This window comes from Medicago sativa, chromosome 4, assembly GCF_051527215.1.
Source record: "Medicago sativa cultivar Bolivia chromosome 4, Bolivia_mono, whole genome shotgun sequence".
Classification (NCBI taxonomy): Eukaryota; Viridiplantae; Streptophyta; class Magnoliopsida; order Fabales; family Fabaceae; genus Medicago; species Medicago sativa.
The window spans coordinates 71,799,867-71,871,955 of record NC_140752.1 but is presented as its reverse complement, the minus strand read 5'-3'; the positions used below and the strand labels follow the sequence as shown (position 1 = coordinate 71,871,955).

The 72,089-nt window shown below is 34.7% G+C and overlaps 4 protein-coding genes across 4 annotated transcripts; 2 read left to right on the top strand and 2 right to left on the bottom strand.

Moving 5' to 3' along the window:
- Nucleotides 1-4,256: 4,256 nt before the first annotated feature.
- LOC146931514 (uncharacterized) lies at nucleotides 4,257-6,447 on the top strand. The gene has a single exon (XM_085703010.1). It carries the CDS (start codon nucleotides 4,371-4,373, stop codon nucleotides 6,243-6,245), a length of 1,875 nt encoding a protein of 624 aa, XP_085559136.1. The 5' UTR covers nucleotides 4,257-4,370; the 3' UTR covers nucleotides 6,246-6,447.
- A 3,550-nt stretch (nucleotides 6,448-9,997) lies between these two features.
- LOC146931513 (uncharacterized) lies at nucleotides 9,998-12,819 on the top strand. Its single transcript, XM_085703009.1, has one exon. The coding sequence runs from the start codon at nucleotides 10,743-10,745 to the stop codon at nucleotides 12,675-12,677; it is 1,935 nt and encodes a 644-aa protein (XP_085559135.1). The 5' UTR covers nucleotides 9,998-10,742; the 3' UTR covers nucleotides 12,678-12,819.
- A 3,131-nt stretch (nucleotides 12,820-15,950) lies between these two features.
- On the bottom strand, nucleotides 15,951-19,351 carry LOC146931512 (wax ester synthase/diacylglycerol acyltransferase 4-like). The gene is made up of 5 exons (XM_085703011.1): nucleotides 19,109-19,351; nucleotides 18,412-18,981; nucleotides 17,149-17,502; nucleotides 16,723-16,860; nucleotides 15,951-16,577 (listed from the first exon to the last, which is right to left on the bottom strand). The coding sequence occupies exons 1-5, from the start codon at nucleotides 19,292-19,294 to the stop codon at nucleotides 16,416-16,418; spliced, it is 1,410 nt and encodes a 469-aa protein (XP_085559137.1). The 5' UTR covers nucleotides 19,295-19,351; the 3' UTR covers nucleotides 15,951-16,415.
- An 18,882-nt stretch (nucleotides 19,352-38,233) lies between these two features.
- LOC146931511 (uncharacterized) lies at nucleotides 38,234-38,650 on the bottom strand. The gene has a single exon (XM_085707667.1). It carries the CDS (start codon nucleotides 38,648-38,650, stop codon nucleotides 38,234-38,236), a length of 417 nt encoding a protein of 138 aa, XP_085563793.1.
- Between the last annotated feature and the right edge of the window lie 33,439 nt (nucleotides 38,651-72,089).

The window sequence follows — 72,089 nt, the reverse complement described above, 5'->3', positions numbered from 1 at the left end:
TTATCTGATTTTGACTTATTATGCAAATCATGTTAGCTGTTCCGAAGCTAGAATATCACTAGACAAGACACTTATTGCCCAAATTCATATAGTTTATGTCTTGGAGATTATATATACGTGTGCTCTGCTTTGCTTGGCTTCAACTTTAGTACATATAGCATTGAATTTAATACATTAGATTTTGATTCTCTGGAGATTGTTTGTGTGTTTGTGTATCTGATTATTATGAGTTACACACGTTCCAAAGCAAAAAATGTAATCGCAGAAATTTCTTGCGACTGTGTCTATGTGAATGTGAGTCTGGCATGGTTTTGAATGTATACCCAAACATGCTATGAGTTGGTAGTTGTGTATCTGGAATTTAGTTTTTCCCTCTAGTTCGATAGTATGGAAAAGAATTTGGCATATACTCTGATTCTTTTTGGTTTCCTGCATTGTTTTTAAAACTGGTGGAAGGCGGCACTAGATTTAGTATTTATGACTCTTGTTCCAGAAGAATTTTTTCTGAGGGTCTTCAAGCTCATTCTGAAACAGCCTTCTCTTGAAAGGCACTGTAATGCATTTGTAGAGAAGATCTGATTCCTGCTGAATACTGTAGCCTTTTCTTGGATGTTAATACATTTACATTTACATTTTACACTTCCTGTATTCTTTGAATTGTGTGTCACTCGTGTACATTTTGGTTCTTCAATCTTCTCTTTCGCAACATCCAAATCCCCACGCACTCCCCACACCGTCTCGGTGCCACCCATTCCTTTTTGCAGCTTGGGTTAATGTTTTGCTGTTCTTCCATAGTCATCGATGAATTTTCTGTAATAATCGGTCAGTTTGAGAAATCGTCTCACGGCCTTCACATTGTGGGGGTGTTTGATGTTCCTGTACCAAAAGGAAATTCATCTTTTCTGCAAAGAACTGATGTCGGAAATAAAAACACATATCCAAGTTGGTCTAAGTGATGTTGCCAATTTGGACTGTAGACTATGATATCATAACATGTTTCTTGAGTAAATGATAGAACAAAGTTAATGGTAGACTGTAATGTTGATTGGTTGTGAGGCCAGAGTGCATAGTCAAGTTTCTTGGAAGCAAAACAGGGTGACAGATTAGTACACTTTGTAGACCTTGGTCTTTTATTTTGTATCAATTACTGCATCTTATGCATAACTGATAATTTAAGAGGAAATATCTATCTCAAGAGTTATCACTTATCAATGGATGTTTCATGTGGCATCTGTTATGGTACCAATGAAATTCCTATGAAATAATACCACTTAACATGGGGTGCCTATTAATATTATCTTTCAATTATAATACATTTTTAGGGTTTGCCTAATGCATGACAATTTCTTTGATGTTTTTAAATATATACAATTTAAAGATTATTTTGTGATGCTCACAATTTCAAGAATGAATTTACCCATTCACTCAATTTTAAAATGTAGGAAAGTGGGAGGCAGTCACATGTGCAATTTGTCGAGGACCACATTATTCATCCGGAATGTAATACTAAAAAAAATATTTAAAAAGTTAAATGAATTTGTTTAAAACTTTAAAGTAAATATATATCTGAATTTTTTTTTTTATAGATTTTGCTTTCATATCATTCTAGTGATAACTTTTCAACTTAGCCATACCATGGGTATTCAATTTTTATCTCGGTTACATTTTGGTGCTATAAATACGAGCTCGGGTTCTTTGACATTATTTATCCCAAGGAAACTTGTAACACCTAATGCTGACGAGGACGAGGAGTGGTCATTGATGCACAAGGACGACAATGAGTGGCTCCCGACAGCTTCTAAACGAACCAAATCACACCGGAATGAAAGGGATCTCGAGGCCGTGCAGGTATGTGACTGCTTGGTTGAAGGAAGGCTTATAAGAATTGTTGGTACTACATATATCAACAAGATGCATCTTCTTTTTGTTAGCCCATTCCATAAGAACTCCACAGTTAAGCGTGTTTGACTTGGAGTAGTCATTGGATGGGCGACCTACCGGGAAGTTTTTCTGGTAAGCGTGCGAGTGAGGACAAAATGTAAGCGTGCGAGTGAGGACAAAACACGTTGAGAAGACTTGTGTTGGTTTGTAGGGTCAATCGGCAATGCTTAACGTCGTTTAGGATGTTACAAAACTCATTAATCATTTGAGTCCAATCATTCTTAAGATTTTTCAAATAAAAGAAAGTATAAATACCACCAATAACTTAAGTCTGAATATTCTCAAATAATTTAAAAAAGTATCTCTAAATATACATACAAAAATATACCTTCCAAAAAAAAAAAAACCTTTTCATAAGTGTGGAAAAGTAAGAATATTACTATTTAATATTTAATATTGTACCTAAATAAATCTTAGGTACTAAAGCTTGTTTGGTCAAGCTAACCCTAACCCTAAATTTAACCTAGCAATTTCTCTCTCATTCTAACGCATTTAATTCCAGGTTTGACTTCCTCACCCTTTTAACACGTAATAAATTCAATTATTTTAACAAGCAATAAATTGTATGGCAATTTCTCAGGTTTGACCGTATTGTTGTTTGGCAATTCATTTCATTTCATTTCATTCATTAAATAATTTAAGGCAATTCATTTCAAATTTGAGAGCATTTCCTAATCAGCCGATTTGAATTTATTCTATTGCATTTAATTCACGACAATTCATTTCAAATTTGAGAGCATTTCCTAATCAGCCGATCTGAATTTATTCCTAGCTTTTTCCCTCCTATTCCAACGCAATTAATTCACGCCTTTGACTTCGTCATCCCTTTAACACGCAATAAATCATTTCATTTCAAATTGTTTGTCATTAAATAAAAATTTGTTTCAAGTCAAATTGGGATGACATCATATTTTAGGGACTCCATATATTTTGCACGTTACATATCTGTATGGTATAACTGTAGAATTGCAAATTAAAATACTCCCTCCAGTCCTATTTATAAGAAAAAATTGACTTTTTTGATTCATTAAATAATTGTAGTATGCTTCATCTTTTATATTTTCTTTTTGTTTTGTCAATCAAAAATCATGATGCTTCAGTTCTGGACTATCATTGTAATGAAGTGTCATCTTGCCTTATTATGGACGCTATTTTAATTTAAGGAGATCTTTTCAGATTTTACCTTGTATTCTTCTCTCAATGTTGTTGTATATATTACAAACAAAACTTTAGCAAGTAATTTCAGATTCTCTCAATGTTGCATTCTTCTCTCAATGTTGTCATATCTGTTGACCATATTTTTAGTTCGAACTTTAATTATTGTGATGCAATTTGTCCTTATTTACCATTTTCATTTTTTATATGGCTATAAATTGGGTTTACTCTAAACTAGGTAATAATTCTTATTTTTCTTTTTTATTATCAAATGCAAGCAAATCATTTTAATAAATTATGTTTTCAAATACGTGACAAATTTGGTACGATTCATTTGTCATTGAAGGACATATTAAGACACATTTGATCGCTATATTGTATATCTAATAAGGATCTGTTTAACATGTGCAACATTGCACATGTTAAAACAACTAAAAGTAACAAAAAAATTGAAAAAATTATTTTTTATTAAAAAATTATATATTTAATATAAAATGTACGTTTCAATACAAACTTACTATTTTGTTTAAAAAAAATACAAAGTTATTATTTTAAACTTCTTAATATGTGCAAATTTGCACATGATGGAATAAATCATCTAAAAATCACATTTGTGTTTTTCGATAGACGCATACAAGACACATGTCAAATATAACTTATTAATCATTATAACAGTCGATAGGACCCGTGCGTCGCACGGGTCGAAAGTCTAGTATTATATAATTATTATCTGCTCTTTTTGTTGCGCTAACGTTTGTAATCATGAACGGTATTTTTTATAAAATTTTGATTTGATTAAAAAAAATATAGACATTAGATGTTTGAGAATTTCAAAGTATAACAAACCCAACAAACTATGTTTATCTTTTTTAATTACATCAACAATATAACAAATATAATATAAATCTTTATATTTTTTAATGCACAAACAATATAATATTTCATAAAAAAATTGTTCAAGAATATACTTGAAATAATGAAAAAGTCAACCCAAAATCTAAGTATGAATATAAAATGGAAAATGTTAACCTAAGACCACTTATTAACAAGTCTAAAGAAGAAATTTTATCTTAAAAACGATGCATTCAAACATTAAAACTCGCATAAATTTTATCATTCATTGTGGGCATATCGGACGAAAAAGAATATATACGGAGTGGTAGTAGTACTAGGACTAATCACACATGTGAGTTGTGATTTAACAGACGCTAGAGAGTTCTCTAAACATTGCCATCATCATCTTCCTCTTTTCGCAACAATTCCTCCTCTCAACAATGGCGATTACGTTTCTATGGAATCTCCAAAACCTTTGGCCATTCTCCACATTCAAACCCAACAACTCCCTCAAATCCTCTCAACAACTCGTTTCCAAACTCAACATCCCTAACCAAACCAAACAGTTCGTTTTCGCTTTTCACGATCCCAATTCCCAATCCCTAATTTACATTCTCTCTTCTCTCAACCTCTCCGAACGTTCTTCCTCCGACGCTATCGCACTCATCAATGAAATCAAACCTGGTGCTGTTATTGTTCAATCTGGTGGTAGTGTCTCCCCTTTTGAAGAGGATGAAAAAGATGATATTTTGGTACCTACTTCTTCTTTTGGTGTTATTAAACGTTGTTTTGTTGATAAAATTGGTAGAGATAGATATGAAACTGTTGCTGGTGATTTTGTTCTTAAGGAGATTTTTGGTACTGGGTTTTATGGTCCTGTTTTAGCTGCTAAAAAAGCTGCTAAATTTGTTGGTTCTGAGTTTATTCTTGTTCAATCGCCTTTAGGAAATCCGTGTTTCGGTAATAGTAATAGTAATAATAATGATAATCATGGTAGTAGTGATAATAATTCTGGTGCAATTGTTGACGCTGGAAACCGTTTTACAACTATTGTGAATAGTTTGGTTCCTCAGCAGCAAGTTGCTTCCATTGGTTTGAAGAGGTTTTCGATGAATAAAGATGTTAGGATGGTGTTGGCAGAGGGTTTATCTAGCTATATGGACCCACTTTTGATTGGTAGTACTAAAAATGAGTCTGTTTCGGAGGTGGGTTCAGTTGAAATTCAACCAAAAACTAGTTACGATACACCTGCATTTGCGAAGTCGATTTATCCATTGCTTGAGGATTTGCATGATATGTTTTCTGATTTACCGTCGATGGGGAAGGCGTTGGGTCATGTGCAGAAGATGTTGTTGGATGTGAATAGAGGAGAGGTTCTTGATGCTAAGACTGTTTCTGAGGTTTATACTTTTAGAATTGCAGTTGAGGGGCTTAGAATAGCTTTAAATAATAAGGGGATGCGGTCGATTGTTGACAAAGGGGTTTCCAAGGCAAGTAAGGTTGAATTCTCGGAGCTTCCGGTGGATGACAAGTCGCAAGTGCTGTTTGCTCAGGCTATTCGTAGCCAGACTGATAAGTTTAAAACAATTGTGGCCGTAGTTGATGCTAGTGCGTTAGCAGGTATCAGAAAACACTGGGATACTCCTCTTCCTGATGATGTTAAAGAGATTGTTGGAGATTTAATTACGGATTCTGACGGTAAAGGGGTTAGTTTAAATCATGGTGACAGGAAGCGGTTGCTAGCGGATAAACCTGTAGTTGCAGTTGGGGCTGGGGCAACTGCAGTTTTAGGAGCATCTTCTCTGACCAAGGTAGTCCCTATGTCGACACTGACGAAGGTTGTTACTTTCAAAATTCCAGCTTCACTCAAGATTATACTCAGTCAAATGCATAAAGTACTGAGTGTTTCCCTTGGTCCATCTAATACATCGGGTTTCATGAAGGCAGCTGCATCTGCTGAAAAGATTAGAGCCGTTACTCACGGTGTTATATACTCTGCTGAAAAAACCAGTGTTTCAGCTATGAGGGCAGCATTCTATGAAATAATGAGGAAGCGGAAGATGCAGCGTGTTGGCTTCTTGCCTTGGGCTACATTTGCAGGCAGCATAGGAACCTGCACAGGATTGCTTTTGTATGGTGATGGGATTGAGTGCGCTGTTGAATCTCTCCCTGCCGCCCCCTCAATTGCCAGTTTGGGTCGTGGAATTCAAAATTTACGTGAAGCATCTCAGGCGGTGATGCAAACAGAAGGAACTAGAGTCCAAAAATCAATAGAATCTCTTGTAAACAGAATAACAAAGCCAAGGGATCAATAGAGAAACAATATAATTCTTTTTTATGTACAGTTGTTAGTGGTTTTCTTCATGAAGTGTCTATAACCTGATTGGTAAGAGTTCTGGAAATTTTTCTGTACATAAATTTCTTTTTCAGATCTGGTCGAATTTTAAGTGCTTAGCTTTTATATTAGGAAGTATATAATACACATTTTTTCAAAAAGAGTGGATATGATATGAAAAATGAATATTTTTTCCTCTCTTCCTAACCGTTGTGGTAATGTTTCAAATCACAACATTTATCCTTCCATTTTTTGGTGTTGAAGATGATTTTTGGAGTATCTTTGGTTCATATTAACCCTTGAAGTGGACTTCATCTCTTAATACTTTGAAATTTTGGGACACCATAGTATTATTTGAATTGATTTTGTGACCAACTGACTATTGAATATTCAAGCTCATAAAATGGGTTCTTTTGCTGCAAGTGATCCTGAAATATAAATATCCTGTCTAAATATCTTATGTCAATTTGATCTGAGCCATCTATTAAGGAATTTACACCACCATTAACGATGTAGTAATGCAACATATTCTTTGCCCTACTGAAATAAATACAATGCTAATTTAACGGTCTATTGATTTCTTTTTAATTAAAGTATGAAGGATGATATCAAGTCTGGACAGTTTAATAGTTTTTGATTTATGATGCAAATCATGTTTGCTGATCGGAAGCTAGAATAGCACTAATGTAATAGTGTTAATTAACATCTGACAATATACTGATTGCCCAAATTCCTATAGTTTATGTCTTGGAAATTATATATACACATGCTCTGCTTTTCTCCGACTCTAGTATATATAACTTTGAATTAAATACATTGGATTTTGATTCTCTGGAGATTGGTAGTGTGTTTGTGTATCTGTATATTACGAGTCAATGCAAAAAACATTAGAGCTGAAATTTCTTGCTACTGCATGAATGTGAGTCTGGCATGATTTTGAATGGATACAAAAACATGCAATGAGTTTTTAGTTGTTAAGTTCAAGTATCTGGAATTCAGTTTTTCCCCTTGTTTGATAATGTGGAAGGGGATTTGTCATATGCTCATATTCTTTTTGGTTTCCTGTCCTGCATTATTCTTAAAAGTGGTGGAAGGGGGCACTAGATTTACTATTTATGTCTCTTGTTCCAGTAGAAGTTTTTTATGAGGGGCTTCAAGCTCATTCTGAAACAGCATTCTCTTGAAAGGTACGGTCATGCATTTGTGGAGAACATTTGATTCCTGTTAAATATTGTAGCGTATTCTAGGATGTAATGTAATCCCTTTGCCTTTTTTATTCTGTGAACCAATTTTTTGCTTGGGTTGAAAATACATTATTAAGTTGATATTGATACAATGAAGAGATAGTAGAAGATACCAATTACTTTCAAAACTCTGCCAAATTTTGCTGTCCATTGGTTTCTTGGTTGTTAACTCTTGATTGGGTCCATTAGTTTCTTGGATGTTAACTCTTTCTCTATTGCATTTCTCAGCAATAGCATCAAGCCAGTTGAGAAGAAATTTTTTGGAGATTTAGATTAAGGAAAATGAGAAATGTTTGTGATTTGCACTCAGCTGATCCTGTATGCACAATCTGAACAATAAAAAAAATCTACATTTTAATTTTAGTTTTAGTTTTAGTTTTGTTTTTGGTTTTTCTATATATATAATGTTATAATGATATTGCTCCTACCTAAGTTCATGGATGATATCACCTTGTTACATGGCTAACTAATAACTATGTACATGAATGTATGTATTTGCTACAACTTTCAATACTAACATAAATTCCCACAAAGCCCAAGACACGAATAACGTGGAATATGATTCTAGCTCTATTGGGCCTCTTCTTTATATCTTGCGAAATCTTGATTGTGAGACGAGAGGTTCACTTTAAACCTGAGAGATATCAATGCAAAAATAACAGAGGAAGCATATGACCCTGCTTGGAATAATGCTGAAGTTGTTTCATATGAGGTGTGTTTACTATTTAATGTTGCTTTCCTCTGTCACCAGTTTTTTCCCCAACTCAATCTGCACCAGTTCTGAGTTAGAAAAGTTGATTAAATACTTAGATTCTATTTATTGGAATCTTATCCTCTGCTAATGCTCCTCTTTTTAAGAGTGCATTGTTTTGGATGGTGACGACGGCTATAGTGTGCGTTCTCATTCTTGGTATTTTGTATGGTATACATGATATGAACGATTTTAACTATGTATTGCACACTTTTCTCTTACTGTGTGTGTAATGTAGGACTGAATTGTTCTTTTTGCGTCAGTTGAAGTGTATTTTCAAGGACAGAGGATTATGTGAACCCTGATTGGATTTGTTTGATGTCCATTTGGTAGTACATTCTCTTAGTAAGAAAAGAAAAGATGGAGTTAGGCTAATTAATGTATTTGGGTTAATACAGTCTCTGAATTTGAATCTACAAGTTTTATCGTATAACCTAGATATCGCTATTTCTTTTTTCCAGCTATATAGGTTTCTTCTCTCAAGGCTTCCAATTCGCAAAAGGATTTTCTTGCTGGTATGTATCTATAATCAATGATGATGATGATCATGGTTGCTGTTTATCAAAATCAAAATTACTAGCCGAGTTTGATGTTTTGTTCGAGTTGTTTGTGGTTTTCTTCATGAACCTGATTGGTAAGAGTTCTGGAAATTCTACTGTACATAATTTTCTGTTGCAGATCTGGTCAAATTTTACAGTGCTTAGCTTTTATATCAGGAAGTATATAATACACATTTTTTCAATCAGAGTGGACATGATTAGAAAAATGAATATTTTTTACCCCTCTTCCTAACCATTGTGCTATTGTTTCAAATCACAAACATTTATTATATAGCATGCAGCAATGTCCTTTTTTACCCCTCTTCCTAACCATTGTGCTATCATCCACCTCATCAACGTACGTTTCCTTATCTCATACCCCAAACCCACCAAGGGAGCACTTAGAATGGTGAAGTACTAATACTTTTTTACTATGATGGTGAAGTCAGTAATGGATGGTGGATGTGTAGTATTATGAATGAATGTCCACGGTTTAATAGTGAATACCTAGTATGATGCAATTATAGTAGTATTTATTTTAGGGATAAATATGTTTTCCGTTCTTGTAAAATAAAATGAGGCTTCTAGGTTTAGTCCTTGTAAATTTGTTAAGTTTATTTATTTTTTTCACTACAAAAAAATCACACCTTTTCGTTGCTATAATAACTCTGCAAGTAGTTTCGGTCTATGTTGAAATAAAACATGTGTAACTATTTTCAACTTAATATTCGAATGATTTTTCGCAAACCTGTTTATATATAAACTAGCCCCTATAAAATTATCAGTTTTAGTTTTTTTCGTCTTCATAGAAAACTTGCATGTTTTAGTCTTTACAAAATTGTCCTGCAAACAATTTTAGTCTTTGTTGCACCAAAATATGTGGAATTATCCTTCAACTTTAAATTCTTGAATAATTTTGGTATACATGTTCAGAAAATTGTAAAAAAATACTCAGCAGATATTTAATTTTTTTAATATGATAATGTAAATGTGAATATACGAGATACATTTTAATTCTTTTTGTAAAAAATAACTACTTACACTTAACTTCATCACCATGGTGAAAAACATATAGTGAACCATGTTAACAGACTCGGGTCAAGTCTCAATTTTTTTCTCGATTTTTTAGTAGATAAACGAAATGACAAAGATCATTGGAAATTTATACACATATGTGGAGGAGTCAGAGCTCGAACTCAATCATGCTGTCTAACCTAACAATTTTGATATTTTTATCAGTTAAACTATAATTTACGACACCTTCTCTATTAGATCAGTTACCAATGTTTTTTTTTTTTTGAACGACCATTACCAATGTTTTAGAAATATAATTATAATAATGTAACATTTGGTGGGTCACACGATTTGTTATACATTTTAAAATTATAGTAATGGAGAGTTGTCTTCCCTCACCGCCTTTTTCGATCTTTCCAACCTGAAATCAACCTGAAATTACCATATATATTTTTTAATTAAACAAATACTACTTTTCAATTTTGGTGCTATTGGACAAATAAAGAAATAGAACATTGGACTCAATACTGCTACTTCTAGGAACACCACCCATCCCCATTATTCCTCCATTCACACTTGAAGCTACAACTACCTCGCCAACAACTTCAATCAACAAACAATTTTTTAAGGTTGCACGTAAAAAAACAAAGGAATGATTGTTAAAAAATGTATGTTGGACGTAGAATGTTCGCAGAATGTTTGCTTATGCTAAATGATATTTTTAGCGGACTTTCATTTTTGATTGTTCAAAGTCATTAATATTAATTATTTATGCATGCTACTTCCTCCTTTTGAAAACGAGTATCATGAACAGGTTTTGATTACTTGTATTTAACAGACACTAGAGTTTTCTATTTCATAGAGGTTTAGAAGTAGAAACATATCTTGCTTCCTCCTCATTTCGTCGCAAAATCAACATATACTCTGCAATGGCGAATACGTTTCTATCCAAGCTACAAAACCTATGGCCATTCTCTACACTCCATTTCGACGAACTCAAACCATCAAAACAACTAGTAAACAAACTCAACATCCCCGATCACACTAAGCAGTTTGTATTTGCAGTGCGTGATCCTGAAACACAGTCCCTAGTTTACATTCTCTCTTCTCTCAACCTATCAGAACAATCATGTTCCGATGCGCGTGAACTCATCAATGAAGTTAAACCTGATGCTGTTATTGTTCAAGCTGATTGGTTTTCAACTTTTGATGATGATGATGATGATGAAGAGGATGGAAACGAGCTACCTACTTCTTTATTTGGTGTTATCAAAAGGTGTTTCGTTGATAAAATTGGTAGAGATGAGTATGAGAGGGTTGCTGGTTATTTTGTTCTTAGGGAGATTTTTGGTACTGGCTATAATGGTCATGTTTTGGCTGCTAAAAAGGCTGCCAAAGATGTTGGTTCGGAGTTTATTGTTCTTCTATCACCTCCAGAAACTTTTTCTGACGATAGTAATGATGATGATGATGATGATGATAGTAATGATGATGATGATGATAATGATTCTGGTTTAATTGTTGATGTTATAAACCGTTTTAGAGATTTTTTGAATAGTTTTGTTCCTCAGCAGCAAGGTGCTGCAACTTCTTTGGCTTCAATTGGTTTGAAGAGGTTTTCGATGAATAAAGATGTTAGGATGGTGTTGAGAAAGGGTTTATCTGAAAATACGGATCCACTTTTGATTGGTAATAGTAAAAATGAGTCTGTTTCGGAGGCGGGTTCGGTTGAAATTCAGCCAACAGCTAGTTATGATGCTCCTGCATTTGCACAGTCTATATATCTTTTGCTTGAGCATTTGCATGATATATTTTCGTATTTACCATTGATGGGTAATGCGTTAGCACATGCACAGAAGATGTTGTTGGATGTGAATAGAGGAGAGGTTCTTGATGTTAAGACTGTCTCTGAGGTTCATACTTTCCGATTTGCCGTAGAGGGGCTTAGAATAGCTTTACATGATGAGGGGATGCAGCCTGTTGGCGAGAAAGGCGTTTCCAAGTCGAATAAGATTGAGTACTCAGAGCTTCCAGGTGATTTCCAGGCACAAGTGATGTTTACACAGGCCATTCGTAGCCAGACTGATAAGTTTAAAACCATTGTGGCAGTAGTTGATGCTAGTGTCTTATCAGATATCAGGAAACACTGGGATACTCCGCTTCCTGGTGAGCTTAAAGAGGTTCTTGGAGAATTAATCACATATTCTGAAGGTAACGGGGCTAGTTTAAATCATGGTGACAGCAAGCAGTTGTTTACGGATAGTTCTGTGGTGGCAGTTGGGGCTGGAGCAACAGCAGTTTTAGGAGCTTCGTCTCTGACCAAGGTAGTCCCCATGTCGACGCTGACAAAGGCTGTTACTTTCAATACTCCAGCTTCTCTCAAGATCGTACTCAGCCAGATGCAGAAACTACTATCCGTTGCCCTTGGTTCATCTAAAGCTACGGCTCCTGGATTTGCAACTTCTGGAGCCAAATCATCGGTTTTCATGAAGACAGCTGTATCTGCTGAAAAGATTAGAGCCGTTACTCAGGTTGCTATAGCCTCTGCTGAAAAAACTAGTTTTTCAACTCTGAGGACAGCATTCTATGACATAATGCGGAGGCGAAAGATTCAGCGTGTTGGCTTCTTGCCTTGGGCTACATTTGCAGGCAGCATCACAACTTGCACAGGCTTGATTTACTATGAAGATGGGATTGAGTGCGCTATTCAATCTCTCCCTGTCGCCCCCTCAATTGCCAGTTTGGGTCGTGGAATTCAAAATCTACGCAAGGCATCTAAGGCAGTAATGCAAACAGAAGGAACCAGAGTCCAAAAATCAATAGAATCTTTTGTAAACAGTATAAGGACAGCAGGGGATCAATAGAGAAACAATGTAATTCTTTTTTATGTACACTTGTTGGTGATTTTCTGTTGTAGATCTGGTAGAATTTTACAGTGGCATGCTTAGAAAAGTGAATATTTTTTTATCCTTCCGTTCTTTGGTGTTAAAGAAATTTTTTGGAGCATCTTTGGTTCATATTAACCCTTGATGAAATTTTTATATCTTTTGTGACTAACTGTATTTCAGGATACACAAACATGCTATGAGTTGGTACCAGATGTTAATGTTATAGCCTATAGGTGTCTAGAATTTCAGTTTTTTACCCAGTTCGATAATATGGAAGAAACATGGGCGTATCATTCACATATATTGTAAAAAAATGTAGGAGCAGTTCCATTACTTTCAATTACCATTATAGCTTTCTGTGACATGTAGCATTGTAAGTTCATATTATTATAGCTTTCTTTGGTGACATTATTATCCGTGGCGAGAATTCCATGCTCACCACTTAAGGACAACTAGAAAACATTAGAGTAACTTGGTTTTTCTTCGAATTCCTGTCACTTTCCCTGAATTGAAATTACCTAGGTACATGGCTAATTATGTACATGAATGTATTTGCTACAATTTTCAATACTAACATTAATCCAACAAAGGCCAAGACATGAATAATGTGGAATATGATTCCAGCTCTGTATTCTGTATTCTGTAGAAGATTTTGTTGCTTCCGAGTAAGTACAAATGTACAAGAATTATGTTGACTTGTAATGTCCAAATCTGTATTCTGTATTCTGTATTCCTTACTAAGACTCTGAAAATACATGGTATTTTTAGAGCTACCAAGAATCTAAGACTGCATTTCATATATTATATATCACTTAAAGGAGAAAGGAAATAAATAGGATCTTTGAAACTTCTTATGTAGATTTTCTAAACATGATTGTTATTCTTTATGCAAAATGTACTTGGTACATTCATCTTCTCCCTAATTATACCACTAAGTGTCTTGAAATATATATGAAAACACAAAATTTACTACATACATTCATATATAGAATGAATACATTAACTACACTAACAATTTTCCTTAGGTTCTTTTTGGTGCGGTTTTTTTAAAACAAAGTTAAAAGCAAGAGCCATAGAAATAAACATAAAGTTGTTTGGTCATTTTTTTTTATTTCAAAGCTATTTTTAAGTTAAAAGTTGTTTAGTAAAATATGTTCATAAAGATTTGAGCTTATCATAAATTATCAGAATAAATAAATAAAATTAAAATATAAAATATTAATGCTTTTAGAAAGAAAAAAAAACAATTTAATTAAAGACGTTAATATTCTATAGCATGAATACAAAGTGGAAGTATGGTAAGGAAGGACGGAGGTTATGTTTTAGGAGAGAGGGAGGGTCGGTATGGTGGCAAAACTTGAATTATATTCGAAGGGGAGGTGGTGTGTTAGGTGAGATGTGGTTGTTGGATAATATAAATAAAGAGGTGGGTGATGGAAGGTCTACTTTGTATTGGAAGGACCCGTGGATTGATGGTTCCTCTCTAAACATTAGTTTTAGAATAGTTTTTGAGTTGACAGATGATAAAATAATAATTGTTGTTGATATGTTTGTGTTGGATTGGGGGTGTTAATGGTGAGGCTTGGATGTATGGGGTTGTTTGCGTTGGAGGAGGAGTTAGTGAAGGAATGTATGGATCGTTTGACTAATGTTGTCTTGCAGGTTGAGGTGGCGAACCGGTGGATTTGGAAACTCCATCTGGTGGGTTTTGTGTTGAAAACTATGTTTCCTGGATTAATTAAACTCTTAATTTCACTAATTTTGTAGCTTCATGGTCATCCTATTACTTTATCTTTACTTTACTTTACTAATAATATATAGGTCATGCTAATTAGTGTCTTCGAGGCATTTGTTAAAGAAGACAAAACTTACGTGGATTCTGAGGATTTTCTCAAATCTGAGGTGCCATCCAAGTCTGTCTTCATCTTCTGAGTCTGATGACCTTCATAGAATCTGTTGAGGTTACTCTCCAGCTTCAGTGAGGCATCCTTGTTCTTATGACGTTGACTTCTGGTTGACCTTTTTTCAGATCTTCTACCATAGTCTTCAATGCTTCTCATGGTTCTTCTGATGCTCTGCATATGCTCATCCTTCAATGATAGATTCATTCTATGATTCTACACACTTGAACATATGTTAGTATTCCAATTGTTCTTCAATACTTTGTTATTATCAAAACCCTAGAGGAATTGTATAAACCACTATTGTTCCACAATAACCGAATAGCCAATAATCATTGATACAAAAGTAAAATGTATATACATGTTAAAACATATCAAGAATAATTGCACGCCTTAGGTTGGAACATTGGTGTGAAGTTGGAAGAAAATTGAAAGGTTGGAAGATTAATCACCAAGTAATAAAACTTTGAACTATTGTGGTGTGAATTAAAAAAATTAGAATGTGGGGGTCTCACATAAAATATAACACACCAAAGAGTTCTATTGAGTTGTCGAGAATTCTTTCTCTCTTCTCCCTCTAGCTTGTGTTAACGAGCAATTCTTCTTCTCATCTCATGTTTCTGTCCCTTCGGAATTAAGAGTGATCTTAAGACCATAATCCCTTTTTCGGTATAATGTCTCTTCAACATCAAGAATGGTCTTAAAGGCATAGTCCTTTCGAAGTAAAGAGTACTTTAAGATCATAGTCCCTTTTTGGAATAATAATGTTCCATCACAATTAATAATGATCTTAAGAGTATATATTCTTTCAATAATTTTACTTTTTGAGAAATTAAAAGTCAAAATGACAGTATCACCTTATTTGAGTGGTCGTAGTACTATATTGATATTTTGCAGAAGTTAAAAGTTAGAATGATGGAAACACCATATTTGAGTGGTCTCGGTACCATAATAGAGTGGTCACAGTACCATATAATAGTGGTTTCAGTATTAAATTCGTGTGGCCTTAATAGCCATATATTTGAAGGTGTAATTTTCGAACGATTTTCTACAGTGCATTAGTTAATCGCACAGTTGTAGTTGACTTGTTTTATCATGGAGGCGATTTGATTGATAGTATGTCTTACACTATTTTTGACAGTGCCACGAAACGTCTTAACTAGTGCGACATGATCGTGACTCAATCTAGTAACAACTTCGGTAAATGAAAATTCCTTTTCAAAACAGAGTTTGGAAAACCAAATTCCAACAATTTGAAATTGCAGCACCAACAATTTTAAGTCGGACTAAATGCAATCCCAACAGAAACTCTGAATAGCACAAGAATAGATAGAAGGAGAGAAAGAAATGAGTTGAATATTCTATTATTTCGTCGGTGTACATTTATGTTACATCTGAGCTCTATTTATTGAAAAATACAATGATATAGTATGAGCCAATATTGAAAAATACAATGATATAATATGAGCCAATAGTATGACCATATAACCCAATAACTAATGGTGATCCACTTAGTTATAATATTCGTAACAGAAAGAAACTTTTAGTCATTTTGCACATGGATGCTCATTGTGATACTTATGAAAATAAGAAATTGAGCTACTTTTTTTTCTTTCTTCATGTGGCATGATCATTTTGGCCTTATTTTATTTTAAAAATGAAACTAGAAAATGATTGAAGTAAACGAGGCCTTGGTTCTCAACAACAAATGCTTCATTTTGGCCTATTCCTGGTGATCCCCAAGGCACCAGCAGGAGTACAGGATGAAGGTCTGGTGATCCCTTAGAGACTCCAACGCAGCTTAATAAATTTTTTAATTTTTGTTTTTGTTGGTAATCTCCATTGCTGATTTGGATATGACCTCGAAGGCTCTTACCACACACAATTTTAACTTCTCTTCATCAATAAAGCCTTTACGTGTTTTCAAAGTAATTCTTAATATTTTTGTGTAGCTCATAACTGCAACATTTATACTCTGCAGCCACAAAGGATAGCATATTTGTATGATTGTATCTCAATAATAATTACTAATTACATGCATGTTAATTGATGATATAAAAAAATATATCTTTATAGAAACTGGGAATATAAATCAAATTCTTAATCAAGTTGATGGTTACCTCAGGTCCACCTGACATTGTAAAGTAGAGACCCTTAACAGGATGGTTTGCCAAAGCCATAGGTTCCACTGGCCCAATCAAATTGGATATGACAACACTTGAGTTTCTCAATGTATCATACACATGTTTAGCATATGCCTGCAAAACATGTTAATTTATAGCTCAAGCGTTGAAACAAATAAAATAAAATAAAAAATTGTCTCGTTCAGATGTATACTTCCATAATCATATACTTAAACCGTCCTAAAATATAAGCAAAAATTGGTCAACAAAAGTTAATGTATTTTGTTCAAAATTTGTATCAGATACATCAACTTATCTTGATCTATTTTTGCTTACATCTTGAGACGGTGAGTATGATTTTTCAGAAATATAGGGGTGACTAAAGTTGGTTCTCCAATTAGAGTAATATACATATATACCCACCTCATGTCCTCTTAATTTCAGCTCCATATTTAAAAGCCATTCAATAAGAAAAACAGTGAAAGTACTTCTCTTCCTCTTGATCATATTTTGTGCTTTCCAAATAAATTCTAAGGGGTTAGATAGACTGTCCTGGCTTAGCTTGGGGATTGGTACATGTATGAAAGAAATATGATTCCCCCAAGGAGATTTTGAATCAGTCTTCATCATATCTTGTATTGATCGGTAACTTCCTATGTTCCTTGTATTAAGCACCACCAACCCTGTGGAATTTGAAGTGTTTGCCTTATTGTCAATCTCTTGCATGTATAGCCTAATCCCATAGAAAACTACTCCAGTAATCACGTCATTTATTGTCTGCAGCACAAAAAAAGATATAACTAATCTTGCTTAGTTTGATTAAACATAATTAAAAAAAAAAAAAACTACTCCCTTCATTCCAAATCTCCGGTCCAAATTACTCATATGTTTTTCTAGCAATTTTACATAGATTAAAAAATGTTTATTCAAACCAAAAAAAAAAAATGTAGTTAATGTTGCATAGAAAAGAGTGATTGTGAGTTATACTCTCTCCGTCTCTAAATAATAGTCGTTTAAGGTTTATGCACGATTATTAAGAAAATGATTAATTGTGTTGATTTTGATGGTAAAATTAGTATCATTTACTAAAACACCCTTATTAATTATAGTTAATGGAGTTAGTTAATTTGGATGAAATTCAATAAATAAGGGTATAGTAATGAAAACAAATAATAAATGCTGCATTGGTATCCTAAAGTGACAATTATTTTGAGAAAAATAAAAAGTGGTAAAATGACAATTATTGTGAGACGGAGGGAGTATTATAAAAGAGTCTTGCTAACTTGTGCCCTAAGGTCAGATGATAAGAAATTATCTATTTAAATTTAGTAGCCCAAAATCCTGCAACACCATAATGTAGAAGTTGACTGATTTGCAAATTGCATACATAAATAAATGACAAATGCTAACTTGTACCTTTAACATACAAGTTAATGAATGAAAAGTAGAAACATTTTGTTCTAATCAATGCATTTGAGTTTTTTTTTCAATTAATTAAATGCACAAATTTAAGAAAAAGTTTCTCCTTTTAGGTTGCTTAACATGTGTCTTAAAGATGCGAGTTAGGATGACCCTTGGTGTTAATTAATTGAATGCACAAAATTTAAGAAAAAGTTTATATTTTTAGATTGTTGTGTGCTCTAAGAGCACAAGTTAACACGACTCAGTATAAATTATTAACCTTACCACTCGAAGCTGAGACTTGATTATTTTGATTTCATCAAGAGAGAATGATAGGTTTGATACTACACAAGGCAGAAACTCTGGACCTTCCTCATCATTCCATATAGGTGATTTATCATCTTTAATTATTGAACTTTTCAATATACTCCATCCTAAATCAGACATGGTATTGAAAAATGAGAACATGGTTAAAGGGAACCAGTTGAAAAAGCCTTTCTTAGGAGATAACAGTTGTGATGATTTGCGGTTAGGAAAAGAGAGAGGAAGAGACGGATCATCAGATCTTTGAAGACAAGAAAGAAGGGCACCCATGAGAGAGTAACCATCTCCAAGTGCATGATGAAGTTTAAATATTATGGTGGAAGAAGCATTGGTTGTTGGATACTTGATAAGATGAATTTCCCAAAGGGATTTCTCTTGTGGTGTTCTTTCCATTATAATACTTGTTACATAGTCACTAACATGATTGTCATAAAATTCATATGTCGTTTCAGGAAATTTAGGAATCTTTACGTGCTCTTCAACATTCACTTCAACTCTTTGCCATCTCATATTACCATCTTCATCTCTTACCTGTTTCGCAAGTTAATTAAGCCCTTAATAGAAAAATTAATGATAATAAAAGGTCAATTTTTAATTAAAATTTGGTTGGTAAAGTATAAGTACTAGTAATTAATAAAGTATGGAAGAAATATAGAACCATAATAGAGGAGAACTGTGGATTGATAGGGAGGAAGACATCTTTGAGCAAAGGCATAGTTTGTGAGTCATCAATTGGAATAGCTAATTCCAGAAAGCCAAAAACATATGAACATATCGCAGAGCTGTTGAAACATTGTCCATGAGGACTCACGGGCTCTTCAACCTCTTCATATAATTTGTCCATTATGATGTGGGGTGTGTGCAAGAGAGATTTGATGTAGGAATTCTAGCTATTACACAATTGTCTACAAAAAAGCCAAGCCGGCACCATGATATATATACCATTTTTTTAGGGAATATATATATATATATATATATTTCCCACATATTTTCCACCCCACAAAGCCTTCTCTTCCCTTCTCCTCCAAACTCCCAAACAAAGCTTTAGAGTGTGTTGGGATGAGGTAATTGAGAAATTTTAAAGAATTTAGAATTCTAGACAATTTAAATGATTCAATTAAATTCATTTCATTTCTCAATATTATTGTTTTGGTGGAGTAATAGAATGTTTAATTGTCAAATTTTTGGGAAACTTTTATAAATTTAAATTTGGCTTAAATAGGCAAACTGTCCCTGTAATTTGGACGCGTTTTGATTTTCGTCCTTGTAAAAAAAAAAATTAATTACATCCCTGTAAAAAAAAAATTTGTTTTAAAAAGGTCCCTGGCCCCACTTCTAGCATGAGCTGGCATGGTTATGGCCACATGGCAGTTGCTGACTGTGCAACTTTTGCCACGTGGCATGCCACATAATTAAATTTTGTTTATTTTTTTTCAAAATTCTAAAAATTCTTTTTTTAAATTAAAAAAATCCGAAAATAGATTTAAAAATCATAAAAAATTAAAAATTGAAAAAAAAACTGAAAATTAAAATTTCGATTTTCAGTTAAATTTTTTTCTTCAAAATTCTGAAATTTTTTTTTTTAAATTAAAAAAATGTGAAAATAATATTAAAAATCATAAAAAAATTTAAAAAACTGAAAATTAAAAATCATAATAATTTCAAAAAAATTTCCAATTATATAATTTTAAAAAATATAATTTTTTGGAAATATGAAAAAAATGGAAAATTATATAATTTTTTAAAATCAGAATATATAATTTCGAAAAATATTAAAAAAATCTGATTTTTTAAAAATCGTAATATTAATTTCTAAAAAGAATTTTCAGAATATGATTTTTAAAAATCGTAATATTAAAAAATCAGAATATGATTTTTAAATTTATTTTCAGATTTTTAAAATTTTAAAAAAAATAATATTCAGAATTTTGAAAAAAACGTATTTTTTAATTAAAAATCGAAAATTTAATTTTCAGATTTTTTTCAATTTTTTTCGGATTTTTTAATTTTTTTATGATTTTTAAATTTATTTTCGGATTTTTTAATTTTAAAAAAAAGAATATTCAGAATTTTGAAAAAAACGTATTTTTTAATTAAAAATCAAAAATTTAATTTTCAGATTTTTTTTATGATTTTTAATTTTATTTTCAGATTTTTTTAATTTAAAAAAAAAAATTCAGAATTAAAAATCGAAAATTTAATTTTCAGATTTTTTTTCAATTTTTTTCCGATTTTTTAATTTTTTATGATTTTAAAATTTATTTTCGGATTTTTTAATTTAAAAAATGATTTTTCAGAATTTTGAAAAAAAATAAACAAAAATTAATTATGTGGCATGCCACGTGGCAAAAGTTGCACAGTCAGCAACTGCCACGTGGCCAAAGGCATCCCATGTCAGCAAAAAAGTGGGGCCAGAGACCTTTTTAAAACAATTTTTTTTTACAGGGATGTAATTAATTTTTTTTTTTTTACAAGAACGAAAATCAAAACGCGCCCAAATTACAGGGACGGTTTGCGTATTTAAGCCTTTAAATTTTTTTGAGCAAAATTTGAAAATTGAAATTAGAGGTCAATTTGTAAATTTCAAAAAATTTGAGGGGTCAAATTATAATTTTTGCAAAATTTGAGGGGTCAATTTATAATTTTTTATTTGGGATCAAATTGACAATTTTGGAAAATTTGAGGACCAAAACAAAATTTTAAAAATTATAACAAGAAAGAATTTTGAAATTCTTACCTTTTAGGTGTCATTTGAAATTCTCTAAATTTAACTTGAACAAAATACTTCATAAATTCTCATCATTTTAAAAATTCTTCAAATTATTATCCAAACAATTGAATTTACCTCAAAGTATTTGAATTCCCTCCAAACATTACATTCCCTCAAAACATTCTCATCCAAACACACTCTTAAGGTCCATGTTAGCATTTTCCACTGCTTTGGTGTTGGTTGTGGAATTGTGGTGATCTTATTAGGGAGAGCAACAAGAAAGGAGTGGCTCGGCGATTTTGCAAAATTCTTTGTAATTTTAATGTAATGTGTACCATTGCAATGCATGCATTGTAACAGCTATTGTGTCAATATTAAGAGATGGTGGATGTAATTATGAATGGCGATCCACAATTAATTTGTGAGTTGTGTTTTTTTTTTTTGTTGCTTCTTTTGTGATGTGCTTCCACTTGTATAGATATTATTTCTTGTGGATTTCACAAATACTGACGTCAGAGTTAAAGTTTCAATCAAGGGAGAAAGAGAATAAGTTTAGTGTATCCTATTATTCATTTGAAGAGAAGTTAATCCTAATATTATTTTTTGAATGTGTTATGGCTATACTGAAGTTGGATGTTCCTTTGTTTGATAGAAGGAGAGATATCTCCTTATGACAATGCATAAGTCCAAAATTAATGGAGGATTTGCAAAGCCTGAAAGAAAATACTGAAAAGTTGAAGAGTACTCAATCTACAAATGTAGTTAGACATGAGACGTTCTTTTACTCTTTGGAAATGATAGTGAAAAATGTTAGAGTTTGGACGAAGGGATGATATGTTGTGTCGAGTTGGGTATTCATCCAAGTGCTGCAGCGAGTGTTGAGAAGAAAAAGTGGTACAAAATTATTTTAAATATAAAGAAATAGTTTGAGTTTCTTTACCAAAACAACGCTATTGGGGGATTGGGTATGTGTGTGTCATGGATAGTTTTCAATTTTTATATGCAAAAGTTATAGTTGAGAGGGTTTGCAATTTTCTCCTTATAAAAATTGCAAATGTAATTAAGAAGGTTTGCAATTTTCTCCTAGTAAAAATTGCAGGTTAATGATACATTATTTTGTTGAAAAAGTATAGATGTTGGTATGAAGTGTGGATCACAATCAATTTGTGAGTATTATTTTTATTGGGTAAATTGGATTCTTGGTCCCTTAACTATTTAGGTAGTATCGCTTTGGTCCCTTAATTAAAATTCAATTTATTTTGGTCCCTTAACCTTCTCTCTGTTACACTTTTAATTCAAAAACGTTAGGGTTTCTTCATTTTCTTATGGAATTTTTCTGGGATTTTTGTTGTTGAAGGTTGATAGAGAAGAAGATGAAAAAAACCTAATGTTTTTGAATTAAAAGTAAGGTAAAGGGCTAAAATGTGTAACGGAGAGAAAGTCAAGGGATCAAAATAAATCGCTTTTTAATTAAGGAACTAAATCGATACTACCTAAATAGTTAAGGGACCAAAAATGCAATTTAGCCAATAATTTCTTTCTACTTCTTTTGTGGACATACTTCAGCCACCTTAAAGATATTTCTTCTTCGGGATTTCCAAACAAGAGTTATGTAATATGTTTGAAAGTTTGCATTATGACATAGAATATATAATGTGATTGAGCTTCATGTTGCCCCTATGGTAGTGGTGGATCATCTAGGTTGGAGATTAGTTAAGTGAATTGGTAGCTTCTTTGAGCTCGATTGGGAAGTAAAGGTTCAACGCTCCTATAGTCCTATTTTTAGTTCAATTGGTGCACAAATGCTTTAGTCAACATGGATTGCTATCTTAAGTCCACACTTGATCGTTTTTGAATGATGTCCAACTCTTAATTAGTCATTTATCGTTAGTTAATATAGATATAGTTTTAGATATTTCATACGTATTAAAAAATGTAATTAATTTTTGTTTGTGAAAAAAATATTATGGGTTATTTTACAAAATTGTCCTTAACAAATGGTATATGAAAGATAATATAAAGAATTGAAAGTAGAGAGTAATAAATAGTTAAGAATATAATAAAAAAAATAACATTATTCTTTTATTGGAATTGTAATGCGACTTATAATATAGGACAAAAAAAAATTCCAAATATAATTTAGGAAGGAGGGAGTAATATGCAATAATGTTTTTGAATGAATCATAAATGTGTCACCAAAGTACATGATTCCTCGAATTAACCGATTCTTAGAGGTTTAAGGCATATAAGCATCTTTGTAGGTGTTAATTGGAAATTATCATTCTGTTATGTCCACTTCAAGCCAACACTTCAAGCCTAATTCAAAGAGAAGCAAAATTCCCCAATGTTCGAGCCTCTTGTCGACAAAGATTTCATTTTAAAAATGAGTAGATGACAAGTCCTTGATGAAAGTGGGAATCCTGGCGAACTCCCTGACTTCATCAAGTTATCATATCCTCTGAAGTTGAAGAGAGAATACCTTACTACATTTACTGGAAACTGTAAGGAAATATTTCAAGGACGGTCACCTCTAAAGAAGAAGGGCCCAGGAAGTTTCAATTCTATTGGGAAGCTGTCCATAAAAGAAGCTCGGTGTAGTCTGGGTAAAGACATAAACTTGATTCCAACATGGCTGATAAGAAAGCTAGAAAGAATTCAAGTACAACCATCAATTATCACTCTAACATCTGTTGGTGGATCAAGCAAAAATTCAGATGGACAGGTGAATGACGTAGTGGTGCAAGAAGAGAAGCTTTCATCAAACTTCACACGTCAAAAATTGAAAAGAAGATTCAGTGGCAGCAAGAGTCTCGGTGTTCCTTAAGGAGGACTAACATATATTCCAGAAGTTTAAAGATAGAAGCAGGGGAAGACTTACTTCTCTATGACAAATTCATGGAGTTCCTTCCAAACAAGATAAAGAGGAAGAATGATGTGTTCTTTCTTTCATACAAGTCACCCTAACATAATTGAGGGGTCGAGCTAATAGACGTTAAATGAAGCACTTCATGGGAGGAAACCCATAAGTTTATTTTCTGCAATTTCCCTTTCAATAAGCTAAGCTAAGTTCATCCTTTTCTAATCAATTTCATTTCTTTTTCTGTTGCTAATCCTCAGTATTATCTAATAAAATTTTATTTCTTTTGCATTACATTTATTACATTTCCATTTACGCTTAATCTTGTTGTAGTCTTGAAGAATTGTTTCTTAACACTTACAGCGGAGGCTAGTTTACCCTTACAGTCAAGAGCACGATAACCATTGGGACTTACTACTGAAGGTACTCATATAGGTCACCATATCTTTTTTGAATAGCATAACCGGTGAGATTTTAAGCCAAATATTTCCAACCCCTTCTACTATTATAATTCTTTCTATCATGAGTGTTCCATATGAATGTTATTTTTGCTTGAATTTGCGGTTGTTTTTTACGGACAATCGGTCATTTTATATTACATATATGAGACAATTTTTCTTTGGTACCTTGAGCCTATCATTATCAAGCCACCCTTTTATATTCTTATTATCCTTTGTGAAACCACTTTGAGCCCCCAGATGCAAAATTCTTTTGTTATTACTAAGTGACAAATCATGTCACAGTCCTGAACCTTAAATGCAACTTGTTTGATTTCTCTTGGAGTTAGATAAGTAATTATTTTGACTGAGTATGGTTTGAAGTTAAGTTTGGGGTTGTTCTTAGGAATTAGCAACATTTTAAGTTTGAGATGGGGTACCAGTAGAATTTATTTATCAAAAAGAAACAATGAAAAAAAATTGTACATTGCCGTGGGTCTACACACAAAAAAAAAATAGAAAAAAGAAAAAATCAAGAGCGAAAAATATAAAAAAAAAATTGTCTCTTAAAAAAATTATGTTTATGTTATTGAAAAAAGATAATAGTTCTACTTAATATCCTACTGACTTTAGGAGATACATAAAGGTATCATGGAAAAGTTTGGGTGGAAGGAAGTATGCTTTTGTATGCGTCGATGACTTCTCAAGATTTACTTGGGTGAATTTCATTAGAGAAAAATCAGAAACCTTCGAAGTCTTCAAAGATTTGTGTCAACGTCTTCCAAAGAGAAAAAGAAAGTGTTATTGTCAAAATTAGAAGTGGTCATGACAAGGAATTTGAGAATGCTAAGTTCTTTGAATTATTTTCTTCTGAGGGAATTGCTCATGAGTTCTCATCTCCCATTACACCTCAGTAAAATGAAGTTGTTGAACGCAAGACTAGAACTTTGCAAGAATTCGCAAGGGTTATGTTACATGCCAAAAAGCTCCCCTATCATTTATGAGCTGAGTCGTGAACACTGCTTGTTACATCTACAACCGTGTTACTCTAAGGTCTGGTACCTCGTCTACTCTCTATGAATTGTCGAAAGGTAGAAAGACAAATGTGAAATATTTTCATGTCTATAGGAGTAAGTGTTACATCTTGGCTGATTGGGAACAAAGAAGAAAGGTGAGTCCCAAAAGTGATAAAGGAACATTCTTTAATTACTCCACTAACAGCAGAGCTTACAGAGTGTTCAATTTCAGAACCAATATTATGATGGAGTCCATAAATTTTTATCAGCCTGAATATGTTCTTGTTAACAACATTGAATAACACATTCAAAGCTTCCAAGAGTTATTTCACCTTCATCTTTGGACCAGTCTTCTTTTGGCTTTAAAGAATTTGTGGTTTTTCCATCTTTGTCCATAACAACAAGATGTTCCCAACCTTTAATGATAGCTTTCCAGGTTTTCCTATCCACAGATTTAAGGAAAGTCACCATACAAACCTTCCAATAGTCATAGTTGCTATCATCCAAAACAGGTGGTCTGTTAACGAATCCTCCTTTTTTAGAGTTGTCCATATGACAATAATTTATCTTCCATGGATCTTACCCAAAAACAAAATAGAATGTTCGCTCTGATACCAATTGAAATTCTAGCACGTAAGATACAGGTGTCGTATACGATGTCCAGGATTAATTCCAAACCAATTCTTCTCGGAGGGAGTACCTTCAATTATTATTTGCCCAATTCTTCATGGACCAAGCCAAGTGTGGAAATCATTCGGTAACTAATGTATGTCTATAGGTACCTTCAATTATTTTTTGAGAGTTACTTTTCCCACCCTATGCCTTTCCTCGCGCGCCCTATTTTTTTTCCCAAAATACCCCTAATCCGGATTATGTAATCCGAACTGATTTCGGAAAATTTAATCCGGATTATTTTGTGTATTTTGGCACTCCATTCACCCTGATGGATGATGATACCAGTCATAAAAATACTGGTCCGGATTATATAATCCGAAAATGTTAGAGATATTCCGGAATATATAATCTGAAACATGTAAATCACCCCGTTGAAAGTCAACACAAGGGGGTGGTGAACGACAGTTCCGGATTAGATAATCCGGAATGCGCTAAACATGTCCGGATTATATAATCCGGAATGCATCAGCACAGAGGCAGAAGCCATCTGTTTTGGCTGAGCCTCTGTTTTGGCGCATTTTGCTTGCTTCCAAACAGACATATCATGCCGGTGACATGTTCTAACAGTAAATCGAACTCAAAACATTAAAATCATCAACACAACATAATTTTCGAACAAAACATTAATCAAATAACATTAAAAATTATCCAAGATTACATAACATTAAAAATTATTCAAGTGTTACATAATTTAAAATGTAACAAACATAAACATACAAAACAATACTATCAGCCCCTAATAACTACACCCGTACCACCGCCACCTCTGCCACCACCCTGCCACCACCCCTGCTACCATCTCTGCCACCACCCCTGCCACCATCAGTAGCTGCCCGACGACGGTAAACTTTTGCATCATGCACCTCTCTCAAGGCATCCTCTAAATGCTGTCATTCCTCACTCCCTTTCGGCACCATACCGTTTCTCATCACAGCATAGATGTGGTCTCTGATGCGGCTCATCCTTCCGCTAAGCTGTAAGTACGCAAGGTCTCCATCATCTTGAGCAGCTTGGGCATCAAGGACTTCACGCTCTGATGGCCTCGGCACCGGTACCGGCATGTCTGGAAGAATCATGTGTGGATGAGACTCCTGGTAAAACCACTCGATGTATCCATCTACTACCTCCACACCATGGACTGCAGTCTCTCCCAACTCCTGAGGTGTCAGCGCATAATCAAGTGCACGCTGAAATCGGTTTGTGATCTCCGCCAAGTTAACATCAACAGGTGCACTCTGAACGGGATGTCTCGGTATGGTCTGAACAAACCCAAACTGGCGAAGCACCCTCTCCGACAGATATCTCACCATGTGCTCTCCGCATCTCAGCCATCCAGAGTAAAGACTGACCCGCTCAAACGGACGTGCCTGACGGTGTTCAGCATATGGGAGCATGACAACCCTCGTCAAATCCAGCGCATCTAGATAGTTCTTGTAGTTGTCCACCGTGCCTAAACCATGCAGTGGCACAAAAAGCATCGCGCGTGGATACAAATTCTCCACATATCCGTCCCAGACATCCTTGCTTCCCATAACTATGAAGTGATGAAACACCCAAGCCTGCACCAAAGACAACCACATATAAATATACAAACCATATACACTTAAATTAAAAAAAATTAAACATAGTTCTCAATTTATACCTGCAACAAACTCAGGTATCCTGCCACCTGATTGGTGTTCCAACGTGCAGCATTGTTGAGCTCCTTATACAACTGAGTTAGTGCCGCAGCTCCCCATGAATAACCGGCACAAAGATCAAGGTCTCTGAAGTACTTCAGGTAGACAACATCCACAACCCACTGGCTTTTGTCACTAAAGATCGTGATCCCCACCAAGTATAGCAAATATATGCGGACAGCCTGGTCCTGCAACCTCTCCACCTCCTCAGTCACACCATACTGGTCCACCAAATCCCTCTGCTCCTTCAAACGCTCCTTGAATATCCTCTCCAAGTAGTTAAATATGCAATGTGCACCTTTGGTCTTCTCGACCTCTTTGAGTGCATCACCCAGATCAGACCCCAAGTACTCCACCATCCATTCCACCGCCTCGTCCCGTGATATGGACCCAAACGGAAGGTGGAAGCTGGAAGTCTCCTCGCGCCACCTCTCCACGAACGCACAAATCAGCCCATGATCAATAATAGTGTAGCTCGTATCCTGGAGCCAACCAAGGCCTGTGCGACGCAATCTGCTCTCCCACCACCGTGCAGCCATGATAGGTCTGGTGTCATCATCATGCATCGCTTCTATCTTCTTTCCGTTGTTGATGCATTTTAATTTTCCACGCCACTGCAAATATTTAAAATTAATAAAGTGAGTTTAAACTCATGGCTTCACAAACATATTTAACAATAAATAAACCAGTCAGATATAAACAGTACATAACCAAGCAGTTTCAGATATAAAGTGAGCTTCAGATATAAAGTGAGTTTAACAGTACATACCACGCCATCAGCCGCCTTCCTGGCCACGTGCACATGGTACCTCCACAGCAGGTCAGTCTGGTGTGGGCCACCGGGATAGTCTTGTAATGGCTCAGGGTCCACCACCTTCTCCTTCTTCTTTCGCCTTTGCTGTGGCTCGGCATCTTCCATGTCCTCGTCCATACCCTGCAGCTCCTCCTCAAGCTCTTGCTCCTCCGCATGCTGCAAATCCACATCAGTCTGCTCCTCCTCCATGGGCATATACTGTTGCTGCTCCGGCTGATCCTCGACATCAGGATCGACATCAGCACGGCGTGCTCTAGCACCCCGACGCCTCGAAGGAACAACACCTTCAGCCTCCATCTGTTCCCTCCGCGCTCTCCTACGGGAAGCATGCCCTGCCTCCCTTACGCGCTGAGTATTAGACGTTGAACCTTCTGTAACATTCAAATTAGGGTAATCAAACATCACAATCAAACAGCACAATCAAACAGCACAAACCAGAAGCAAAACAACATTCTGGGTTTGTCCGGATTTTGAAATCCTGATGCCCAACAACCTAGTCCGGAAAACATAGTCCGGATTGCATTCGAACAGAATTAAAAAAAAAAACGAACTAATTGAACTTCCATGTGTACAGAAATCGAACTTACCTTCCATGATGTTTGACAAGGGTTGAAATGTGGTGCTTTTGAGCAAGAAAACTCCAAATTTGGACAAGATTTGTGGTGTTCGGAATTTGGGATAATGTAGAGAGAGAGAGAGAGAGAGAGAGAATGGGGAAAGTGAAACTGTGAAACTGTAAAAATGGGGGGTGAAGTTCCTTTTATACTTCGCAATTGTTCGGATTCTATATTCCGAAAATTGTATAGATGTTCCGGAATATATATTCCAGAGGGCATGTTGGTCATTTGCATAGGGCGCGCGAGAAGGCCATAGGGTGGGAAAAGTAATTCTCTTATTTTTTTGAAGGAAGGTACCTTCAATTATTATAATGCAGTTTGTGAAAATGGGAAAATTTAAGGCTTATAGTGTTTAGAGGTTTTAAAAAATTTAAATTATTAGACTCATAGTGTTATTACTAAAATAATTTCAAATATGATATTTTAGACTAAATAATAGAGAAAATGTGATTTTAAAAGGTAATACGATTCTCATATTTGTTTTTTTTTTTGTAGTGGCCGGGGTTTGAACCCCGAACCTTGCATATTTTATGCATTGTCTCAACCAAGCTAAGCTCACGAGGACATTCTCATATTTGTTTATAAAAGGTATACGATTCTCATATTTGTTTATAGTAGTATCAGATAACAATTATTTACGTATTTGTTAACAATTTTGAATAATTTAAAATAATCGAATATTAATTGATTGATTAGGGGATATATTTGATTTTAAGGTTTTTTTTTTTTGAAGAAATTTGATTTTAAGGTTATCAAATATTTCTCTTGTTAAAAAATAAATGGTTATAAAATATTTATCATTTTAAATCCGTTGAGAGATCCATCTCTTTACCTATATATATATATATATATATATATATATATATATATATATATATAAGAAAATTGCTGTTGACACATTACAAAAGGCTGTGGCACACATGTAAAAGACGAAAATGCCCCCTCGGCAGTTAACTACCGAAATTTTGAGCCGGCTGCAGTTAACTACCGAAGTTTCTTCGGCAGTTAACTGTCGACGAAAAAATGAAAAAAAAACAAAAACCTCGGCACTTAAGTACCAAGGATTGCAGTTTTTGCATTTTTGCATGCTTTACAACAGTGCTACTTTCTAGCTTACTAGATCTTTCCCGAACAAACCTGAATCCATGTTTTCCTTTTTGTTAATCGCTGTCGTTGTCGTTGGAAGCCGGTCATCATCCTTCATTTCTCGTTTCCGATCTAATAATCTATAATCCACGTGCGTGTTTCAATTCTTCTTCTTCACACACAATCAATAAAGGATAATGTGAATCTAATTTATTACTGTTATGGTAGATGCACCGGTTTCAGCTTCATCGATCTGATTGGATTGTGTGAATGAAGGAATGGAATGTGAATGTGAGACACCACCGGCACCGCGTTATTGATGTATCAGATACAAATACACTATCTGCTGTGATGCAAAATGAAGATGATGAAATGACGGATTTGGTGTTTGTGGGGTATTGCTATTTACTCATCTATTATTAAATGACTTTGGTCGAATCTTATGTGTCTTATGTGGGGTATTGCTATTAGAAAGAGCTAGCAAGCTAGAAAGTTGCACTGTTGTAAAGCATGCAAAAATGCAAAAACTGCAATCCTCGGTACTTAAGTGCCGAGGTTTTTGTTTTTTCTCATTTTTTCGTCGGCAGTTAACTGCCGAAGAAACTTCGGTAGTTAACTGCAGCCGGCTCAAAATTTCGGTAGTTAACTGCCGAGGGGGCATTTTCGTCTTTTACATGTGTGCCACAGCCTTTTGTAATGTGTCAACAACAATTTTCTATATATAATTCAGGTAGGTGAGAATACAATCAACACACACTCATTTTTAATGATAATGTAAAGGAAGAGAAGAGTTCTCAACCCTACCTTCTCTCAGTTTCTATCAAGATCGGACAATTATATCAAATGGATCCAATGATTCATATCTTACAATGATATTACTCCATCCGTTTCAAAATAAGTGTCGTTTTATGTGTTTACACACATATTAAGAAATGCAATGATTAAAAGAAAGAGAACGGTTATTTTACCAAATTATCCTTATTAATTACTCCCTCCGGTCACATTTATAAGCAAAAAACAACTTTTTAGGTACATTCATTAATTAATGTATCTAACCTATAAATGTGACTAGATACATTAATTATTCAATGTACCTAAAAAGTCATTTTTTGCTTATAAATGTGACCGGAGGAAGTATTTGTTAGTTTTAAAAGTAATACTTTGGAAGTAGTGTACAGATTATTAATTGAAAGGTACAATTGAAAAGAAAGAGTTATTATTGCATTGAAAACTGAAAATGACATTCATTTTGAAACAATTTTTTTGGCTAAAACGACACACATTTTAAAACCGAGGGAGTATATCATATAGCAAATGTAAGTCTGATTTTGATTTTGCCTACAAATAATAATGGCAGGGCAGAAAGTAGCTGTGCGGTTTAGGTGAGCACGAGGTGTTGTGGAAACTGGAAAGCTAGACATAAATCAGTGTTTCAATTATTAAAAAAAAAAATAAAAAATCAGTGTTTTAAGAATGACAGTCAATAAAAAAAAAAGGTTAAATATGTTTTTGGTCCTTATAAATATATCAACTTTTCGTTTTAGTCCCTCTAAAATTTTCCTTCAACTTTTAGTCCCTATAAAATTTTCAATCACTACTTTTGGTCCCTATTTTAAAGTTAATTTTTGTATTTTTCAATGAAATTATGCAGAAATGTGTAGAATATTGTAAAAATATTTTCCAAAAAAATTAGAATTTTTTAACAAAACATAAATTTAATATGAATTTTTAACCATAAAAAATATAAAAATTCATATTAAATTCATGTTTTGTTAAAAAATTCTAAATTTTTTTGGGAGAGATTCTAATAATATTATGAATTTTTCTGCAAAATTTTATTCAAAAATATGAATTCTACATATGATTTTACTTTAAAATAGGGACCAAAAGTAGTGATTGAAAATTTTATAGGGACTAAAAGTTGAAGGAAAATTTTAGAGGGACTAAAATGAAAATTTGGTATATTTATAGGGACCAAAAACATATTTAACCCAAAAAAAAGAACATTGGGCAAGGATTCTCTCTAGTGGTTTTTTAACTGCACACGGTCCAGTGACAATCTCAACTATTAAATTGCTTTGTAATGATTTTTATTGAGCCTAGTGAAATAAAATAAGTGGCTGAGATCACACAGGACTCTCCAGACAAGGGAAATGTTAATCAGAGTTCCGGAATATTAGGGTATTGGTTAAGAAATCAATTATAATTAATATTATTTTAGAAGTTGTGCTACAAGTCCTCAAAAAATTTCTTAAAAAAAAAAACTCCTTAAAAATTTGAAAGTATTATTTTCAACTTAAAACTTTTTTTCTGTTTTCTTAATCAGTGTTTCGAGAGCACCGACTAACATGACTCTAATTTTAATTTTGGCAAAATTTGGAGAAAAGAAATGGTTGCTGGACATAAATTTTGATAGCTGTCCGAATTTGGAATGGCATTTAAATATATTGTAACTATGTTTGATAAAACAACATATAGCTGAAAAGCTGGCCAATAGTCTAATTGCAAATGTTAAAATAACAACGTATAAAAAAAACAACAACGAAAATATGTGTATCATAATACCTAGCACTAGCCTAATCGAAAATAAAAATTACATAGCATAATTTTATTTTATTTTCATGCAAAGGAATAGAAAAAAAACAACAACAACAACAATAGAAAAAAAATTCTTATGTGCCCTACAATAGATTTTTTTTTTTGTTTTAAATTATAATAAATTAATTCTTCTTAAAGCGTAAACATGGTAAAGGTAAAAGTGAAATAAAAAATAAAAACTTATAAGTTATAAGCTCAAACACTACTTAAAATAGCGTCTAGAAAATAAGATATAAACTCCTAAAATAAGCTATAAGTTCGTTGTAAGACGACCGTTATCAAACGAGATTTTTTTTGTCGGATGAACTTATATACTATCTGCTATAAGCTATAAGTTAACTTCTTGACCTTACCAAACAAAGCTTTAATTAAAATGACATTCATGACAATTTTACAACCATCTCTTAAGGAATTTAAAACTTAAATTTGTACCAAACTAACTCCTAAGAATTAATTTAGAAAATGATACAATGTTTTTAAAAACATTATTTTCACATAACTTTGGCTTGGGATCTGGGAGTGTGCAGGTTCAATTCTGGTGTCAATTTAGGTGGGCTAATTTAGCTTCTTCAAAAAAAAAATTCACATAACTTCGAAAAAATATTAATTGTATTTCATAATTCTTGTGATTAAACTCAAAACGATATGGGCAAAGAAAATAGTTACTGGTACATTAATTATTTGTGTCATATTTTAAAAGATTTAAATTATATTTTTTAAATATGTAGTTCTTTTTTTTTTAAAGGATTAAATAAATACTTCTTCTTTTTTAAGGGTAAATAAATACTTCTTATTTAATTTTATTCTTCGAAGGAAAATACTTCTTATTTTCATATACTTCAAAAAGGATAGATGATATTAATTTTTATATAAATGCTAATGTATGGGACAAGAAGATTCGCCATAATCCTACTGGCGTGCAAGGCTCACCAGGTGAAGTCGTTATCTTATGACAGTTCCATTTGATCCATTCCAAACTACCAACTTTAATTTTGGTTATAAAAAAAAAAAAACTACCAACTTTAATGCCAAATATCCTTTATGATTAATTGATTATTATTGTACTTGCCAAAAAAGTACGGTAAGGGATACTAGGGTTAAGTATCGTATTCTAGGGTTTAGACTGATGATTTGATCCCCTGAGAATGATCTCAAGAGTAGTATTTATAGCCTGCTATGGGCTTGGGTTTCGGTTGCTTGGCTCCCAAGCAACGGGGGTATTTATGTATTTTGGGGCTATCGGGCGGCTTCTAGAGGCTTCTAGAAGTTTTGTGAGGCGGCGCCCTTAAGGGAGCGCGCCAAGGCTTAATAACCCTTCTGGAGGGGCGCCAAGACCTTTTCTGGAGGGCTTTAGGGCCCTTAGGAAGATTATGACGGTCCACAGCCCCCCAAGCACAAGTCTTGGGACAAGGCGAAGTGATGAGGATATGCGGGAAGTCTGTCTGGGGGTCGTTTGAGCTCCTTTGGAATGTGATGATGGTTCACAGCCCCCCAAGCACAAGTCATGGGACGAGGCGAAGTGCTTGTCTTCACGAAACCCTATCATGCAGCTGGTTATCTGAAAAAGATTTTTCCTAGGCGGTTTTCCGAGGTTCTGGAGGACCCAAGGGTGGACGTGCTTCCTGGACTCGGAGTGCTGTACTAAGAACGTCGTGGAATGCTTTAACAGGCCCTGGGGGGGTACGTGCTGTGTGATGGCGGATCCTATAGCCCCCCAAGCATGAGTCTTGGGTTAAGGCGAGATGGTTTGTGACGTACGACGGTCCCATCTCTTTATTGCCCAAAGGACGTCGCCGAATAGGCGGTTCCGTTCGTGCGACTTCCTTTTGGGCGACTACGTTAGGTCGCCTTTCGTGTGATCACGAACTTCCTGTATTCCACCGTTCGTCGATGATCGCCACGTGTCTCAATCTTGGCCTGGTGAACTGTGCCCGACGCGTTTCCCTAGGCGACTTTTGCTTTCCTTTTAAAGCTCATTTCCAGGTCGTTTCTTCCTTCATTTTCGCCACGCTCCTTGCAGTCTCTTCTTCTGGTTCCTTCTTCATTTTGATTTGGCCACCTTCGACCTTCTTAGCTTCGAGGATCGGTTCTTCCTTCCCTTCGCAGGTACTTACTTACTATTTATCCTTTCGCCATTTTTGTTTCTGTCGTGTTTTTACGTTTGAGTGAGTTCGCCGTTTTAGGAGATGGTTTTAATTAGGGAGTGCGACGGTGAGGGGAAATTGATGCAACCCAGTGATCCGATTGAAAAAGAAAATTTGAGGAAAGCGTGTCTGAGGCATGCTACCGGTGCTGATGGGATTATCAATTGGGATGCTTATTACGACGGGTTATTTGGGGAAGAATTGTTTAGTGACCTTTCGAGTGATTCAAGCACTAATTCGGGCAATGATAGTGACTGTGTGTTTCTGTCTGCCACTCCAGGGGCAACGAAGGAGGACGAGTGCTGTGAAATTTATCCGTTTCAGGGAACTTCGCGTGAAGTGGTGGGAAAGAAGTTACCTTCTAGGTTAACAGGGATGTCGTTGTTTGCGAAAGAAGTGTTGTTAGAGGATTCCCTTTATGTAGATGTTTCTGTGATGGACTCATTTCGAAGTAAGTTTGATATCTCGGCCACCGGACGGGAGGAGGAAGTAGTGTTATTGTCCTGTGACCCAGACGAGCGCGTGTGCGACCAGGAGATGGCGGGCGAGGGGGATGAATCCTACTTCGTCTACACCGCCGTTCTAGAGGAATTTGGCGTGAAAATTCCATTCACGCCTTTTGAGATGGACGTATTAAAGATCCTGAATGTGGCGCCCAAGCAGATTCGCCCTAATAGCTGGGCGTTCATTCGTGGCTTCGAAATCCTGTGTAAGTCGCTGGGTCTTGAGCCCTCTGTTGCCGTCTTTTTCCACTTTTATGGTACCAAAGATGTTGACAAGGGAACCTGGATAACTATCTCCGCTCATTCTGGAAAAGGCTTTTTCCCCCTTACGCGTGTAATTTTAAGAAGGAGTGGCGGGATACTTTTGTTAGAGTGCAGGGGGCGCCTGGGTGTTCAACGTCTTCAGTTTTGGTGGATGGCGAGCCAAAGTTTCCTCTTCGGTGGACCAGTGCCCCTTTGGCGGTGAAAGGGTATGACTTGGATGTAATGTCGCCCTATGAGTATGAGCTGGCTCAATTCTTGGAGAAGGTTCCACTGACAAATATCCATGATTTGTTAAATAGAGAGGGCCATGTTGTCCGCATGGCAGCCTATTTGCGTGAGTGTCCTTTACAAGTTTCATATTTGTTCTGTTTTGTCTTTTTGTTCGGTTTGCTTACCTGAGCTTTTTCTATTTTGTGCAGGCGAAATGTTGCCCCTTACTGGCGCGGAGATGAAGAAGTACTTGGCTGAGTTGGAGCAAAGTAAGAACCCTGACGGCTATGTGTCCAGCAGTCCAGCGGGCGTTTCCTTGAGGAGGCTGAAGAGGAAAGGGTCTGGTAAAGTGGACTCTGACGTGATTGAGGTGGATGACTTAGAAGGTGCTGGCGGAGGGAATGCCCATACTGCGGCGGCCTCTCCTTCGTCCAAGAAGGCGAGGACGAGTCGGGGATCTAAACCTGGAAGCAGTCGCCCTCCTTCAGGAAAAGAGACGGGCGGTACTTCTCTGAATGACGAGGTGATGGACTCCTTCTGGCACTCGGGTTTCGACGTCCGCCGATACATTCCTGACTTTCCTGATCGTTTGATTTACTCGTGCTGTTTTGGACTTGAATTTTAGCGACTTATTGTTCGATGGATCTGTAGGTACGTGAATGAACAGGTACCCTTTACGAAGGTGGACGTGGAAGCTGGAGTGAAAGCCAAGTGCAGCGATCTGGTGGCGGATATCCATACTGCAGCTTTGAGAACCATGTTGTTGAGCCACTGCTTGGAAGCGAAGCATAACCTGGTGGAGAAAAGGCACAATGATGCTGCGGAAGACGTTGAGAAATGGAAACATAAGTCCTCTGGACTGGAAAGTCGCCTCAGGGAGGCGTTGAAAGACAAAGCAGCCGCTGAATCCGCCCTGGAAGAGATGAGGCAGGCTAAAGAGGCGGTGGAGACAGAGAAGGGCGAGATGAAAGCCGCGTTGGAGAAATCAGAGTTGGCTGTAGACGAGGGAAGACGCTCGTTGGCGATTTACTTTGAAAATGGTTTTAGGCGTGCTAAAGAGCAGGTTCTGTTGTTCAATCCGGAGGCCAAGGTGGAAGAGCTTGACCCTTTCAAAGTCATCGTGGACGGCGAGTTAGTGGATGATGAATAGTTTTGTATTTTTATTTGTGCTATGTTATTTTTTGGTATGTAACTTAACGTGGGCGGCTCCCTAAAGCGTCTTCCAAACATTGTTTTATTTGCTTGACAGTTTGTGACTTTGAATATTCATTCAAGTTATGTTTGATGCGGTATCCCTTTCTTCTGTGGCTTGACTTTCCGCAAATGTTTAGATAATTTTATGATTTTATACGCTGCTTTTGATTTCATTTTGCATGTTAGTGCTTCTGTGGGAGTTGTTTCTGAGTGTTTCAGCGACTACGTCCCTTTATAGATTTAAATCTTTATCAATCGACTGGTATCTTTCGCCGCCCTAAAATGTTGACATAAACATTTCGGCGATCACGTCGAGATGCCAGGCGTTTATTCTTTCGGCGTTTGTTTTCAAGAGAAGCCCTGATGGCGGGTTGTGCGATTTAGTTTTACACTTCCAACTCTGATGGAAGGCGCTTCCTACTCTGAAGGAAGACTTTTTATTTTACACTTCCAACTCTGATGGAAGGCGCTTCCTACTCTGAAGGAAGACTTTTTTATTTTACACTTCCAACTCTGATGGAAGGCGCTTCCTACTCTGAAGGAAGACTTTTTATTTTACACTTCCAACTCTGATGGAAGGCGCTTCCTACTCTGAAGGAAGACTTTTTATTTTACACTTCCAACTCTGATGGAAGGCGCTTCCTACTCTGAAGGAAGACTTTTTATTTTACACTTCCAACTCTGATGGAAGGCGCTTCCTACTCTGAAGGAAGACTTTTTATCAATGTTGGCGCTGTAGATCCTTTATCTTTGTATTTTTAGTGGGCGAATTCTGTTTGTATGATGGAAAGAATACGGAGAGGATCATAGATACGGAAAAAGGAAAGGGCGCCTCGTTAAAAACCCCTGCCCTTGCAGGGGAAAAGAGTGCCACCCTAACCCTGTATTATTGATAAAGTCAAAAGATAAGAGTTGCAGTGGTGATCTTACATCATCCTTATTTGGTACATAATAAAATTAAATGCAAAAGAAAAAGAAACTAGCTATAATAGTGGCGCAGATTGGCCACGTTCCAGGTGCGAGGTACGACGTCTCCGTTTAGTTCTTCTAACTTATACGCCCCGTGAGCGTATTTTTCCCTAATTCTGTAAGGCCCTTCCCAGTTTGGAAAGAGTTTGCCTATTCTGGTTGGGGCGACGACTTGCTTGAGGACCAGGTCGCCCTCTTTCATTTCCCTGGGCGTCACCCTGGAGTTGTATCGTCGGGCTGCTCTCTGCTTGGCTGCGAATTCCCTGATGTGTGCTTGCTCCCTGACCTCATCAATGACGTCCATGCTTACCGCCATACCTACTTCATTAGCTTCTTCTGAAAACGTATCTCGCCTCCACGTGGGGGTGTCGATTTCAACGGGTATCATGGCGTCAGCGCCGTAGACCATAGTGAACGGTGTCTCCATGGTTGTAGAATGAGGGGTAGTGTGGTAGGACCATAGCACCTGTACTTATTTTGATCGATGCATCGTTTATATATAGCAGAGTAGCTTGAAAGAAATGTAAGACTTTGGAGAATGATTTCAATAAAAGGAATGTTAAGAGTAAATTGATTCTGAAAACTATTCATACCTCATGGAGTTGTTCTACCCACAAACTTTTGGCGGCTTCTAATTTCTTTTTGATCCCGTTAAGAATAACTTTGTTGGCTGATTCAGCTTGTCCGTTGGCTTGCGGATGAATTACAGAGACGAATTTTGTCTGTATCCCTAGGTTCTTGCAGAAGTCTAACACTGTTGAGCTTGCGAACTGGGTTCCATTATCAGACACTATGCACCTAGGTAGGCCAAAACGACAGATGATCTTCTTCCAATAGAACTTCTTTACTCTTTCTGCAGTTATCTTAGCGACTGCTTCTGCCTCAATCCATTTGGTGAAGTAGTCTACTCCCACTATGAGAAATTTCAGCTGCCCTGGGGCGAGAGGAAAAGGTCCGACAATGTCGACCGCCCATTTGTGAAATGGCCATGGTGAGTATACAGAAGTTAACTCTTTAGCTGGGACATGCTTCCTGTCAGAAAACCTTTGGCACTTATCACATTTCTTTACGAAATTCGAGCTATCCTGAAGCATGGTGGGCCAATAGTATCCGGCGCGGAGGAGTTTGGCGGCTAGAGCTCGCCCGCCTATATGACTACCGCAAACGCCCTCGTGTACTTCCAAAAGGACCAAGTGTGTCTCGCCTTCTCCTAAGCATCGTAGCAGGGGAGTCGTGCGGCCTCTCTTGTAGAGTTTTCCAGAAACCAAAATGAATTTGGACGCGCGCCTTCTGACTGTCTGCTCTTCCTCGCCATCGGTTGGTGTGAATGACCCTGTCAAATATCTAAGCAATGGCTCCATCCATCCTCCTGTGTTTTCGGCGACCTGAAGTACTTCGTCCACCTTTGTACTGGGTGTTGCAACCACTTCCTGGATAACTGTTCTGTTGTTGCCTGGTCGTTTAGTGCTGGCGAGTTTTGCCAACAAATCTGCTCTGGAATTCTGCTCCCGTGGCACATAAATGGCTTCGAAGAAGCTAAATTTCTTGGCGAGACTCTGCACCTTGGTCAGGTATTTGACTAGCTGTGTGTCCTTCGTTTGGTATTCGCCTGTGATCTGACTTGTTATGAGCTGGGAATCACTCTTGGCTCTTAAGTTCTCGGCGCCCATCTCGAGGGCTAGGGTCATGCCGGCTATCAAAGCTTCATACTCGGCCTGATTGTTGCTTGCCTTGAATTCGAATCTGAGGGATTGTTCGATGAGGACATCGTCCGGACCTTCCAAGATAACGCCTGGCCACTGCCTTTCAGGTTGGATGAACCATCTACAGATAAGAGCCATACGAAAGGAGGTTGTTCCTGCACTGGGGAGGCGAGCTCTACGACAAAATCTGCCAACACTTGGGATTTGATACTTCCTCTTGGTACGAACTGGACGTCATACTCTGAAAGCTCTATGGACCAGGCCACCATTCTTCCGGCCAGGTCAGGTTTCCCCAGTACCTGTCTGATTGGGTAATCTGATTTTACGACGACCTTGTGACTTTGGAAGTAGGGGCGAAGCTTTCTTGCGGTTACCACGACAGCAAGGGCGAGACGTTCTATCTTCTGATATCGCAGTTCTGCCCCCTTGAACACCCTGCTGACGAAATAAATTGGCTTCTCTCCTGCTGCTGAGTCCTCTACCAAAACTGTGCTCATGGCGTTGTCAGATATCGCCAGATACAGGAAAAGAATGGCGTTCTGATTTGGCCGTTGAAGGATGGGCGGACTAGATAAGAACTTCTTAATTTGCTGGAAAGCATCCTCACATGCTGGCGTCCACTCAAATTTCTCCTTTTTCCTAATGGAGGCGAAGAAAGAGAAGGCTTTGTCGCCGGCGCAGGACAAGAAACGAGACAGAGCGGCGAGCCTACCTGTGAGCTGCTGTACTTCCTTAATGTTGGTGGGGCTTCTCATGTTGATGATCGCCTGACATTTGTCAGGGTTTGCTTCGATGCCTCGCCTTGTTAAAAGGAAACCTAAGAATTTTCCCGCTTGCACTCCAAAAGAACACTTAGCTGGATTCAAACGAATTCTGTATCTTCGAACCTGGCTCAATATCTCCTCCAGATCTTCTGAGTGACTGTATCCCTCTTTCCTTTTTGCGACCAGGTCGTCAATATATACCTCAAGATTTTGTCCTATCTGTGCGGAGAACGCGGTGTCCATTGATCGCTGGAAGGTGGCGCCTGCGTTCTTTAGACCGAAAGACATGACTTCGTAGTGATAATTCTTTGTGTTGGTCATAAAATCCGTTTTCGGAGCGTCCAGAGGATCCATCCGTATTTGATTGTAACCTGAATAGGCGTCCATAAAGCTTAGGGTTCTGTACCCTGAGGCGTTGTCGATCAGGTGGTCAATGTTTGGGAGAGGATAAGGATCTTTAGGGCAAGCCATGTTCAAATCCGTGTAGTCCACGCACATTCGCCACTTCCATCAGGGTTGGTTAAAAAAGGGTAGGTTTCTGAACCGCCAAGGAGTTTCACGACTCAGAGGTCTCGTTTTAGGGTTCTCGAATCACGATTTGCGATTCAAAAAATGTGGTCAAGGTTAGTTTTACCTTTTTCCCACAGACGGCGCCAACTGTACTTGCCAAAAAAGTACGGTAAGGGATACTGGGGTTAAGTATCGTATTTTAGGGTTTAGACTGATGATTTGATCCCCTGAGAATGATCTCAAGAGTAGTATTTATAGCCTGCTATGGGCTTGGGTTTCGGTTGCTTGGCTCCCAAGCAACGGGGGTATTTATGTATTTTGGGGCTATCGGGCGGCTTCTAGAGGCTTCTAGAAGTTTTGTGAGGCGGCGCCCTTAAGGGAGCGCGCCAAGGCTTAATAACCCTTCTGGAGGGGCGCCAAGACCTTTTCTGGAGGGCTTTAGGGCCCTTAGGAAGATTATGACGGTCCAATTATCAATCGATGAGACCCTTGTTAAAAAAAGTAAAATTACACTAAAAATTATTTATCTTATTTATTTGTAATACATTGATCTTTTATTTTATTTTTTTGTCTCATTTAGATCTTTTATCTATTAAAATGTGCACATGTTAATCATTTTGTTCATTTTCCTATTAAAAAACATGAAAATATTAAATTTATCAATACTTTATTTTATAAAATATTTTTAATATAAATAAATAAATTCATAAACCATATGAACATCTTCATAATCGTCATCTTCTTCCTTAAATCAAAAAGTTGTCCATCCAAATACACCTTCAAATCCCTTAAATATTTTCACTTCCATCTTCTTCTAAACACAAAATTCAAAATCTCCAAATTTCATAAACTCTAAGTTAATCAAACCCATAAATTTGAATTTTGGATTTAAGGAACGAAAGCCAAAATTTCCGAATCAATGTGTAGTACAGTTGAGTTGCTGCAATTGTCATGGTTAACCTCTCCCTGTAACAAAAAAAATCTAAAAATTAAAACTTTGTTAGAAAAAATTCACTACAAATAAAGCCAACAAATTCCCAATAAACCCAACTTCAAATCCTTCACTTTCCATTCAATTGTATATTAAATCAAATGAAGCCTCCCAAAAAAATTCTTAATTTGCTCAAATTCTGGACTTCTTTCTTTAAATCCAAAATCCGAATTTATAGGTTTGGTAAACTTTGGGTTTATGAAATTTGGAGATTTTGAATTTTGTGTTTAGAAGAAGATGGAAGTGAAAATATTTAAGGAATTTAAAGGTGTATTTGGATGGACAATTTTTTGATTTAAGGAAGAAGATGAAGATGAGGATGAAGATGTTCATATGGTTTATGAATTTATTTATTTTTATTAAAAAATATTTTATAATATAAAGTTATCAATAAAATTAATATTTTCATGTTTTTTAATAGAAAAATAAACAAATGGATTAACATGTGCACATTTTAGTAGATACAGGACCTAAACGGGACAAAAAAAGATAAAGGACCAATGTGTTACAAATAAATAAGATAAATAACCTTTAGTGTAATTTTGCCTAAAAAAAATCAATCAATGAGATGAGATGATAAAGGTTGTTTTCAAGCTTAACAAAGATTACAAGTTTTAAGAATGAAGTAGTGTTAAATCTCCTAAATGAGAGTTTTGTGACCCCTTACGGTACAATTCGACCCAAGATATTAGTCTCCACGATTGTGCTGAGAGATATCTGATTCAAAACACATAATTTTTTTTTTTAGCAAAAGATGGGGTGCAGAGGGGGTCTCATACTGCAACACCCTAATCGTATTAAAAGCAAAGAGAAAGTACAGAAAAAAGGGGGGACATAAACCAAAACCCTCAATAAAAGAAAAAACAGAAAAGAGAAAAATCAAAGCTTAAATTGGACACTTTTGGGAGCACCTACCCTTAGCCTGGTAGCGTAGCTTCCTTTGTTAGATTCAGCCAGCGACTTCTGCCTATTCTTCTTTTTCTTATGAACTACTAGTTGAAATTGTTGATTATCAACCAGTGTTGAATCCTTCAGTTTAATACCTTCATCATTCTGAGCCATATTAGCCCAGGATTCCTTCAGAAATTCTATATCCCACTGGACCACATCTGGAATTGATCAAACTACAAGTTGCTGGTCAATGTTCCCCGAAGAGGGTGAATATGTTATGGCTTCATCACGATGCTCATCGCCAACGAGAATGTCGACTGATTCTGAATCATCATCATGATTCTTTTCAAGGTTTCCTTGACCGGAGGGGGATTCTACATTACAAACATCTGTACTTTGTGTTTCGGCAAGGTTAACACCTCCCTGTTTTGATGTAGTAGCTATATCCTTCTTTTGGTGCCCTGTTTTACCACTCCCTGCATCATGTGGTATAGAGTAGTAGCACTCTTTCCAAAACAAAAACAAAAAAATTGGAGAACAGCATCACCGACACATGGTTTCAATTTTTTTTTTAAATATATGCTCGCAAAAAAAAAATATTTTTAAAAAAACCCTAGGAACACTACTAAAAAACACGCTTTTTGCGACAGAATTTTGTGAGGGGATATATTCCATCGCAAACTGTGACGGATTTTGTGACGGTTACACCTATCGCTAAATTTCTGTCACGAATTCGGTCAGTAATTTGAATGGGTCAGGTTTTGTGAGGGATTTAGCGACGATTTGATTTCATCTCTTAATATTCTGTCACTTATTCCGTCGGAAAATCTCCTAATGCTTAGTGACATCATTTTATTCCGTCACAAAGAGATTTCGCGTTCTTTTTATATCAAATCGTGCAAAATTAAATTATTTAAATATTTATGGGCGAGCTGAGACTCAAACCCGTGACCTTCAACTGATGGACAGGCATTTTTCGACCAGGCCATGATGACTTTGTTGGTATTTAATTCAAATTATATTATTTATTATGTTATGACAAAAAAAATTGTTAAAATCCTTCCATTTTCGTCCAGACAAACGCGTGAAACCCTCCATCATCATCATTTATTCATTCTTCCCTTTTCTTCTGAATCTCTGTGCGTATCTTTCCACTATTGGTGTTGCACACCTTTTCTCTTGGTTAGATTCGATCTTCATTCTACACAGACATTGCACATATCCATATAATTACTCTTCTCTTCAACTTTTCTTCATTCCAAATCATGCTTCGATTTTAACAACATGGATTTGTCTTGTTAGTTGCTTAGATTGACCTACTGCTTTTGTCTCACAATCACAAGCCAAAATAATGAGCAAAACGTTTTTTCTAACTTATTTCTACATATTTATCTACATCTTACTTTCTTCATGTGTCATTCTCTTCAACAAGGTAACTGCTATTCACTTCTATTTTTACTCTTCAATCTCCTGTCCTATTCATTAATTAACTCTTCTTGCTTATCTTAATGCATTGGGTTTTATCTCCTAAGTACTTTAATTTTTCATTTCATAATGCCTTTGTTTTGTATATTGACTACAGAAGTGACGTTCTTTTGTGACAATTGGAGAGTTTACATGGTCGCGAGTTGCTTTCAAGGATTGTAATTGATGAGGCTCACTTTGTGAGCCAATGGGGGCATGATTTTAGACCAGATTATCAGGTTGGAGTTTTTATCCCTTCCAACTCGATTCAGTTTCATGTGATATTTTTTTTTTGCAGAAAATCTTGTGATGTATTGTTTGAACTTTAATAGATTCTTTAATTCTCTTAGGGACTTGGTGTATTGAAAAAGAAATTCCCAAATACTAACTGGATTGGTATGCACAATTTGAATGCCTATCTATTAAGCTTTTGATTTTTCTTCCTGGAATTTTGTCAATTTGTTGGTGATTTGGGTTGTTTTATAGATTTATATGTTTTAATTAGTGAAGAGTTTTTGGTATGTCTTTTATAGTTGAATCCCCTTCTTTGTTGAACCGTCAATACCTTCTTAAAGACTTAGGTGCCCTCCAGAAGGCAACCTTCCCAACCTACAAGGCAACCGACACATCATCCCATATCTCAAACACCTACAAATTTCCAACATTTCCTCTTTACTCCAAGTCCACAAATGTCTATTATTCATGCTCCCACTTATCAAATACCTACAAATACCCAACAACCCCACCCTACAAGGAAACCTACACATCATCTTACATCTAAAATACCTTCAAATATCCAACCTCCCCAACCTACAAGGCAACCGACACATCATCCCATATCTCAAATACCTACAAATATCCAATCTCCACAATCTACCCCAAGTCCACATCTTTCTAATACACATAGCTCGCCACATTTACCATCTGATGTTGTATCTGGTGGTGATCCACGTGCATCATCATCATGTGATGATTCATATTCGATAGCTGAAAGTACAGATCCTACTGATGGGCGTATATGGATTCGTCCGGGGCCACATTTAACATAATATTTTTATAAGAATTTCCGTTTAATTATATAATAACTCGTACGTTTGTATTTTACTGCTTATTTAATATTGTTTTTATAGGTTTAAGCCTACTGTTCAACCCACACGTGGCATTACAAAGATTATGAAACGTCTGTTTCAAGGGACTTAGGAAACTTATGGAGAGTTAAAGAAATATGATAAGGATCTTGCAGACATATGGTATAAGGAGTTTCAGGTACTGTCCTTCTCTTCTTTTGACTCATGTTCAACCTTCTCGATGTTAGATTTGTAACTTGGTCCATTTTTTATTTGGAATTATCAGTTGATGTTATCTCTAGATAAGGTGGACTCAATAAATAGTAAGCTAGAAGTTTCATTAGTGTTAATCTAAGCACATCCTTCAAATCAGGAACAGAGATGACTTATATGAGGCCATTTCATAAAAATGTAACATTGTAGCTGATAAACCTAACCTAATAGCCAATATTTACTTTAAAATGCATAGTAAGAAAGTATAAGAAAAAATGAACAAATCTGGCAGCAATATTACATTATAAAACTAAATTGTTATATATTTAATACACTAATAAATAATTTTTTAATGTTAACTCTCCAGTTGAAATAAATAATTCATAGTGGCACATGCTTCCATGCAAAATTAATAATTCTAGGGTGCACTTTTTTCACCACTCTTGTAAACATTTCCATGCAAATTTTAAAACTTACAGACTTACAGTGACACCCTTAGTAAGTTCCAGTTCTAACTTCTAACAGATTTTGACTTCCAAGCATCATATGTTTATGTAATCAGTAATGACTACTCACCCATATTACTAAGTTGTTGAGTGTTGAAAATAACCAGTCTAACTTTTACCCGCATACAGATCAATATTCTCATAAAATGAAAAAACCAATCAATATTTTCTTTAGTAAAAGAAACAGCCTGCTATTTTTCTTTAACACTTTGGGACCATACGAATGGTTAGATTGTGAAGAATGAATCCCTGTTGAATTGCGTGAAAAATTGGAACAAAATTGGGAAGATAGTAAATGGAAGGACAAGGCAGAAGTTAATAAGCAAAATAGAAGATCCTCTGATGGTCCATTTCACACTTGTGGGTCAATTCCGGCAACCGAGTATTCTAAAAGATTAGTAAGTAAACCAATTATATTTGTAGGTAAAGCATTATAATTTAAATTAATAATAATACTAATATATTTATTTTGTACTGTAGAAAGCTGACTTAAACATGACTCCAAGCTGTTGGGAGGTGTTTCAAAAGACACACAAAATGAAAGGTGATCCATCAAAGTGGGTATCCTCCAAATCTCATATGGTTGTGGTAAGTTACAACTAGATGAGATTATCATTTCTAGCCTTTTGTCAAATAAACATAAAACAACTGAAAATTTTCTAGAATGAGTTATATCATTTTGTGAACTTGGTATGCTGGTGGATAGTCAAGGTAATTGGAAATACTTTAAAATTAGTATTTATAGTTATCCTCGTGTGTATTGAAGCATGTTGCTATACTATAACTCTGCCATCATATGCTATAATTATTTTTTGTTATCTAATCATATATAATGTTGTATGTTGCCTGCTGTTCTGCTATAGTTTTTAATGTTATGCATGCTTACTATTGTTCATCAGGTTCTGACATCTAAACACGATTATCGATTCTGACATCTGATTACGATTATCTTATGTTTATTCACTTGGAAAGAAATCATGATAACTTAGTTATTACTTAAAAGTTAGTTTTAATTTGTTAAAGTTGTTATTGGTTGGTTTAATATATGAATTTAGTAAGATAATTGTAGTAATTAATTTAATTTCATATTTTTATACGTAAGAATTAAGACGAACTTTAATTTTGTAGGATGAACATAACAGATAGATTTTTGAAAGGAACTCACAGCAAATAGAGGGGGATGATGTGTCTAATGATCATAAGTCAGACAACTTCATCTTCTTAGACGTAGTTGGAGGAATCGACAAGAAGGGACGCATATATGGTTTGGGACCAGAGTCAGGAAAATACAAGTCTTCTTCATCCAGATCATCTGAAGGCATCTCACCATATGAATATGAGCATATGAGGACTGTAATTTCTAAAATGTCAGCTGAAAACATGGAACTCACGGAACGGTTGAAGACTCATTAGGAGTTGATTCGTGCATCACAGGAGGAGTCATGTTTGCTTTGAGAGCAATCATAAGAGGATTCAAGTTTGCTTCGAGAGAAATTTCATAAATTCATTGAGTTTTTTTCACAAGGTCATTCACATCTACCTCTATATCGACCTCATCCTTCGAATTAGGATCCACATTCGTGTCCGCTATATCATGTTATTTTGAGAATTTTATTTTGAGAATTTGATTATAACTTTTAGTTTCAAGTACAATGTTATCATACATTTTAGTAATAATTTCAATATATTTTGATGCAAAAGATAAGTAGTGTTATTCTTATGAACGCAACCAAAAAGGTTTTTTCATCAAATATTAATGTGAATTTTACTTGATTATAACTTTTAGTTTCAAGTACAATGTTATAATACTTTTTAGTAATAATTTCAATTTCAATATATTTTGATGCAAAATATAAGTAGTGTTATTCTTATGAACGCATCCAAAAAGGTTTTTTCATCAAATAATGTGAATTTTACGTATTTTTTTTTAAAAAAGTTTTGATAGTTGTGGTTCATCTTGTCTAATATTACAAAAGTATTTTGAGAAAGAATTGAGAAATTTCCTAAACTTATCTTAATGCAAAAAAAAAAAAAAAAATTGCTATTTGCGACGGAAAATTGAAAGTTGCAATTTATTTGTCTTGCAAATTAGCGTTGGCCATCACTGCGACACTATTAAAATTCCCATAAACTTAGCGACAAGTTTATTCTAGTAGAAATCTGCAACGGTTTCTTTACGTCAGAAATTTGTGACGGATACTTACTACGTCGATAATTTGTTACGGAAATTTGGGTCTTAAATATCAATATTATGCGAGTTTTGCGTCGGATTGTTGCTGTTTTAAAAATCAAAATCCGTCGCAATTTGTGACGGATTTGATTTTCCGTCGCTGAAGTTTTTCACCGCCATTATTACGCCAGTTTTCAAGTGCGTCGTAAATCGTCAGAAAATCATTAGCGACGATTTTAGCTCCTTTTGCGATGGATTCATGACGTCGCTAAAACTAAATGTTCTAGTACCCGAGTGAACTATTAGCTTATGTGGCAAAAAAAAATTAGGCTTTGGTTAGTAAAATTAGTGGTTAGCTGATAACTAATGACTAATAATTTATAGCTTATAGCTTTTAACCGATGACTTATTACTGATAAACTAGTTGAAGTGTTTGATAAAATTAGTGATTTAACTAACTGATGAATCTAAAATGACATAAAATGGTATTCTTAAATTATAATAAAATTTACATCAATTGATATGTAAAATTTAATAATTTAAATATATTAATTTAATATGTCTTTCATATATTAATTTTAAATTCATAAATTTGATAATGTTTTATTTAAAATTTATTTTAGTTTAGTTTTTATACCAGAAAAAATATTAAACAAAACTTTCAAAAAAAATTAAAAAAAAGTTAATTGCGACCCTTAAAAAAAGGTTAATTGTGACAACACCTTTTTTTAAAAAAACGTAAAGTAATGAGTATTATTTTAGATAAAACATAACATTTGTTTTTCTAATGGAAAACGTAACATATATTGTTATGCAAACGTGAGTATATTTATTACATAGGGAAAAAACGAATTTTAGTTAAAGTGATAAGGGTAAAAATGAGACAATAGATGATAAATAAGCTATAAGTTAAAAGCTCAAACGCTACTTGAAATAGTATATGGAGAATAAGCTATAAGCTCTTGTAATTAGCTATATAAGTTCATTGTAAAAAGATCGTTACACAACAGAGCTTTTTTTGTCGGACAAACTTGTAAACTATCCATTATAAACTATAAGTTAGCTTCTTGACCATACCAAATAGAGCCTCAAATAAAATGACATCCGTGACAATTTTGCAACCATCTCTTAAGGAATTTAAATTTGTACCTTAAAGTTATATAACTGAACTCTTACCACTAAACTAACACCTATGAATTAATTTAGAAAATGATACAATTTTTTTTTTTTTGAAATATGATGCAATATTTTTTAAACATTATTTTCACTTGTTTGAAAATATATTAATTGTATTTCATAATTCATGTGATTAAAGTTAAAAGAGTAAATTACACTCTCATCCCCTCAAAGATGCTTGAATTACACTCTCCTCCTCTCTTATGTTAAAATATACACTCCCCTCCCTTGAAAAGTAAAATAGAGTAAATTACACTTCCCTCCCCTCAAAGATGCTTGAATTACACTTCCCTCCCTTCTTATGCTAAAAGATACACTCTTCCCCCCTCTTATTCAAAACAAATTAGAAAATATTTCACCCCCCTCCCCTAAGAGAAGCTTGAATTACATTCCCCTCCCCTCTTATGTTAAAACCTACACTTTACTCGCTCAATAAATTTTTTTATTTCTAATAATCTAGAAAAAAAATTAATAATCTAACACACTTAAAAAAATAGTATTGCGGATCTATTATAATATAATCAAAATTTGAATACATATTTTTCCCTATTTTTTATTCGCAATTGCATTAACATATAGTTTTAAACACTATTATAAAATATGAAACAACACAAAATAAAATTAAAATATGTGAAAAATTACTAAAAACAATAAAGTATGGTTATTTAAAAGTTAATTTTGTACTCAAAATTATAAAATTAATAGGAAAATATTTAAATTTAATTATCATTGACATTTAAATTATAAAGAAACGAATTTATTTTTCTTAAATGGTGGTTCAAAATTTGTTTATATCATAAAAATATTTATTTATGTTAAAATAGATTAAAGTGTAGTGCATATTTAATTATTAAGGGAGATTGTTGTAATTCGAACATCTTATAAAATAGGGGAGTATAGTTTTTTCTTTTCAAGGGAGGGGAATTTATATTTTAACATAAGAAGGGAGGAGAGTGTTTGAGGAGAGAAGAGTGTAATCTACTCTAAATTTTTTCACATATTTTAATTTTATTTTGGGTTGTTTCATATTTTATAATAGGGTTTAAAACTATATGTTAATGAAATTGTGAATAAAAAATTGAGAAAGATATGTATTCAAAATTTGATTATATTAAAATGAACCCGCAATGCTATTTTTCTTTTAAGTGTGTTAGATTATTTTTTTTGTTAAATTATTAGAAATAAAAAAATATTAAGGGACTAAAGCGTAGATTTTAACATAAAAGGGGATGAGAATGTAATTTAAGTTTCACTCAAGGGAGGAGGAGAGTGAAATATTTTCTAATATGTTTTGAATGTTTTGAATAAGAGGGGAGGGAAGTGTATATTTTAACATAAGAGGAGAGAGAAGTGTAATTCAAGCATCTTTGAGGGGAGGGAAGTGTAATTTACTCAACTTAAAACGACTTATAATGTGGGCAATGAAAATAGTTACTAGTACATTAATTACTTGTGTCATATTTTAAAAGCTTTATATTATATTTTTTAATTAAGTCGTTCTTTTTTTTTTGAAAGGAAATAAATACTTTTTCTTTTGACAAGAGGAAATAAATACTTCTTATTTTATTTTATTTTTCGAAGGAATATACTTTTTATTTTCATACACCCTCCGGTCACTATAATAAGCAAAAATCTACATTTTAAATTCATTCAGTTAAACAATGTACACTCTCTGGTCACTATTATAAGCAAAAGTTTGCATTCTAAATTTATTCATTTAATGATGTATATAGTCTTTATTATAGACCACATACATCATTTAATGAATGAATCTAAAATACAAAGTTTTGCTTATAATAGTGACCGGAGGGTGTATATTGTCTTATTATAGACCACATGCATCATTCAATGAATGAATCTAAAATATTAATTTTTGCTTATAATAATGACCAGAAGGTGTATACTTAAAAAAGGATACATGATCAGACATGGATATTACTTGGAAAAGGATAGATGACATTAATTTTATGATAAATGCTAATGTATGGGACAAGAGTTTCGCCATAATCCTACTTGTGTGCGGGCCAGGTGAAGTCGTTATCTTATTCCAGTTCTATTTGATCTGTTCCAAACTACCAACTTTAATTTTGGTTATAAAAAAAAAAAACTTAAGTGCAGTTCCCCCTCTATGTTATAATGTTACGATTTTAGTCCCTTAACAAAAAAATAAAAAAAATTATCTCTAACTTTAATATCGAATATCCTTTCTTATGTGTCAGTATCATTGGTCCATATCGTATCATTAATTGATTATTATTAATCTATGAATCACGGATATTCCAAAATGGAGACGTGCGCGTATCAGATACCGATACTCCACGGATATTCATGGATACAAAGTATCAGAATTATTTTTAATTTTTTAAAAATATTTTATTAGATACATATAAGACACTCCACAGATACACAAAGATACTTTCACATATACGTATCCAAGAAAATATGATGGGTAGAAAGGTGAGATATATATTAAAAATTCAGCAGAGATGTGTATGGTTCAATTTTACATATGAATCATTAGAATTGTTTCTCGATGAACCACTTAAATTTATACTTATGAACGTAATGAGAGAGATGTGATTCAATTAATCAACATTAGATAAAATTTGTGTTGAGTTCTTTTAATGTTTCTCTCGATATCCCAACATATGAAAATATAAGAAAACTTTACATTTTTTTTTTATTTTGATCACATGTATTATTTTTTTAAAATTGTAACTTTTATAATAATATAATAATAAAGAGTAATCAATGATTATTTTCTTCAAGTATTTTACACACATATGAGTTTTAGTATAAAATTTGTGTCAATGTATCTTAACAATATCGTATCCTAAATTTAAAAAAATTCACGTATCCGCCGCATACCTGTATCGTACCCGCACTCGTATCCGTATCCAGGCTTCATAGTTATCAATCGATGAGATTCTTGTAAAAAAAAATCAATCGATGAGATGATAAAAACTGTTTTCAAACTTAACAAAAGATTACGAGTTTGAATCCAGTTTTAAGTATAAAAAAAAGTATAAAGTAGTGTTAAATCTCTTGAATGAGAGTTTTGTTACACCCTACAGTACTATCCGACTCAAGATATTAGTCTCACAGTTGTGTTAAGAGATTCAAAAAATATAATCTATTATCGCCTATAGTTCAAAATAGAATATGAGCACTCTTTCAAAAAAAAAAAAAATAGTTGGAGCACAACATCACCAACACTACTCCACCCCAATATAAAGCTAAAATATGCAAATGGTTCACGTAAATATGATTTTTTTTTTTTTTGGAAGGACGTAAATATGATTTTGTTGGGTTTTGATCCTTGCAATATTATTATTTTTGAAATATACGCTTGCAAAAAAAAAAAATTTAAAAAAACCCTAGAAGTGAAGTCATGACAATTTCACAACCCTCTCTTAAGGAATTTAAATTTGTATCATCACAAATTTAATGTGTTTGTTTATCATCACAAATTTATTTTGAAGAGAGATTTTTTAAATGTTGAGATCTCTAGTACCCCTACCCCAAACTTGAATGTTGCCGATTCAAACAGCAACCTTAAACATAAAATTCAACAAACATCCTACATAACCTAATTCCAACACAAAATTTGGGTTAAATTCGCCTAAGGTTTCTAGGTTTGTAATGTAGTTTGTCACCAAACAAAGTGGTCTAATCCTAAAGGCTCGATTTGCCTTTACAAAGGATAATTATAATCATAAACTCTTGTAAGCTAAAAAAGGTTTTATGTACCAAGCATTTTCCTTTGTGTGTACAAAACATGACCAATCAACGATAAAGAAAAATTTCAAGTTCTAGAAATGAAAGTTGCTTGGAACACTCATATTTGTAAAATTGAAAAACAAAATTTGGCTTAACCTTACAAGATGGAATTATATGTTCATTCCTTTTGTCCTTGAAGTTCTTTGTTTGTTTCTGCACATGATCAGCATAAGACAAACTGTACTGTCCGAGTTTGATAGAGACAGCTTCAGAAGAAGACTATAACATCCCGATTTTTAGTTTATTATTATTTTAATTATTTAGAACTTATTTGTTTATTTGATGTGATTGAATTGAGGGGTAAGTTGATCTTTATTAGAAATTGTGGATAAAAGGCATTTTGGAAATTTAGGAGTGAAGGGTATTTTTGTGAAGATAGTAGAAAATAATATTTATGAGAAATTAAGAGAATATGGGGTGTATGCGTGAAAGGGAGGTTTAATTGGAGTAATTGTGTAGTGTTTTCATTCTGAAGAATGAATAGAGACTAAACCCATTAAGAGTTGTGAGAACTAAGCCCAAAACTAGTTGATATAAATAAGTGGTAGCCTTTGTGAATTAAGGTTAGAAAATCATTTGCAAACTTTTGAGAAAGAGGCAAGAATAGAAAGAAAAGGCAAGAGGTGAAGAAAGGGGGGTCTAGAGAGAAAGAAGATGAAATGAGTTAAGAGGTAATGGGGGAGATTATTTTTACCATATGGGATTTATGAGCAATTGGGTAGATATGTTGACTGATTTTTCTCTAATTTCATGAATCTAGCGATGAACTAATGATGAATTTGTGTTGTTGTATGTTGTTTTAATTATGGGTATATGATTACTTGAGAATCCATGTTGCTGTTATGTTAAAATCCATGTATGATCATGGTAAATTGGTGTTTTTGAGTTTTATGAGGAAATGAGTGGAAACCATGAAAATTGATGTATAAGTTGATGTTTTAAAAGTGTTATAAGTGCTTGATTGAAGTGTTTGGACCTTGGAAAATGTTTTAAATCACTTCGGTTTATTGGGGATCAAAATAAGTGATTTTGGGGAGATTATGATGCAAAATCGAGTCCAAAACGTGAGTTTAAGGGGTTTTCGCAACGTTGGCACTACAACTGAGGCGCTAGGTGCCCAGTTACGGAGAGCCAGCGCCCCAGGATGGCACAGGCTGGCGCCACGCACCTAGGAGTAGGTATGTACATGGGTTGAGTCAACCCAGAAAATCCGGTCAAACCCACCTAAAAAACTCAAAAAAAATGGATTGGGTCGAGTAATTGGGTAGATATGATTTCTAAAAATGGAAAACCCATAAAAATAAATGGGTTTCGGGTATAACCAGAAACCAACCGAAAAAACCCACTTACCCGTTCTAGTGAGCTTAGCTCAGTTGGTTTGGACAATGCATAATATATGTAAGGTCCCGGGTTCAAACCCCAGCCACTACAAAAAAAAACCCACTTACCCAATAATATCAATATTTTTTATCTTTATTTTCATAGGGTAGAAGAAAGATACTAAAGGTTATGGTCATAAACCAATTTATATTTCCAAAACATACATTTGTACCCTATATAATGAAAATCAAAACATGCTAGAGTTACAAATCAAGATGTTGTACTTTTTGGTTGTTTTAATACTGATGCACTATTATGTCATGCAACTTTAGTTTGTTGTAGGTATTTTATAATGGGGTTTATTATTTGATATTAAAATTTATTATTCTATGATGCATAAAATTATAGTCAAAATAAGTTAACCAATTTTTTTAAGAAAATTAAAAAAGTAAAGTAATATTTATGACAAATCATTACTTTTCATTTAATATTAAAAAATAGAAAAATAAGTTGGGTAACTCATTACCCAATCCAACCCAACCCAGAATTAGAGGATTTTGTAACACACTAATTCCCGACATTGTTTTTATTTAATAATAAGTATATATTAAGATAAAAAGGATGTTACACTTCGTCATTTGTCTGTCATACATCAAAATAAAATAAATTGTGCATCGTACTCAACAATAGAAAATACTTTAAATAAAAACTTCATAATTCAAAGACATCAAATCCTCCATCAGCAATTACTGATTAGAAACATAAAAGTCATGGTTCTTTAACATCATAAAATAAAGACATTCAACGTTTAACCCCAACCCAAGTGTTACAGATCAGAGCACGCATTTATTCGGCTACTTAAAGGTAAAGATAAATAGCTACGGAGGTATAATCCCGTTGCCATCTTCTAAGTGTCCCGCAAAGCAAATTCTCCTCTTCCTGAGTATCTGTACCCCAAGAGTACAGTCACCAAACACACAAACAACAGCAAGGGGTGAGAATTCACATCATATTATACATTAGGATACATATGAAATAAATTTTGTTATCATGTCATCATAGTTATATCATCATTTTATCATCAGTCACTCTACATTAATATTTACACCATTCACTTCATAGAACCATAAAAAAGAAAACACATACATCATAATGCACTCAAATTTAACATGCACAACAATTCACATCATTAGCACATACCACATTTTGCCTATTTACGACTTATATGCAACATACTTCCTAGACCTATATGCATGCCGGTACCGGATCCTATCGTCATAATGATGTAAGTCAGAGGTATGTTACTGAACTTACATCCGTCATTCGTCATTCATCATTCATCATTCGTCATTATGCAATATGCTATGATGCATGAAGACACACTGAAAACATCATTTAGAAGACCCATAATCTACATATCATCCTTACATCATGGTCATTCGTCATTTTTCGTCATACATCCTTCCGCACCATTCGTCTTTAATGTTAACAACTTTATTTTACATCATCACCTTACGTCATTAGTAACTCATCATTATTTAACGCCATATATTCGTCTACTCATGTCTAACTAATAATTTTGTCATAGTTATACCATATTTAAAATTTATGTCTTTCATTAGTTTACCCTCGTCCTCTACATCTATTACTCATACAAACACAATTATATTCTTCTCTTTCAATCTTTAAGACTTTCGCTATTCTATTCCCCACATAATGGTTTTCGTCTATACATCTAGCTTCTTACGTTCTTAAGATCCTATCCTCGTGTATTAGTCCCTCATTATTGCCGTCTATACCCCAAAATTCTATCTTCATATTCTTGGTTTGCTATAGTTCATGTTATTTCTAACTCATCTTATCACCGCCTTTACACTTCTCTAATACTTTTGAAGACCATCTTATTTTAATTACATTATGGTAAAATAAATCACTCCTATAACCCTTAATTAAATCCATCTCAATTAAGTTTATTGATTTGGGGCCTTACTATACATCTTAGGAACCCTTTGGAGGCATAAAAATAGGTCAAAAATAGTCTAAGTGCACACTGCATCGTGGCACGTTGAGTTCCCATCGTGGCACGTTTGGATAGATAAAAAATGGGTTTCGTTTCTGGAAAAATCGTGGCACGTTGGGCTTCAATCGTGGCACGATTGGGACGATTTCAGAACTCAGAAAACAACGTTTTTACACTCGAATATGCTCCTAACTTGGCTATAAACCTCTGTTCTTGACCTCGTTTGATCCTAAATTGATAGGGAACATTACCTAGGGTTACCCTAACAACTAAACACTAACTTTTCCATTATCTCCTCGGATTACCTACTCTTTCAAGATTAAAAACTTCAAATTTATAAACCCTAAAATGATCTCATAAATTCCATTCATTCAACAACATCATTACCTTTGCTCATCACCATATTTCCATCATAAATAACACATCATAATAAATGAATCATCATGGATTAAACACCCTAAAGTGGTAGGAATCTCCCTTTTACCTCGAATCCTTTGAAAACTCTGGTTTTGGCTTGACCTTGTTGCACTAGGGTTTTCTCTGCCTCCGCACCTCTCTTCTATTCCTTTTCACGTTCAGTAGATAATGAGAACTCTGATTGTTAATTCTCTATTTATACTTGGGCTAGCCTCCTACTATTATTCTACTTATTTCTGTTTCCTATTATTTTTACTCCTCCCTCCCCCACTTAATTATTTACTTCTATTCGACACCTCCCCCTTTTCCTATATAATTTTTATTTATTTGTTTTCTTCCTCAACTTGATGATCCTCCTAGTACGTCATTAACCATCATAATCTATTCTCTCATATTCAACATAAATTTTTAAACATCATAACATCAATTTAATCTTAAACTCGAGAATTTCTCTAACTAGCATAATTCAACAATTAAATATAAATTTTCAGAGTGTTACAGACTTGCCCAAACACATCCAATGGTATAACGGGTGGTTATTTTACCTCACCCAAACCGGTGTACCCTATGTGGCTCGGGTTTTGGGTTTGGCCAAACCCAACCCAAATCGATCTATGTACACCCTTACCAAGGCTTTTGACAGCATTTGTTGTTTTTGTATTTTGGGTGACTGGGGTGGTTTCTGTGCATCCTTGGGCAGCCTTTTGGTGATGTTTTGTCGATGTTTTAATGATTAATTGATATGTGATCAATGCTTGCTTTGGATTGAATTGCATTGGTTTATTTTGAGACGAAATAAAATCGACTTTGAAACTTGAAAACGAGTTAGATTGAGCTAGTGCTTTCGAAATGAATAACTTATGAACTGTTGTGATTGAATTAAGATACTTAAACTAATGTAATGTTGGACATAGGAATAGAACGTACGAATGATGATTATGTACGAGCATATAAAATAGTGGATTGATTAATTAATTAGTGGTGGATTGTAATGGTTGTATGATGATGAGTATTTAATAACGAGAATGTGATGAATAAGAGTTAAGTTAGTTACTGAAGTGTGAATGAAGTATTGTTGAACTAAGTGTAAATTGTGAATTGTTTAAAGATGCGAGTAGATGTGATTAAATGAAGATGTGGTTTTATTGAGGTGATATTATGATGATGATGATATAACGATGATGATATAAAGATGTTGATAGAACGATGTTGATATGATGATGTTGAATTGTTGATATGATTAAATGTTGATGTGGTGATGAAATGATTTGTTGATGTAAGGATGTATTGATTTGACAATGCCTTAGTGTATTGGTCTGTTGATATGCTATATAATGAAGTGATCATGTAACATGAACTATATGAATTAGTGCATTGTCGAGTCTATACTTGATATCTGATGGTCGAATTAGGAAACTGTACCAAATTGTTTAACAAGTAATAAAGTGTAAGTAGAGTATCGTATCCACAGGTATTGTCGTTTCTTCCAAACAATTTATGTTACTTATTTGGTTAACAACATATAAAATAAAAGAGTTGAAGCATAAAGATTACAATTTTTATCTGTTTGCAACATAGCAGTTTACCTGTTTTGGTTGCAGAAATGTAAGCAGCGGTTAGGATTCTTCAAATCCCCCTATTCATTTGTTGGAATTAAATAACATTCATGTCGCGTTTAGTTATGTTAAGTAGACTATCTAAGTGATGAGTCCTTCGGGACATTTCTAACCTAATCAATTCGTCAAGTTGCACCTGCTAATTACACAGTGATCCTTATGTGCGGGGTCTTACTCTTTTGGTTGATTTTGGTATATCCCTCCAATGTTGAGTTGCACCTGCTGATCCACACTAAGGTTATAAGTGCACTGCGATATAAGGTTATTAATCCTATAGGATTCGCCACCTTCGTAAGGATTATTAGTGTGGGGGTCTTACTCCCTTAAAGGTAATTGAAACATAGACTTAAGTTGGCGTTCCTAAATTTCCAAAGGTATGATGGCGAACGTTCCTAAAGGTTTTCTCATCTATGATGACACACTCTCTCTCTCTCTCTCTCTCTCAGTAGTTCTACAAACGAATATCCTTATCAGCGTATACCTTACCAAGGGTCGAGGATAATGGATCTACTAGGTTGATTTACATCCTAAAGTCACTTGTTTCCTTAATTAATAACTAGTTACATCCTAGGTTTGGCAGATTTTACTCAATATTAGTAATGTCACCTCCTAAATACTTATTACTAGGGTCAACTTGATCTCGGCATCTTTCATCTAGTTACTAACTAATTACTTCATAGATGGACATATATAAATATCAAGATACAAAAATCAATATTAGGCTTTGTCACTACCTAAGTGCATTAAACGTAGGGATGCGCTCAGAGGAGATAAATCTAACCTAATAATAAAACTAAATAACAAACATAAAATAACTAAATAAATGACATTAAATTAAATAATTATCCAACAAAATAAATAGAGGTTCGTCTTAGAACCCTAGCCTAAAAAGATTTAGTTACACATGGTAACTAAATGACTAATTACAAAAGAAATAAAACTTACCCTAAAAACTTGAAGAGGAGAGAGAAACTCCTCCTCAAAGTTCCTAAAATTCGCCTTCCTCTTGAACTGTTCCAGTTCTGAATGAAAAATTATGAATGAGGAAGGCGGTAACGCGTAATGCGGTAACCTAATTTCCTCCTGAACTTGGGCAAAAAACGCGGGCTTATAGCGTAAAAACGTCACAAAATTGTGACTTTTTTTCGCAAGACATCATTCTCGGGGCGCACAGGCCATGCTTGGGGCGCATGTGCCTTACATCTAAACCGCCTCCATGCGCCTAGAGCACCATTTCATGCGCCAGGCGCCTGTTCCTGGCTGCCCCATTCTCCAGCCACATACATCCATGCCCTGGTCGCATGTGTGTGTGATCTAGGTACCGAAATGTCTATTTCTTCGCCTTTTTAGGTGTTTACTTCTATGTGAGTTGTCTTGAAACTTGGGAACAAAATTCCTCCCTCTGTAAAGTCTTTTGAGGCCTCTTGAATCATCATTCTTCATCTTTCCAAGGATCACATAAATTTTCTGATGTCCTTGCTTTTTCGATTTGCATGATTTATTTGTGAATTACATCAAAAACACCCTAAAATTGCTATGTTTCGGGAAGAAAAAAATTACAGACTCAAATATAGATATTACAAATGTCCTGAAATCATAGGCAATTGCTCTAATACTCCTCTGTTGTGCTGGTAAAACCTCTAAAAATGACTGAAAAACATGCTAAGAATAACGTAAGATGACCTGTCATCAATATCCATGCATCATGGTCAGTCCTATTTGACAACGAATATTTAACGATGAGTATATTAACCAATAATATACTTTTGATTATCCAAATATTTGATGATGAGGGATCACGCAGTAACATAATTTTAATATCCAAAACTTGGTACCATATGCATATAGAGTCGAGTTAGGAACATTGCATACATGTGAGTCTATGTGAAGATGTTTGAATTGATTATGTGCATCAATTTGGAAGATGTGTACTTGACTATGTGTAACTATGTGGAAAATGTGTGATTTGATGATGGTGATGATGTGTGAATGCTATGTATTCCACTTGGTGATTATTTGTTTACTTGTCTATATTCTTGTGATGATGATTTGAGATTCGATGTATCTACTTAAATAATTAGATGAGAATACATGTGAATATTGTATGCTTATGATGAATATGTATATTTGATGTTGTTGCTTATCCTGATAATATACATGCGTTCACAATTTCTCTATGTTGATTATATATCTCACCCACCGATTGCGGGTTGGACGTCTACGCCCTTGTGGTGTAGACCTACAGGTTGAGGATGCTTAGCTGTCGTGAGTTTACCGAGGATGGCTTTGGAGCCTACTCGTCTTTTACCGCTTACTTTTGGAGTCTTGTATAGTGGTGCTCTGATAAGGACAGTTTGAGGTTTTTACGTTATTATCGGATTGTTGATGGAACCTTGTGTTCATTTTGATGATGTATCTTGAGATGTGATATTTGACTCTATGTTGTTGAGATTTTATTTTCCGATGTGATGTATTATTTACATGATAAACTATGTATGGAATGAATTAACGAAAAGTAACACCTTCAAATATTTGATATATGTTTCATTTTATATTTAAATACTATATGCGGGGTTTAGGGTGTTACAAAAACAAAGTCTAGCGTGGATTCTAGGTCCCTCGGAGTCTTTTGTCTTTCAGATCTGATGGTCTTTAGAGTCTGGTGATCTTCAGAGTCTGATGCAGATCTCCGACTTTCCTTGTTTCCAAATGCTCTTATATATATATATATATATATATATATATATATATATATATATATATATATATATATATATATATATATATAGGGGGAATGCTACAATACACACACACACCTATTTTTATGAATGTGTATTTTAGCATTGTGCACATTTTTTGTTTAGACAAAAAACCCAATTGCTTCTTTTTGAAAACAAGTAAAAGTGAAGGGTAACTATGTAATCTGCAATTTAATGTTAACTTTTTTATTATTTTTTAATTCCAGCTCTTGTTCCCAGATTCATTATGTTTGATTCATTATGTTTTTCCCTTAAATTTTTCCATCCCCTTCTCTCTTGCCGTTCTGATTCGTGCAATTGTTCCTGGATTGGAGATGCCTCACAACCTCATTCAATATATTTTCCTAATATTTCCTTAATTTCCCCTAATATTTTCCTGCAATTGTTCCTAAATTTTCCCCCTAATATTTTCCTTTACTATTTCTACCCCCCTCTGAGACCTTCTGTTGCTCTTGAGTATATTGTTTTCACTTAAACTGAGAAGTGATTACAAGCAGGAGCGGAAGAAAAACAGGCAAAGAACGACTATGATGGCAATATAATTTCCTTCCAATTATAATCTGAAATTGAACAATAGAGATCGGAGAGAAAACTCAAATTCATCATTGATAATTTTCCTCATTCAAATTAGCAGTAAACTAAAGAAGGAAAAAAAATATAGAATTGTTGACCGCAAATTCCGACGGCAATGATTTTAAGATTCCGACCAACTTCCGTTAGTTACCATAGGAGCTTGCACTGCACATTCCATGCTAAGCGCGTGAAGTAGATTTGGGAACAAGAGCTGGAATTAAAAAATAAAAAAAAAGTTAACATTAAATTGCAGATTACATAGTTACCCTTCACTTTTACTTGTTTTCAAAAAGAAGCAATTGGGTTTTTTTGTCTAAACAAAAAATGTGCACAATGCTAAAATACACATTCATAAAGATAGGTGTGTGTATTGTAGCATTCCCCATATATATATATATATATATATATATATATATATATATATATATATATATATATATATATATATTCTTTCAGCATCAAAACTTGATTTTATACTATGAATTTTAATCTATGGTCCTGCACATTTGAGTATATATTTGCATATCCAATTTTTCTTCAATACTTTGTTATCATCAAAACTTTAGTGGTATTGTAAAATCCAATTTTGTTCTAACAATCTCCCCCTTTTGATGATGACAAACATAAGTATTTAAGATAATTGTTGTTGATTTAATTAACTAGTTGACTTCAGAGTCTGAGGTTTGTAAGCTTCCTGTGGGTCTGATAGTCTATAAGGTGAAGTTTGTAAGCTCCCCCCTAAGTCCTACCCAGTTTAATTAAATGATATTTTAAAGCGCATTTATGATGAATCAATCATTCAGAGTCTTGTTTAATCAAATTAAAACTTTCAGGTACTGAATCTCATCAGAGTCAGACTTAGAATCTCATCAGAGCCAGACTTAGTTTTAATTTTCCAGGATTCAAAGAAAAAATAAATCACAAATGCTAAAGTTTAGAATTCTTTAGGCTCTCTATACGTTCAGACTCAAACTTAAATACTTTTTTTTTATCCTACTCCCCCTTTTGTCATCAACAAAAAAATCAGCATAAGAGAAAGAAAAAAAAGGTAGATAGAAGTTCAAATAAGAATATTAAAACTAAGATACCAGAGTTAAAATATACAAATTCATACAAAACTTGTGCAAAAATAAACATCAAAACATTAAGAAATAAAGGGTAATTCTAGGGTTTCTAAGTGAGCAGTTGAAGTAGTGTTTTGACATTGTTGCATCTCATCCTGTTGAGCCTTCATCTCTGCATGACTTTGCACAAGAGTAGATTGAGTCTGAACAATCTCTTCGATCTTGGCTTCTAATGCTTCATGTTTCATCCTTTGAGCAGCCAATTCCTCTTTGAGTACCACCAGAGCTGGATTAACAAAGATATTCTTCCTTACAAACAAATTATCAGGCTTAAGGAAGGGGATATTAGAGAAGGAGACAAAAGGTATGTAATATTCTAAGTCATCACCCATAGGCATCTTGGGAGCCTCTAGTTGTCTTGAAGCACTCCTCCTAAGCTCTATCAAGTCCACAAACTTCATGATCTCTTTAAACCAGCAACCGAACTTTCATAGCTGACTAATCACTCATTTAGCCACTAATCAAACATTTTGTTATATAGTTGATTCTTCACAGCTTTCATAACGGAAAAATTACGTTCAACACCTGCAGTTGTTACCGACAAGAGTAAAGTCAACTTCAAAAACTTATAAACCATAACAAATTTATTGTACTTATTTGTTTCGCATGAGAAATATAAATGTTTTGTTTTGATATAGTTGTGTTTTATTTAAAAATAATAATTGGAGAATGGATGTGGATGTGTGACTATAGCCAGCCATACATGACCCAACATTGAGTCTATCACATTTCAACACGTAAGTTATCAAATCTTTCTATTTTTAAAATCTTTGACGAGTGCTCTAAGCATGACCCAATTAATAATTATTGTATTGTTGGCCAAGATTGCACGTGAAAAAAAAAGAAACTCATAGAAACCATTTGGGTTGTCGTGTACTTGTGTTGTGGCCTCGCATTGAAAAGCCGGCCTTCGCATTGAAAAGCCGGAGACAAAGGTATTACCAATCTTTATCTTTCTTTAATTGGCTGCGCCCTGCAGTTCCAACTTCCGTTATTATTCATCCATTTTATTGTAGGGTTTTTAATACTGACTTCAATATCTTTCCTATCCACCGTGAAATGAGATAAACAAGCTATTCACTCCGTTTTAAAATGAGTGTTGCTTTAGCAAAAAAAAATTGAATGTCGCTTTGTATTTACAATACAACTTTAATTTTTTTCTTCCAACTTTACCCTCTTCAACTTTTCTCTCACACAATTTTCAATGCAACTTTAAGTTTGTCTTTTTCTTACTCCCCCCGTTTCAAAATGAGTGTCGCTTTAGCCAAAAAAAATTGTTTCAGAATGAATGTCACTTTCAGTTTCCAATGCAATAATAACTTTTTCTTTTCAATTGTACCCTTCAATTAATACTATTTTACACTACTTCCAAAGTATTATTCTTTCTTTAATAAAAAACAAATCAATAGTTGATTAGGATAATTTGGTAAAATTGCTATGACATTTGACTACTTTATTCCATTCCTTAATCTGAGTGCAATTGGCTAAAGCGACACTCATTTTAAAACGGATGGAGTATAAAGTAAAGGCAGTTTAGTAAAGGTGTTATGTCTAATGATTATTTCATTTCATTCCTTAATCTATGTGCAATGAGCTAAAATGACGCTAATTTTAAAACGGAGGGAGTAGTAATTAATTTAGTCGCTAAAATAATTGTCTAAAATAAGTACAATTCAAATTAATAAAAGTTAAGTAGAAAATATTAATAAAATTTGATAAGTTAATAAAAATTTATTCTGAAGGAAAGTTTTTTAAATCAAGAGTCATATTTTTACTTTTGTTAACAATCAACACTTCTCTTTTCTTTATTTTTCTTCTCTTTTTCTTATATTAAACACTACTTTAAATATACTCTATTCTTTACACATTTCTCTCGTTTTAAATTGACGTAACATAAAACATATTAATCTGAAAGCACCATGGAGAGCAACAAAAATTCACAGACCACCCAATTGACACCAACGGGTAAAATCACCCCGTGCTTCAGGACCTTTCTTCACAACTTCTCTTCTATGTCAAACACACCCTTAAGTGTCAAATCTACTTAATAGTATAAATGAAAGCAATGAAGAAAAAAATCATTGTTTTCATTCAAATCTATGTAATGGATCTAACTAGATCTTGCTTCCAAACAAAAACCTTCTTTTCCACCTAATATGCTTTGTGTTTATGTAACTTCATGTGGTCATGGCATTTATTTGATTATTCCATTGTGTGAGTTTAATTTGTATAGGATTAAAATGGAGATGATTAAGATACGCTGATTAAGATTTCCATTTGTCATTTATTAGTGTGTATATTATTTGTACTTGCAAAAAAGTACGGTAAGGGATAATCATATTCTAGGGTTTAGACTGATTATTGGATGCCTTGAGAATGCTCTCAAGAGTAGTATTTATAGTCTGTCATGGGCTTGGGTTTCGGTTGCTTGGTTCCCAAGCAACAGGGGTATTTATGTATTTTAGGCGGTTTCTAGAGGTTTCTAGAAGCCTAGAAGGGCGGTGCCTCAAGGCGAGCGCGCCAGAGTCTCAGGAGCCCTTCTGGAGGGCGCCTGAGCCTTTCTGGAGGTCTTAGAGCCTTTCTGGAGGGCTTCTAAGCCTTTAGGAATATTATGACAGTTCACAGCCCCCCAAGCACGAGTCTTGGGACAAGGCGAAGTGATGACAACATGGGACTGGACCCTCTAGAGGTCATTAAGTCTTTCGGAAGGTTTTGGTGGTTCACAGCCCCCCAAGCACAAGTCTTGGAACAAGCCGAAGTGGTTTGTACGTCGTGACGAGTTGACTTCTTTATGGCGATTTCCTCATTAAATTTGCGTCGATTTTGTTTGCCGAATTCGTTTTGGAGATTTACATAAACAATTTTATTACTTTTGATGCTTCGGCGATTTTCAACGATTTTGAATTGTCGTGCTTATTTTCTTATATGCTCCGGTGACTGTGTCACCTCAGATTCTCAACATTTGGCGTTGACGTTCCGGCGACTTTTGTCGGCTCAGTTGACCTTCATTTGTTTGGCGATTTGGAGACTTTATTTTTCCATTCTCTTGTTTTTCTAATGGAGTCGATTTGTCGATTTTCCACCCCGCCAGAGCCTTTGACGTTTAGGGCGCTTGTCGATTTGTAGATTTCGTTGATGTCGTAGTAGTAGCACTTTTTTAATTTATACTTCCAACTCTGATGGAAGACGCCTCCCACTCTGAGGGAAGACTTTTGCTTCCCATTCTGAGGGAAGACTTTTTATTTTACACTTCCAACTCTGATGGAAGGCGCTTCCCACTCTGAGGGAAGACTTTTGCTTCCCACTCTGAGGGAAGACTTTTTATTTTACACTTCCAACTCTGATGGAAGGCGCCTCCTACTCTGAAGGAGGACTTTTGCTTCCCACTCTGAGGGAAGACTTTTTATTTTACACTTCCAACTCTGATGGAAGGCGCCTCCTACTCTGAAGGAGGACTTTTGCTTCCCACTCTGAGGGAAGACTTTTTATTTTACACTTCCAACTCTGATGGAAGGCGCCTCCTACTCTGAAGGAGGACTTTTGCTTCCCACTCTGAGGGAAGACTTTTTATTTTACACTTCCAACTCTGATGGAAGGCGCCTCCTACTCTGAAGGAGGACTTTTGCTTCCCACTCTGAGGGAAGACTTTTTATTTTACACTTCCAACTCTGATGGAAGGCGCCTCCTACTCTGAAGGAGGACTTTTGCTTCCCACTCTGAGGGAAGACCTTTTATTTTACACTTCCAACTCTGATGGAAGGTTAGGCGAGTTGTTGTGTCGACCCAGCCAGAGCCTTTATCAAGGTTGGCGTTGTGGGGCTCGTGGATCCTTTATCTTCGTGCCATTGGTAAGTGAATCCTGTTTGCATAATAGAAGAAAAAAAAATGCGGAGAGAGTCATATATATGAAAAAAGGAAAGGGCGCCTCGTTAAAAACCTGCAAAACAAATCTCAAAGGTTGAGAAAGGTTAGAATAACTTCGTGTTTCATCTTTATGTTCTTAATGGTGGGACGATTGCTTCCTTGCATTTTTAATCATGGCGCCTTGTTTGGTGAGTTCTTCTTGTTTTGTTTAACCTCACCCTTGGCGGGCTTGTCTTCCTTCCAAACTTTATTCATCTGAAATATAACGTTATTTCCGAACTTCCAAAGTAAATAAATAAATAAAAGAGTTTTAATCATTTGCAATTATATTTAATGGGAACTAACTGTTCTTTGTCTTCTTTTATTTAGCTCCTATTTAGCTCGCCTACGCTTTGTACTCCTCTTCCTTTTCCTCTCCACTCTTCTAATTGAATACCTCGCCTATTAACTTATCATTCTCCCATTAAATCCGAACTAACTCGCTCACTCCATTATTTTCTATGTCTTTTCTTCAACAAAAAGTGTCTTCCTAAACCTTTTAGTAGAAATACCGAATTTAATACAACTAAGCTTCCTTTATCATATAGCAGAAGTAGAACCGTGCCTCCAAAATTAGTAACAGTGGGAACATGGTTAATTTGAAACTAATTGAATAAGTGCTATCTTGGCCTTAAATCACCGATGAAGATAGAGAAAGAGAGGAAGTACCTTGGCAAAGGTAGTGCTCAACGAAATTTAATGGAACAATAGTACCTAATACGAGATGGCTTCAAGGGAGCTGTTTTTGTAGAACTCGCCATGTTATCGCACCGCTGGAGCTAATTCACCAACCAATTTTATTGCAATTTATAAACTGATGTTGATGTGGATGAGTGCTACTTCACCAAGCCAACCGTTCATCCAACCTGCCGCTTTCGTTGACGTCCTCGCCCGACCTTGTTATGTTGAATTCCTTTTACAAAGATGTTACACACATACTCAAACATACGACAGTTACATATTTAAAGATCAGAAAGATGAATCCTGAATGGTTTAAATTTCTCTTGAGTCTCGAGCGACGTTGTTACAGTAGCGTTCCCTTGGTGTTCATCCGAGTACCTGGCTCTTAGGCATTGACATTTATATTTACTGATAAGGTTTGTTAGAGAACATTCGCATGTTAGAGGAAACAGATTGACATTGATATCCTGTTATGAAAAAATGATTGGAGAATAGACGAATATTGAGAGAATCTAACAAATTTGCAAGTTAATCAGAAAGTTTAATTAGCGTGTATTTTAACCAATTTGCTAACTAGGTCACCTGAACCAAAACGTGCAGCCTGTGTAGTTGACTGAACTTTTATGACATATAGTGATTGAGTATAGTAGCATAGTTTCACAGGATATATAGTAAGGTAATTAAAGTTCAAATATTTGGGAGAGAAAACATGATTCGTAGAAAATCAGAAAATAACAAAACTGAATATGTGGGGAGTCTCTAATATATGAAAATCGCCTTACTTGCAAAAAAGTGGAAATATATTGTCTCCGAATATATTGAACATAAAATTTCTTCAAATCTAAAAGTGTAGATATATTTTCTCAAAGTATATTGGAAACATAGAACCTGGTATTCCTTCGAAAGTGAATTGCTTCAGGGTGGGAGAATCACTCTGAGAGAGTATGTCGTCGCCAAAATCTTGAGACCTGATGTTGGTTTGGTCTTCCCCGGCCATCGTCTTCTCGTCTTTTCGAGGTCGCCGCTAGGTCCAAAGGCGTCATGTGCAGCTACAAATTCTTTTATGCACTTGTCGTTACTTTCCTTTGAATGATGCCGCTTCGGTCCTCGCTGCTTTGAGCATCTATCCGGGTTCGTTCCTCGAGACTTGATTGTATATGATTTCCGCCTGTTCATAAGGATGACTACGATGGTGACGAATTAAGCTCCTCTGGTGGTTGGATCTTCCTGACACGATATCATGCCTTCTGCGATGTTTAGGTGGTCATACGTTTAGGCCGCCTATCTTCCTCGGCGGTGTTGGCGAAGTTCGGAATATCGCCTTAGCTTCTTTTGATCGTTGCTGCTTTCTCCTTTGAATGATCTGTTGTGTTAGATAAAATTCTGATGTTGCCGGTGATTGGAATGATGTTGTTAATAGACCGCCTGATACATAGAAGAAACAAAACTTATGTAATTTGCTTCTATTACAATGTTCAGCGGTGGATGGAGTTTGTATGCAACATTCTCTTGACAGCTTTAACTATTAATCAACCTAGCCATATCTTGAATGATGACCGAAATTAGAAAAAAGGTTTGTGTGTCCCACATAAGATATATGAGGGGAAGAATGAAAAGCAATAATCTATACTCATAATAATCTGTACTCATGTTTGTAAATCCTACTTTTGCTTCTTTTTATTTTATTTTATTGGTAGTATTGATTATGCAATTTATATGGTGTTTAGATAGATATATAGTTCACTTTACACAGAATAATTCCAATAAAATTTAATTTCAATTGCCATCCATATTAATGCTTCATAGTCGAAACGTAAGCTATATATGTATTGATACTGAAAAGCAATAGTGGAGTTCATTAAAGAATTGAAATCTCTCGTAAAACAAAACGGAAAAGCAGGTTTTATCATGGAAACTAGAGTCGGCTGGAGTATTTAAAGTGAAAACGAATTCGGCAAAAACATATGCATGTCGCGTGAACGATCAACACAAAATTCGGCAAAAACATATGCATGTCGCGTGAACGATTAACACAAACAGAGCAGTCTAAAATAACAATAATGATATAGGAATAACCAAAACAACGAATTAAAATTGATAGCACCTGGAGTATAATTGAAATCGATAATTGAAACGGAAGATGGAGTGGTCCTCGCCGGCCATTCCTTTTGAGATCGCCGAGAGGGTTTATAGGTTTAGTGTTTCCAAATCACGATTTGTGATTCAGAAACGTGGTCAAGGCTAGTTTTACCTTTTCCCACAGACGTCGCCAACTGTACTTGCAAAAAAGTACGGTAAGGGATAATCATATTCTAGGGTTTAGACTGATTATTGGATGCCTTGAGAATGCTCTCAAGAGTAGTATTTATAGTCTGTCATGAGCTTGGGTTTCGGTTGCTTGGTTCCCAAGCAACAGGGGTATTTATGTATTTTAGGCGGTTTCTAGAGGTTTCTAGAAGCCTAGAAGGGCGGTGCCTCAAGGCGAGCGCGCCAGAGTCTCAGGAGCCCTTCTGGAGGGCGCCTGAGCCTTTCTGGAGGTCTTAGAGCCTTTCTGGAGGGCTTCTAAGCCTTTAGGAATATTATGACGGTTCATTATTAAGACTAAGATAATGTTAAAATTAAGATTAATACAAAATAAAAAATCTTAAATTTAATTTCACTCTGATGTTAATTTGAGTGGTCTAGTTTACCTTCTTAAAAAAAATATAAAATAATAATACATAACTCTAGAAGTGGCAAAAGTGTCCATAACAAATATGATATCTTTTGTATTGCTTGTGAGATGTACTGATGTACTACTTTATTGCCTTAATTGTTTAAAAGTACTAGGCTATTAGCTTTTTATAACAACTAGACTAGATTATATTTTTGGAGTTATAATTATCTAAAATTATTTAATTTAATCGTCAATAAATATCGAATAGAATTACAAACAATTTCATCCAAATAAGTAATTTTACAATATCTATTACATTTTGTGCCTAAAAAACTCTTACATTTTGATACCATTGTCTTTGAATTTGATCCAATCCAATAATGAAAGTTGAATAATATAACTCGATCAATCTAAAAGATAAGTAGCATCGCAAGTGCAAGGGAACACGTTCTCCACCCTCATCCACCAAAACAAATTTGCAAGAAATGCCTCAATAGAAATATGCATGAAGTTGCTACAGTATATATATATATATATATATATATATATATATATATATATATATATATATATATATATATATATATATATCAAAGAACAGATAATATCAATCCAAACTATAATGCGAATCTCACACTCATAAAAAAAAAAAGGCCCAACACAATTTACCATGTCATATTAATAAAAACTAAATTTATTGGTGATGATTGAAAATTCATTTATTTCTTACATTTAGACCAAGTATTTTGATTTATATGTATTCAAGCATACATATATTTTCTCTATACTTCTTTAGATCTGCTGCATATAAACAAATAAGAGAGTACCCAATGACAGTAAATGGTTCTATCAGTAATATCAATGCTGTCAGAATAGTGGTTCAAGGATGCATATTGGAAACTTTTTAGAACATAAAGTTTGCTATCCCTCAAAAAAAAAAAAGAACATAAAGTTTGCTAATTAAAGGAGCAGTTGTCCGGATGCTACAAATATCATTCAATGCAAAGAATAAAACAAATTGGTGGATAGAAAAAATATATTGTTGTATGAAATGAACCAAACTAAATGAAAAATTGTAACTAAAGAGTGGAAATAAGAGCAAAGTCAAGAGAGAAGAAAGGATTGGGATACACGTAGGGATGTTCAAAACCGAACTAATCCAATACAAAAACCGTAAACCGAACCAATCCAAACCGAAACTGCAAAAAACCGCATTTTATTAAATGAATTTTTTTTTCTCTTGCTAAATTTCTTCTTTGCTTTTATTTCAAAAATGTATTTATGTTCTACTTGAACTTTTAGAGAATGATAAAATCTTAGTATTTTACATTTCTTACTTAATAGAATTAACTTTTGTCCTCGTTTTTTATTTGGTTTATGTTGTTTAATGAAAATGAAAATGTAACATGGAATGAAATTAAAAACATTGTCGGAAACTTTGCTGGAAATATGTTGTGTTTTACCTTTTTAATTCGATTTTAATGTAAAAATTGTATTCTATCGAAAAACTGCACTAACTGATCCAACTCAAACCGCATTGGATTGATTTGGTTCATATTGTA

What these genes read in the sequence shown, in the direction of transcription:
- LOC146931514 (XM_085703010.1), top strand. Translation starts at nt 4,371, where the DNA reads ATGGCGATTACGTTTCTATGGAATCTCCAAAACCTTTGGCCATTCTCC.
- LOC146931511 (XM_085707667.1), bottom strand. Translation starts at nt 38,650, where the DNA reads ATGGAGACACCGTTCACTATGGTCTACGGCGCTGACGCCATGATACCC.
- LOC146931513 (XM_085703009.1), top strand. Translation starts at nt 10,743, where the DNA reads ATGGCGAATACGTTTCTATCCAAGCTACAAAACCTATGGCCATTCTCT.
- LOC146931512 (XM_085703011.1), bottom strand. Translation starts at nt 19,294, where the DNA reads ATGGACAAATTATATGAAGAGGTTGAAGAGCCCGTGAGTCCTCATGGA. An exon ending in CACAGTTCTCCTCTATTATG is followed by an intron (nt 18,982 to 19,108) that starts GTTCTATATTTC and finishes CTTGCGAAACAG; the next exon opens with GTAAGAGATGAAGATGGTAA. An exon ending in TCAAGTCTCAGCTTCGAGTG is followed by an intron (nt 17,503 to 18,411) that starts GTAAGGTTAATA and finishes TTTGTGCTGCAG; the next exon opens with ACAATAAATGACGTGATTAC.